Source organism: Prosopis cineraria, unplaced genomic scaffold (assembly GCF_029017545.1).
Source record: "Prosopis cineraria cultivar Desert tree isolate PC_DT_omini unplaced genomic scaffold, ASM2901754v1 PC5, whole genome shotgun sequence".
Taxonomy (NCBI): domain Eukaryota; kingdom Viridiplantae; phylum Streptophyta; class Magnoliopsida; order Fabales; family Fabaceae; genus Prosopis; species Prosopis cineraria.
Genome location: NW_026555336.1, coordinates 38,299,354 through 38,371,442, shown reverse-complemented (window position 1 = coordinate 38,371,442; position 72,089 = coordinate 38,299,354). Strand labels below are relative to the sequence as shown.

Genomic DNA, 72,089 nt, shown 5'->3' with positions numbered 1-72,089 from the left:
GACCCAATTCATACCCTAGTAGAGCCCTCTTTGTTGTTTTCCTCATTCAAATCTCCTTTTTCTCTCCTATTTTGCAATAAACTCATGCTTGATAAATAAAAAATCTAGCCATATAATGCATCTCACACTCCCTATACTGTGACATGTGATACAGAGGGTCTCTTCTCATGTGAACTCAAGCCATATATTGCGGCACATGATCCTTGATTATAGCCATGCACAAACATGTGGTATAAAGGGCTCATTCCACTTAATGTAGCCTTTACGCCACGGCACATGGCACACATGCTGTGGCACATGGCATAAAAACATATTCCTCATATTTTCTTCCCTTTTTAAAGGCTTAAGTGGCCTATTTTCATTCTAAACCCAATTATAAGACTGTAATCACAACCTAATAGGCCCGTTAACCCTCTTAAACTACATATCACATTAGTTTACCTAATTACCCTTAACTATTAATTCAAACTTATTAACTTGGTTAATTTGGGGTTAAGATTTTTCGATTGCTCCATTCCACTCCCATCCGCAATTGAAGCCTTGCACACAGCTATTGTAGTTGTGAGATTCCATAGCCTCGCTTCCACTATCGCCAGAGGTGAGATGACTAGTGATAGAAGGAGTAGCAGAGTTGCTAGCATTAAGGCTACCTTTTAGTAAAAAGGACGGTGCCATTACTAAAAGATTTGGGGACTACAAAAAATGAAACAATTGAGCCAAAGGCTATGAAAAATAGAGAAAAGGAAGAACCTTAGGAAAGTGCATCAAGCAAGGCCATAATGGAATCAGCTAATGCTATCATGAAAGTCACTATTTACATTTGAAATTGTACCGAGCAGAGAACTTGAAATGAAGAAATTGAAAAAGCATAGGGAAGTAGAGGAGACTAGCATCATAAATCAAAAATGAAAAAATGGCTCCCATGGAAAACACTAATTACATTTGAAAACTTGAAAATTGAGGATCTGCACATTCATAGATATAGGTAATCGAAACCCAAAAATTGCATTCATAAATAATGAAATTAGCCAATGAGATTAGTATATTAACATGAGGCCAAAGTAATTCGGCCAATTAGATTGAATATTTTTTCAGCCAATTGTTAGATTTCTATTATTAAGTATACTCTACCAAAATAGCTAAAGCCATTTGGTTAGATATATTTTAAACTTTTATAATCCATGATTCATCTTTAATCTTTAGATGTGAGACTTTTTTATATTCTTATATTCTCTCTATTACTTTTTTTCTCTCTTCTTTTTGATTTTCTTCTTCTTCTTGCCTAGTTTTGTATTTTATTTTAGTCTTAGAGGCTAGGTCTATTCAATTTCTTCTTCTTTTTCTTCTCCTTTTTTTTAATGTCTTGTTGTATTTTTTTTTCATCTTTCATTTTTTTTCATTTTTTTCTCTCTCTTTGTTTTTTTATTTGTTTTTGTCCTTCAATCGAATGGCTCATAATACTATGTTAGATTTCTATTATTAAATATACTTTACTAAAATAGCTTAAGTCATATGATTAGATATTTTCTAAGCTTTTATAATCCATGATTCATCTTTTAATTTTTAAATATGAGACTCTTTTATATTCTTATACCAATTAGGATGCTGCTATGTGATTTGTAGGAGATAGTTGATTGTCTTATAATATAAGACAAAGGGAGTATTTTACCCCAAAAACACTTCATTGGTCTTCTTTTTTTAAGATTTTTTATCAACACCCGTCTTCTTTCTTCTTCATCATTTCTTTACAACCATGGGTCTGCGACTGGGGTGCAAGATTGTTCATGGATTTGGTACTTTCTAGGTAGATCTAACAGTTTTATCGCTAAAAGACTGCATCTATGGCAATGTTTTGCAGCAAGCTAAGATAACTTCTCTTCTTCTTCTTCTTCTTAAATCTCTTTGGGGTGGAACCAGCAATGAGATTAAGGGGGAGCAAATTCTTTTTAAATATATGTATATGTGTTTTTTTTTTTTGGTAATCCTCCAGGCATATACATTATTAATTTTTATAATAATTAATGGTATGTTTCTTCTAAATATATTTGAAAAAGAGACTAACATGTACAATTAAGTATTATTGTGTTTTAGGAGTGGATAAACAATAATAATGAAAGACAAATAAATACTTCAATCTATCCTATAATAAAGAGATGGATCATTAATTAATTTTTTCCAATTTTATTTTTTCAAAATCCCTGATAAGTAGAGCAAGAGGCATTGTATGTTGGATTTAGATATAATAAGTGATCTAAGTTTACTTGTTCAAATTTTTGAGGGTACACATGAGAAGTATTTTAATAGTGAGGATTATTTTGAATTTTTAGATAAAAATATATCTTCATAATTTTTTAATATTGATAAAATCTTGTGGCTGTAATTAAAACACTCATTGAATGAGTGGACTGAGGCTACTCATTAAATCCAAATTCACACATAAGAGATAAATATTTTTTTAAAGATGATACATTTAATAAGAATAAACTCAAAAATCTACTTCTTTTTAAGTGACACCAATAATTTAACTAATTTTTCTTGATTGCTATGAGATAATTAAAAATAACTTATATGCAAAATGCATGGTAAGGAATATATGAAGAAGTATAAATAAATAAATATAGTATACATACATGTAACATATCACTGGAGAGAATGTGTCTATACACGTGAAAGAATGTGGGGAGTTTTGAATGAGACCACTGTTTCAACACTTTGTCTTCTTTCTCGGGTTCAATGTCTGCTTCTTCTTTTTTTGGTACCAATCACTTGAACTGGTTTACCTGCCAACTATTCGGTTTTTATGATTTTGTCGGTTCATTGACCGATTGACTGGTTCTTGATGCTAGTTTGTTATGCACTGGTTTTGTAACTTTACTTGCAGTTAAACTATGAACAAATCAGTCATAAACAAAGGATTATATTAATCCAGACAAAACAATTTTTGTATATCTATATAGTCATAGAATAGTTCAAGGGTTAATTTTTTGCTGGTCCGGTTTAAGACTGATATTGGTTTGATTTTACCGATTTGGCTTGTATTTGATCGGCCTTGCCAATCTTTGACCAGTTTGTTTTAGTCAAGTTTTTTGGAATAAACTAAATTAGACTAGTGATTGATTCTCGATCCAACGAGTCAAATTGATCATGCTATCCATTTTCAAACATTGGAAGATAATGAGAAAGATAACATATGGGACTCACGCGTTCTCCACCCCCAAAAAAAACAGAAGAGATTTTGGAAAGTCAACTTCATTTTTAAATTTATTCACAAATATTTTTATTCCTTGCCTTTTGCTAATTCTAAATGCTAATTTTAAAGTAACTATAGAAATATTAATTTTAAATTTTCAAGGTTAATTTTTCATTTAAGTGCCTTATATTTGTTTGTAGTTTAAAATTTTTATACTATTATATATTTTATAATTTAAGAAATAAAATCTACAATTGGATAAACTATGTGAATTGGATAAAACATTTCCAAATATAGTTTTATTAAATTAGTTATATATAATAGTAAATATATATAAATATTTTTCCTGAAATAATAAAATTATTCCTGTCCATGTGAAATTGGTAATTTTTTCCTACTTCATGTTTTTTCTTGCTCAACTAAATAAATGGAAAGAAAATCACATCCATCCATATTTCTGTTTTCCATTTTTCTTCAATTGGTGTGCCTCATAAAATATTGATTGTTATATTTTAGTATACTTTTACTTTAATATAATAAAATATTAATATTTTATTCTTCCATTACAAAAAATAATAATATATGGACCATAGTTAAATTTTCATACGAGGCTGTTATAGTCACAGGTCAACGATCAAGTCACTTGATTATATCGACTTTTCTAAAGCCTTCGATACAGTCACATGTAATAAAATTCGACGGAATGAAAATGACATCTCTAGCCTCGAACATATGATCTATAATTTAAAAATGCTCTATACATCTCACTAATAAACATATCTAAAAAAAGGTAAAAAGTTTTAATATTCCATAAGAAGATAAAGTTTAAATTTGTATACAACTATTAATTAAATCATATCTGTCTGTCTATATATATATATTTTTTTTTTTCAATTTATAAATATTGTTAACATCAATCAGTTATAAAAGCATTACAACTCTAAATTGATGTGCGAATCATATTTTAAATAATTTTTATTGCATATTATGCGTTTATTTTATATCCTGAAAGTTATTCTTTGAGCCCCTATCAATGAGATCGAATCTTAGTTATTTTTTATACCTCATCACATGTATTGCACAGAGGTAAAACGTTAGGAGTTAATGTTACAAGTTTTGTTGCGATCGTTTACTTTGTATCTCTGAATTTTCCAAGGTTCACAACTTTGGCAACCTTAATTTTATGTTTCCATGCAGAGCTATCATTGTTAAATGCCACTAAAAATCAACATAACTACTTTAAAATCACTACAATTATTTTGAAATGGAAATAGTATATAAAACCCAATCTATAATTTTTTTTTCATGAGTTATATGAATATCAAAATTCATTATTCTTCAAACTCTATGGTGCCCCCACCTAACCAATCAACATATCAAGTATAAAACTCATATTGAAGAATTTACAAAACTACATATGTATATATGATGCGCCTCAAAAAAATTCTGGCTCTATGGCCTAATTATTACAATGAATAATGTGAACCAAAGTAGTCAAATCGATGGTGCGAGAGCATGAGAGTCTCCTTCCACAGCACGTGCTTCGTCGTCACGTTCATCGGAAAGAACCCTGAAATTTCCCACCAATTAAATGGCCTTAACATGGACGTCCACTAAACCTAATTCCACTACAGCTTAATTAAATTAACATGCATGTGCAGTCTTTCTGACTTTTTCTTGCTTTTCCATAACTGATCGAAGATTGGAGACGACCTAGGTCCTCATGACTCTCGCTTTTAGTATGCACCAGAGACCTAATTCTAAAGTATCTAGACTTCATCTCTACATATATAAACATATATGTTGATGACCTTGACTAAATCAAATTAATTCCATCTCGTAACTAGTTCATGTTATATCCTCGATCGATCAAAGCAAGAATGATGATGATGATTAAAGAGTGTTTGTATAATGTTTTGCCTTTATTATGTGCTGATAATCAAATCTGATTACAGTTCTGATGAGAGAAGAATCTCCATGTTGACCGCGCTTAATTGTTCCACTAGTTTCCTTGCATGACAGAAAATAATGAATCATAGCTTATGCAACACTCATCGCTCTAATTGAGCTGTCGATGGATTTTCAAATATTAGATACATAAACTTGTATAATAATAGATTTTAAGTTTGAGTCGTGCCTTGTACACTACCTTTAAAAGTTATTGTACCGCAACATACCGATTGCACCGCAAGTTTTCAGGATTAAACAGACTTGTCTTACGAAAATGAATAGGAGCACAAAACAATAGAGACTAACAAAATAATATATGTACTCAAGCAACCACAATAGCACAGAGGAGAGGAGGAATGAAGTGACTCAAAGCTCAAAAGTCATGCACTGGGATTGCACACTTCGATATATATAGGCACGGACCTAGGTGAATGTTGGGCGGCCATTTACTCATGTTAATTAACCGGTTTCAAAAAATAAATCCCATATAAAACCTAGGTTACTAGATATTCGCAAAATTTAAACCGTTTAATGGTTAAATTAAATAACAATTGAACTCATTTAAGGACAATTAAATTAACCACCGTTTATGAGAACCAAGGTTTTCATATAAGCAATATTAAATTAAATTAATAATTATTTTTGCAAAAAAATTTTGGTAAAAAAGAACTTAGTATCCCTCTAACTCGCACAGAAGGAGGTAATTAAATTGGCTATTGTCAACTGTGTAATTGTCCCACACTTAAGCCCACTTATTCTCTAAACTCACTTATTAATCTACTTTCATTCTTTAAAATTTATACACTATGAGTTTTTCTCATGTGTAAAATATGAAACTTCTTCTTTCAGCATACTTGAACAATAATTACAACAATAATTTCTTCATTAAGTCAAGCTCTGAGAAAGAAGTTTGGTTATGCCAAACTCTTGAGCTTGCAAGATGTGAATGATAATGGCGATGGAAGAAGAAACTTTTGCCATCATGCATGTCACTTGTCTACACCATGTCCCACCCACTATTTCCTGCTTCATATCACCCATGTCTTATCCTCCTTTTTCCATCATCATGTAGTACCTGTATAACACAACCACAACAATGGGGGTCAAGTCTTGTATGGAATCCAAAGAATGGATAACACTTACATAACCTACTTTCGGAGATCTCGAGCTACCATTCAAACTGGCACAAGTTCAAATTCTGCCTAGAGTATATAATATCTGAGGAAGTGATGATACCCAGCTTTTATTTATAGATTTCTTTTTTTTTATCCCATCATTTAATATCCTAAAAAATTTGGAAGACTTGAACTCAAGATTCTATAATAATTTGATTCAACTCTCTCAAACAATTGAATCGAGCACTTATCAATTTTATTTACAGATTTATATTTTGTTTTGAATATACTAAGCTCCAAAATTATGTACACAGGATTAAACTGTGAGTGATTTGTGCTTTGTCTGAAGTTTGAGTAAGTCATGTAATTTACTATTTATAATTAATATAAAATTTTTGAATATATATGTTGAATTTTATGTTTTAAATTGAATATTGACCTCCCTCACTCGCACTCGCAGGCATGTATTTTGTTGACTATAAGTGACTGTTAAAACACGCAGCATTTAAATCTTGCTATGTATACTTTGTAGTTTCGATTAACGAATCAACTCCAGCCGGTAATTAATCATAACTCGCTTTCAGACCCCGGTTTCTTCATCAACTCTCTTACGTAGCATTCTACAGAAGCTAAGCATGCATATATCATAACCTTTGTCAACATATATATATATATATATATATATTATTCATACAATCCTGATCTAGAATTACTTATAGCTATAGTATGAATTTATCAAAACTTGATATTAATATTAATTTTTTTTAATCTTAGTAAGACCAGATTTAAAAACAAGTTAAAACTGTTTACAATTATGTCATTTTCCCACTGATAGCTTTGGGCCATTGTATTTGCTAGCTGTTGGTTTATGTGTTCTAAATCCGAGTCCCATGATCCCCCAGCACATGCCAAATTTTAAAACCAAACAAAAAACACAAATAATTGTAACGCAGTTGCATCCGCGTGGTTGTGGAAAATTGGCACCCAGAAGGGTTGACCACGAGTCAAGTTAATTACGCTATATAATATAAATCAATATTATATCTATATATATTAGCTATGGTGCTCTCTCAGGCTCAGCTCCTCACTATATATTGCCTCTATAGACTCTAGAGGCTACGACACAACCACAAGGGAGTTGATTTGTATCCACAAAGCAGCAAACTTCAGAACGCATGTACCAACGTATACACGATGGTGGTGAGCTCACATGTACATTACTCGAACGAAACATGCGCGCGCACACACTCACACAGTTTATAAATAATACAATTTGTTATGAACGTTACATTATAGATGTCTTGATGTTGATTTTTCAATATTATCATTGCTCTTGGGTCGAGTTCTAGTTTCTGTTACTACTATATTATTGGTGCAGCAAGTAATGGCTATAAAGGTGGGAATGAACAGTAGTAAAAACAGAACCAAGGCTCTGAAACTTGCTGCCGGTGCGCAAGGTGCATGGTTAATTATATATGAACCCTTTTTGCCGCTATGAGTGAAGTAATTCAAATAATAAAAACATACTTAACTTGCAGGAGTGATATCAGTGGAATTGGAAGGCGAAGATCAAGTGAAAGTGATAGGAGAAGGAGTGGATGCCGTTTGCTTGACCTGCGTTCTGAGAAAGAAGTTTGGTTTTGCCGAGCTCTTGAGCTTGCAAGACGTGACTGATAATGGCGATGAAGGCGGCGGCGGCGATGGAAGGAACTCCAGTTCTGGCGACCAAGAGCCGCCGCCAGCTTTTGCCTATCATCAATTTCCTTGTCCGCCGTGTGCGTACCTGATTTATGATCCTCATCCTTATGACCCTCCAATCTGCTCCGTCATGTAATACCTATCAGCATATATGGTCTTGTTGGCCGGCGGCGGGTTCTCTCGCACTTTATATATGTATTGCGTGGAGAAGTTTGAAGAATATGAATCGTGTTTACAAGGAGATTTTGAGGGGTCATTTATTATGACTTAGCAAAATCAAATGGTCCCTAAGTCTCTTTTTTATTAATTAGATATAGATTGTCGACTCTCGTTCGATATTTATTTGACGTAATTATTTGTAGCCGACTGGCCGGGGTTACTACGATAAGAAGCACTTGAAAGCGCGCGATAAAATGATAATCACTTGCGTGGTTTGATATATAAACGATGTATTAATTGTTATGTGACGTTTGCTTCATCGTGGTGTTAGTTATTCCAAAGAAATGATGATTTAAAGTTGTTAACACTTAACATGTTGATAGTTAAACTTATCACAAAACAAGTTTTTTACATTGAGTGACCTTTAATTAAGAACCTTGTATTTAAGTAGTTATTTAATGATTTAATCATGTCCAAAATCAGATCAGCATTTATCCCCGGCCCATTAGTTCTTCCTCCCTCAACACAAATTCATTCTTTTCCTCTTTCCAATGTTGTGACTAGGTCCTTTATTATGGATTTGGATATAATGACGGTAGGCATTGAATACTTGTATCATTTAAGTTATTAAAATTTATATATTCATGATTAAAATAAATTTACTTATTTATTAATTTTAAATAGAATATGAAATTTGAATCATTTATCTAGACTTCAATGATTGAGGTAATATAGACACTGAGTGCTTATATTAAGTGCAATTGCCGAATTTAAGTCCCTTTTATTAGTAGCAAATAAAGCTTCATTTGTTGCCATAACCCTTGCTAGTTCCCTCCACACAAATTGCTATGTATATCTTTTGGACTTACCTAAGCTAAAAACCTTGGATCTCCTCCATTGTTTTCATTCTTCGTCTTCCTTGCCTCTTTAATTTTTAACCACACAGCTTCTACAGATTAGATTAGATGCGCTCCTTCTCATTACATCCATCATTGATAATACCTCCCTTTTAGCTAGCTTTAATTACCACATGCATACATACATACATGGTTTTCGCCTCACCCAATCTTACATTACTTTTTTTGTTTTAGTGTACGTGGGAATTAGTTGAAAGTTTTAGTTTTAATTTTAAAACCCCCGATGGTACCAAAAAAAAAAAAGCTTTTAACAACATAAAATTTTAATAAAGACCCCTTGACTATTGTTAATAAAAAAAATTCAAAAATTTTAAAATTTCACTGCAATTTAAATATATTGCAATAAAATTAAAATATTAAGGGAAATTACTTGGCTGCCCTTGTTGAAAGATAATTGTTTGTCCATTATTGTAAATTATTTGTTTTTATATATACTGTTGTTCATTACAATAAACAATTTAATATAAGATAATGAATAATAATATGTAGAGAAATGAATAACTAAAATTAGCATGGTGACAACACTTGAAAATGAAATCAATTAAAATAATAGATAAATAACAGATAGCAGGATGATGAATAACTTAATATAAGGCAATGAATAATAGTATGTGAGGAAATGAATAACTCATGCTAGCATGATGGCAACATTGGGAATAAAATCAATTGAAAGTAATTGACAAACAACAAACAATAGGATAATAAACAATTTAATGTCGAGTAATTAACAATAATATGTAAAGAAGTGAATAATTAATGCTAGCATGATGACAACATTTGGAATAAAAATTAACTAAAAATAATGAATAAACAATATACAGGAAGGCAACAAACAACTTAGTGCAGGGAAACAAACAAATCGTGTTGACAAAGTAATAGCACTTGGAATGAAATTAATTGAAAATAATAGACAAACAACATATAATAGGGCAATGAACAACTTAATGCAGGGTAATGAAAAACAAACTATAGGAAAACGAGCTACTTGTTTTTGTGTCATCTGGATGTGTTTCATGGAGATGGCTAATCTTGTCATTTCCTTCAATATTTTAATTTTATTGCAATACCCTAAGATTATAGTGAGATTTTAGAGTTTTTGAGATTCTTCTTTTTATTAATTATGATCAAGGGGCTTTTATTGAAAATTTTCCTTTAACAACAATTGAAAAACTGAGTTCTACCACGGTTGAAAAAGTAATGTTTACTTGAGATGTTGAAAGTCATTTATTTTACATCCATCTTCCAACTGTTATAATAAATTAATTTTACAGTAAAACCAATATAAAAATGCATTAAAAAAATTTAAAAAAAATAAATATACCACTTTCTACCATGATTACGTCAGCAATTATTAAACGTAATAACCGTGACAGAAAGTAGATAATTGATAATATGCTAACATAAGTTATTAAAGTGAGAGGTATTTTCCTAACAGTTTAGCTAGAAAAATTTTTGAGTTAGATAATTTTTTGTATATCTTTGATGAAAGATCACCTTTGATATCAAGGTGGTAGTTGATAAAACATTTTCTTTTCTTATTATAATGCCTGTTTTAGTTTAACGAAGTAAAGTTTTAATTTTCAAGTAATGATATATCATATAGGTTCCATTAAAAAATTTAAAATTAAATGAGAGGTATTTTGGAAAAATCAAAAAACATTTTTAATCAATAATTAGCTTATTTAATTTTTAGATTTTTGTTGATTAGTTAACTAACTCAATTAGTGCCGGAGGGATTACTCTTACATACATGCCCGTAATCTTGGTGTAATTTGAAACTTCATCACTGCTGTTGCTGTAGCAAAACTCTGATAAAGGAGACAACCTTCTAATGCGGATATCCATATTCATCGGGTCGGATCACACGAACCGCCTCCGACAATGCTTGTGTTTCACGTCCTCATCCACGACTAATTTTTCTTTTTCGTTGATTAAAAAAAAAAAAAAAAAAACTAAAGGTGGACCGGAATGCGGTTGTAAGAAAGATGACGAGAAGTAGATCAAAGATCTAAGACCAGAGCTCAGAGGTGAAGGGAACGAAGAATGGGTACGACGGTGGCGGGATTGGCGCCGGGACTTTCTCGGAAGCTGAAGAAGGTCTTGGAATCCAGGACTGATACGCCTGATCTCCTGTCCTCCCTCAACACGCTCTCTTCCTTCTACACTGACAACACTCCTCAATCCCGCCGCAACCTCCGATCCACCATTGAAAAGCGGGCTCTCTCTATCAACCTCGAGTTCCTCGCTGCCTCCGATGTTGTCCAACTGGTGATGAGCACTTCGCCTATGCTACAACTTCTTGTGAATTTTCACTTGCTTTCATTATTATGATCTAATTTCCTTTGTGCATCTCTTTCTTTACTGGATTTTTAGGCCTTGGATCGCGTGGAGGAAGAGGTGAATGCCGTCGCTGAATGCTGCGACAGGTGTGAATTTTTTATCGCTTTTTCTTCTTTGATTATATTGGCTGATGGCTAGTTCAGAGAGGCTACGCTTGCAGCAATTCATTATTTTTATACGTCATTTTGGGAACCAAATGATGCAAGAGATAAATTTGGATTCTCTGCCTAATGTATGCAAGGACTTTCGTCCTGGGATCCGGAAACTTATCAACTCTTCATGTATTTAGATGCTTTGATGTTGTCGAGACAAACTTGGACTGGAGATCAATAAGTGCATACTATTAATCTGAGTAGCCCAAATTTGAGCCGCATTGACTTCTAAGGAAGTAATAATATCACTAATTTTGGATAAAAAGGTCAATTGAGATGAATATGTAATACCCACATTACTCACCCTTTTTTAATCTTTAGCTGTGGATGGAGAAGTTGGTTTCTTAGCCGTCTAGGAGATGGCTGATACGCTTAACTTCTAGAATTGAAACCATTTGTCCATTCGTATGGTAAAATTTTCAACTTTCTTGTGGTTTGTTCTATGTCCAATTCATCACTCAATGGTATTTTGGAAGATTTCAACAAAAATAGGGATGTAAAACCATGCATAGTTTCATTGCTGGAGGTATGTTTCCCTTATGTTTTGAACAAATTCATCGTGAATCTTGCTATTTCAGTTCAAAGTAATTCAATAATTGGCACTATTTTGTTTGAGGGTTGAAACTTCAGGAAAATTAGGTTTTGAGTGATGCTTTATTTATCACTTTCATGTGCTATTAGGATATTGTCCTCTTATGATATTAAGGTTACCTTCAAACTCCTCTTATATTATTCTTCAATTAGAATTAATTCATTGTTTGGTCATACTATTCCCTTTAGGATATTTTATTAAAAAGGATTAAGGTTCAAATCTTTTACAGGATATCAAAGGCCTTGAATAGTTGCAGTGCTACCACAGGTGACATTATCAGTACCACAGAGAGGCTCAAACAAGAACTTGAAACTACTACACAAAGGCAAGAGATTGTGTCATGTTTCCTACGTGATTATCAGCTCTCCCCTGAAGAGGTTGAAGTTATTGTTTCATATCTTACAAAGATTGAACGGTCACTTTGTAATTCAAATAAGACATGCTCATATCACCTTCATGCTTAGAGTAAATTGTTGGTCATCCACAGATAAGTGCACTTAGAGATGAAGAACTTAATGAAAATTTTTTCAAAGCACTCTCTCATGTCCAAGAAATTCATGCAAACTGCAAAGTGTTGCTTAGGACACATCATCAGGTAATTTTTCCATTTCCTTCTCTGCCTCATTCCATTTTCACTCTGAGCTGCATGCAAAATTCAACACAATATGTAATCAAATGCATATTTCATTTTGTTTTTGGGCCAAATAGAGTAAATGTCTGAATTGTATCTTTTCTCAATTCTAAATACCTATATGGTCTTCAATCTTGCATAGATGGTGAGAGACCTATTGTCCGACTACAGCTGCAAACATGGACATATCATTCAAAAGATGGATGTTGAAACAGTTTGCTTGAATATCTAAAATTCAAATTGTTTGTGAAATATAACAGGAATAGGGATTAAGAGGTTGGTGGTATAGCTGGATGAGTGAGAGGAATTTGATTAAGAGGGGAATATTTAGGAGGATCTGTGGTGAAAGGGAGGCAGGGGTGGATCTGAAGGTTCTGCGGGAGAGACTCTTGCCTCTTGATGGCTACACACTGTTGTTTGTTTTCTGCTTAAAGTTTATGCTACTTTCATTGTTGTTCTATTTTTCTTTTACTATCAACAATGCTGGAGTGATTTATGTGCTTTGTAATAAAGTGCCATCCAATTACTTTGAAAGTGATAAGATTTTTTTTTATTATTTCTATTATTTAATAATAGTGAAGTAATTCTTCCCTTTTGGTATCAACTCCTATAATATTGTGATTTGTGCATGCTTTATGGATCTGAACAACCAGGATGAAAATTTGTTTGTGATTTTGTTGTGTGAGAAGTTTCTGCCAGAGCCATCTGTATGCTCCATTCATTGAACAGTGTTAAAGAACAGTGTACACACATTTTTCACGTTATATTTTTATCAGGGACTTTGATATTATACTTTGCACCTGAAATATATGTTTAAAATTCAATAATTTTAATGTAATGCCGATATTTTAATTTCTATTCAATAATTTTAATGTGATACGGATAGTTTAATTTCTGTGTCATGGACTATATTATTGGGTTGGATGAGCTGTGTCCTTCCATTTTTTGTTTTAATAAAACATGGGGCTCATTGCCAATGAACTAAAGGATCAAGACCGTATCTTTCCATTTCTCTGTTGCCAATATTAGTTATATGTTCCCTACTTCTACAATTTTCAGTTTGTGCTGATCTTTTTCGGGAAGTTTTCTCCATTATTTTCCTGCCATTTTGTGTTTGAAAATAATATTTCATTTTTTATTGACTTTAAGAATTTCATTGTAGCGTGCTGGTTTAGAGCTGATGGATATGATGGCTGTGTACCAAGAAGGAGCTTATGAGCGCTTATGCAGGTGAAGATTGATCTGCTTTAATAACAACCATTTAATCTTTCACTAAAAAAAGGAAAAAAAAATCATCCAATTCATGATACCTTGGCGATACAAGCAGCCCATAACCCCCACGTTTCTGTGATTTGTTTGTTGGCAAAATGTTTATTGAGAATATTTATTTGAACATCATAGAAGAGCTATTCTTAGCAACAATTGGAAAGAGAATAGATAAGAGCTTTGTTAAAAATGCAAAGGTTTGATTTACTTTAAGTGGGATAGCTAATGAACTAAAAAGCTCAAATTTCCCCTAAAATATGTTATGATACATAATGTGTTAGCATAGTAAAATTAATTAATAGACGGTAAGCAGAGCCTTTACAAATAAGATTTTACATCTGCACATAGTTGGCCGAGGGAAAAAAAGGTATTACTGCATGTGATATTGAAATGGCTGTCAAAGATAAAGTTCCTTCCAGAGTGTTGCCCCTCTTACCGACTCTTCAAAGTTGTTTTCTTATGGCAATTGGCTAACCTGACGATATACAACTATTTGTTAATTTTGCCTATAGGTGGGTACAGGCAGAATGTCGAAAGCTGGGTGACACTGACAATCCAGAAATTAGTGAGCTCCTGAGAACGGCTGTGTGCTGCCTCAGAGAAAGGCCTGTCCTTTTCAAATATTGTGCAGAAGAGGTGATTCCAATATGAATCTGATCAATTTATTTAACATTTGACAAATCCAATTTTTGTTGGGATTTGGATCCTGTAATATTCCAGCTTGAAACTGAAATACGTGATATTAGGAAAATTGTCAACTCCACTGCCTCGTTCACAGATCAGATCTCGCATTAGAACATAATATTGTTAATGTTTTTTAAAGAATATTCTATTTGAATTGAAACTCAAGTTTCCCTTATCTTTGATTTTGCATCACAAGATACCAATTTCTGGTTTTGTAGGTTGCCAATATGAGACATAATGCATTATTTAGAAGATTCATAAGTGCTCTTACCCGCGGAGGACCTGGTGGAATGCCTCGACCAATTGAGGTTCATGCTCATGACCCATTACGATATGTGGGTGATATGCTTGGGTGGTTACATCAGGTACGAGTCCGTCATGACAATCTAGTGGGTGAATGCTTGAAGCCACTCCTGGTGCTGCATTTTTTCATACGGCCTTTTTTGTTCATGTATCCTAATTTTATTGTATTGCACTTACACACAGGCCTTGGCATCTGAACGTGAACTTTTACTTATGTTACTTGATCCAGACACACAAGTGGATTCTGGGCCAACAATAGATCAGTTCTCCAAGAGCCCTGAGAATGGCTCTGGGAAGACAGAATCTGACTTGACATTTGTTCTGGATAGAATTTTTGAGGGAGTTTGTCGGCCATTTAAAGTGAGGGTTGAACAAGTTTTGCAGTCTCAACCAAATCTGATTGTCTCTTACAAACTGAGTAACACCCTTGAATTTTACAGCTACACGGTGAGCTGTCATCAATTTTCCCCCTTTGATAGTATTGGTCCCACACATATTTTTTGTCTTAACTTCATATGATCTTGCAGATTTCAGATCTGCTTGGGCGAGAAACTGCACTTTGTAATACACTATGGTTGCTGAAGGATGCTGCTCAGAAAACATTTTTTGATATTTTGAAAGGTCGTGGAGAAAAGCTTTTACGATATCCCCCTCTTGTTGCTGTTGATCTTTCCCCTCCTGCAGCAGTAAGAGAAGGAGTATCTGTCCTCCTTGAAATTATTGATAACTATAATAGCATGATGGTTCCTGCTTGTGGCAAAAAGCCTCCTTTTGATTCAGTTATATCAGCAGTACTGGATCCAATAATTCAGGTGCATGCTTCCATCTCTGTCAATCTGGTACCTGCATTTGCACTATGATCTGTTAGCCGGCATGAAACAAAGTGATTCTAGTGGTTCAAAATTTGAGCTTCCTTTGTAACTGCTGCCTTTGATTCCTACATATTCCTATAATTTAAAACATCCCGGGATTTTCTTCCTGCTTTTACTAAGCTAAAATGTGATGTTTTAGAATGTACTGGCCTTTCACACATCACACTAAATATGACCTAGATCCATTTGCTTGATTTGGTCCTTGTCAGACAATGGACTCACCATTCACACATCATACTAAATATTGCCCGGCTCTCTCTGTTAAGCACTCAGCTGTAGGCCTGTCTTGACTCTGGTCCATTAGTCCATTTCAAGAAACCTTGAACTAGCTTTAACTTTAATGAAATCATAGAAGCTGTCTATTGCAGATGTGTGAGCAAGCAGCAGAGGCACACAAGTCCAAGGGCGGTGGGCATTCATCCAGGAGGAGTAGGATGAGTTCTGACTCCAGTCAAATTAACAAATCATCAGTTGATGCAATCTTGTCAACAAGTGGCTCTGCTCCATCCTCCCAGGTCCCTCGCTCTTAAACCTTTTGTCTTTTTCCTTCACTCTTGCCCCGTACTAATTATTGCTGCTTCTAGGTTTCATGGTTTTCTCCACTGAGTCCTGCTGCTTCACTAATGAAATTTTATAGCTTCCATGTATATATTTTCCTTCACTTTTTATGCTTCCAATGGCCATTATTTGATTGCGTACTGTCCTGTAAAATTATATCGGGAGAATTGAAACCAAAATTTAACTATAATGCAGTTTTGGCAGAGGTGTCCCTTGAACTTGCTTGCCATTTCTCAATTGTAAATTAACGTGGACCAACGAGTAAAGCCCTATGCTCTAATGTGAAATTAATGTTATGGTTTGGACCAACGAATAAGGTGGACGAAAATAATGAAGGAGCTTCAAACATAATAAAACTCTCAACGTGGACTTATTGATTAATGATAAGTAAGAAGTTTTATCAAGTGTCTGATGTGTTCTTTTGGCAGACTACTGAGACCCCATCCAAGATATTCTTGATCAACTGCTTGTGTGCTATTAAGCAACCTCTAGATGGACATGATGTGGCTGCTGATTATGTGCGAAGGCTCGGGAAGATGATCGATAATCACCTGCGGGTACTTGTGGACAAAGAAGTCGATGCCATGTTAAACAGATGCGGGTTGTCACAAAAGATGAGCCACTTCCATAACTTCATATTCAACAAGCAAGGGGACAAGGAAATGGTTGGGGTCCCGTTGGCAGAGATGGAGGACACAAGTCCAGCCAATCTTGCAGAGTGTCTAAAAGCTCTGTTTGGTCTTATTTTGGGAAGTGAGAGTTCATTGCCTGAATTCGAGCAGATGCTGGTTCCACAGTTGCGGTCTGAGGCTTGTATTGGTGTGGCCAGGTCACTGGCGGAAGCTTATGAGCTTATTTACAACGCAATTATGGACCCCAATAATGGTTATCCAGACCCTAGGTCATTGGCTAGGCATCCTCCTGATCAGATAAGGACTATATTAGGAATTTGAGTTCTATGCTGCTTTTTCTCACGTCTTCAACCATTATGTTTGTATGTCCCGTAAATATTCTCTTCATTCTTTTTGTAAGGTGTTACTCTTCAACAAATGAGTCTATCATGTATTTCTTTTAATATTCTCGGAATGGTAGATTTTGATTTTTTTTTTTGAGCTAATGTAATGATATTGTTTCTGTTAATGTATTTGGAAATTAGAAGATTTACTTTTAGACCTCTCGCGATGCTTTGGAAATTCATGCATCGGGCAGACTGATCAACATAATGCTGTTGAACAATTGAGAGTAAACTAAAGAAGTAATTTTCCTAGTAAAACAAGGGGAAATTCTGCTTCCCGGTCTTTTACAATATTTTTTCCAAAAATGCTTTACCCTTTAAACAATGGTTAACATTATGAAATAAAAATTGTATTCATGTCTTTACCATTAATACTTATCGAAAAAGGGTTTCAACCTTTCGAGAAATAAAAAGTTGAACGAAAAAGAATCATATATGAACTTTCTGATTTAAAAAGTAAGATTAATTGAACCGCAAAGCTATTTATATCAAGGGAAAATTATCACAAAGGATTTTAAAAAATAATATTTATCGGAGAGAACCTTAAAAGTAGTTATTATTTAAAAGGAAAAAGTATCCAAATATAATTTTAAAAATACTACATTGACCGTTACTGACAAAAACACATTATTTAAAAGAAAATTATTTTTTAATACAACAAGGAGATGAAAAACAATAAATTAAAATAAAGATAAAATTCTTACAAAAAAAAAAAAACAAAGCTGCTCAATTAATGTCCAAGAACTATAGCATGTTAATAATTTCATCTCTTTTAAAAATCCACGAGTCGAGAAATTGAAGCCGCGCGACCTTGGCAAAATTGAATAATTCTTTAAAAGTAAAAATTTTTAAAATTATGTTGATTTAATTTTTAAAAGCAAAGATTTCATACATATATATGTTGATTCAATTCTTTAAAAGTAAATATTTTTTAGATTATATTGTTTTAATTAAATTTAAAACTAACTTTTGTTTGTACGTGTGTGTGAAATTAAAAATTTTATAAATTTATTTTTAAAAGAGTACTTTTGTAAATTGGGTAGTACCTCATGTTAATTTTAAAGTTGACAGATTTCATATTAAGGTTATAGTTTTCAATTACACTAACTTTTGGTCCTTCTTTGTTATTTTCTGCCAGCACTTTCTTTTGGTCCTTCATCTTAATTTTAATTTTTTTGGTCTTTCATAATAAATTTTAGCAGTATTGGATCCCTCTTCCCAATTTTCCCTTACATAAATCAAGACTAAAATTTTTATGAATATACTGCTCGTCACGATTCTTGTGCTTTTGCTTAAAAAAATTGCTTGCTAGTTTAATTGCAAGATGAAAAGTAGATCTTACCACTCACTCTGTTTTGCCAATGAAAATTAAGTAGGGTCTGTTTTTTCCTTTCATAAATACATATATAATACAATACACAACATCTAACGATTTAACAAGAGAAAACCTTTCACATTGGTTGAAGATTGTAGATAAGCATTGAAACAAAAAGATGTGACAGCAATCAATAAATGTTGATCTAGTGGATAATGATTTGACCTATAACTTATAAGATCATAGGATTAAAGCCTGCTATCAATGCAAGAATCCTATTGATAAGCAATCTAGAAATATATATATATATATATATATATAAGTGCTCTTTGAATTAAAAGATATATCCTGACTTTAATGAGCTCTCTAAATTCAATTTATTTAAACTTTTAATTTTCAATTACAATTAATAAAAGAAGACGTGACAAGAGTTATAGGTTGAATAAAACACACCAAGACAATCTTTAATCATATATATGTGACACACACGCGTGCATGCACCTACCCTAATTAACACAATCTTTAATCTCTTTTGGAAAGTTAAAAGAACGACTAAGACTAAACGAGTGTGATATATATGATTGTGGCTGAAGATAGTGAAGCCAATCATTATCACCATGCATCTAGATATGATCAAAAGTCTCATTTAAGCCGATCGCTTCGCATTAATAAAATCAACGTTAACTTTGTGTTGTGTATGTGTGCGTACGTATATCTCTCACTTACAAAAAGAAGAGCCATAATCGAGTCTAAATCAATCCATCTATATTGGAGCCTTCGCAGAGAAATCAAGTTGAAATTAGGTGTTGATACTGATAGCTTTTAGAAATCATTAATGTTGGGAGAACTTTAATGTTATAATATTATTTATGACATTAACATGGAGAAATTAATTAAACAACAAGCAAAAGTATCCAATCTTTTGACTTTGAGGGATCTGCGTTCCTTTTCTGTTCCCTTTTCAAGTATTTTTCACCACAAAACTATTCCTTTTATATCAATCAATTTTATCATTTGAAAAGTACAAATATTTTTAATGAATGAAAAAATAATTATATATTTCTTCCATTAAAAAATGTAAGGTATTTTTAACCGAATCTCATTCCTCAATAAAATTCTTACTTATTTTTATATTAACCTATCTTTTCATATTTATTTCTATTAACTATCTTATAATAAATATAAAGTCACCATTAATAGGGACACTTTAAAAAAAAAGATAATAATTATACCTTAAAAAATTAAAAATATCTTTTATTTTTAAAAATTTAACTCCTCAAAAAATATTTTATATTTTTAAATGGAGGAAGTAATTTTTAGTCTCCCAACTTTCTTTCATTTATATCAATTCAGTTTTTAAGCTTTTGGCTCTTAACAAATCAATACTTGCTATTTACCCAGTCAACGAATGACAGTGACTGAGCTGTTCTAAGTCATCAAAAACTTGTTTTGAGTCCATAAACTATAAGAATTGAATTACTTTGAGGCAGAATTCAAGAATTGAATTGATAATTAAAAAAATTCACGATGAGAGTCACAATTTCAAATAAGAAAAGAAATCCAAATGTGTTGTTGAAAGCTCCCTCGCTCAGTCCAGGAGGTTCGAAAATGATATAACAGTACAGCACCATATATTTTTTATATAAGTGGTAAATTAATTTAAACCTTTTGTTTCCTCAACGTCACAGCAAATGGATAAGGGAACTGTTCGAAGTTGAACTTGGTGACTAAAAGCCATCCATAACGATTCATGTGTCTCGATGAAAACCATATTTTTTAAATCACGGGTGATTGTAAACATCCACATATCTTTTTCACCAATTCCTTTCATCAACATATTCGCATACTTATTTTATTTCCAGTTACAAATTAGTAATTTTCTAGTGAAAATTTAATCATTAAATTAATTGGTATGAGTAATTTAAAATTTATTGGTTCGATAATATGTGAAACGCTTATTGAGCATTGGAACAAATAATTATAAAATATTATTATTTTTTTATATAAAAAAAGTTTAGATGAGTTAGGTCCTGAAGACTCACCAGAGCTATACATATCTCTAAATTTAAAAAACGTTTATAAAATTAAATATTTATAAATTGTCTACCAATAAAGTCTTTATATCAACAGTAAAAATTAATCTTACAATCTTATAAATTATGGCTAAATCTTTATCAATTGACTTTGAATTTGATTGGTTGAAATATCGTGTTTTGTTTCAAGAAAAATCATTACATTGGCATGGGCTCTATATATTCGCAGTCTCAGTCAGAGTCGAACGGAACATGAAAACAGTAGAGAGATCTAGACGAGACAGGGAATCCAACTTTACATCACTTTTGCATTCAAGTGTGATGAGTTCGATGCTCCAGATTGAAAACATTTACAAGTTGATCAAGATTCATGCATTAAGCCCACCATATGTACGTTGTAGAATGGTGAATACTTAAATATATAATTTATTTATTTGATACCCATAGGGGATTATACTGATCAAGTGAAAAACAGTAGTTGTTACAACAACAACCCAAATTTGAATCCCTGTGCGTTGAAAGAGAGAGACCTCACATTTGAATAAACCTAACATTTCTAGAATCGAAAATATAATTGATGGAACGAGACACCGAATAGTCGGCAAATATATAAATAATTAGAATTTATGAACTATATCAGAAAACTGTGAAAGAATCATTTTATCAGTTTAAATTAGAAAGGGAATATAATAAAAAGCAATTATAGTTTATATGCACAGAGGATTATATTGATCAAGTGAAAAGGAGTAGTTGTTACAACAACAACTCAAATTTGAATCCCTGTGCGTTGAAAGAGAGACTTCACATTTGAATAAACCTAACATTTCTAGAATCCAAAATATAATTGATGGAATGAGATACCGAATAGTCGGCAAGTATACAAATAATTAGAATTTATGAACTATATCAGAAAATTGTGAAAGAATCATTTTATCAGTTTAAATTAGAAAGGGAATATAATAAAAACCAATTATAGTATGGTGATAGTAAGGAGCAAGGTAAAGGAAATGGAATCGGAAGCAGCATCGTGAAAGAGTGAACAAGAGATGGAGAAGAGAAGAAGACGAAGGTTTGTTGTGGGCAGAGACAAAAGGTGGAAATGAATGACACTGATCTGAGGAATCTTATCACAAAGCAAAAGAGCAACAGTGTGTGATGCTCCATCTCTCCCACATTACATGGTCCTCGACACTTGCCTCCTGCTTCATCCATCCGTATCCTACGTCTCAAAATACCCTTTACTTCTGTTCAAAACTACGTATTACTCATGAGCTTCACACATTAATTAGACAAAGTATTGGTTTTGGAAGACACCTCAATGATCACTGTATACTTTTTTTATTTCAAATTATAAGACGATTTAAAATAAGATTACAAAAATCAATAAATTGCAATAACGATATTTTACAAAACTTACTTTTTCAAAACAGAATTATAAATTTTAAAAAATGCCTCTATATGCATTTAATCATTACATTATAATATCATTTCATTTCTCTCTTCACTTGAAGTGTAATATATATTATAAAAGTATTATAATGAAAATTTATATTTCTCAAATTGTTTATATTTTGGGATACAAAATTCTTTCAAAATTGTCTTACAATTTGGGACAATGGAGTACTAAGAATGTTATTAAATGTTAAAATATTTTATTTTTAAAATATGTATATTTACAAGAAATAAAGTTAAAAATTTATTGAATTTTTTGATAGAGTTAATGAGATTTGATTTTTTTTTTGTTTCAATGAAACATGCTGGAAGTAACTTATCAACATAATAAAAAAAGACTACTTCTTTAAAAGAATTTGTTAAAATCTTAAGTTTTTTTAAAATTTTACATATTTAACTTCCAATTGTGCATTTGAATGTAATAAATATAATCTTTAACTTATTCAAAACACTCTTATTAATTATTTAATAAAATAAAGGTATAATTAGAAAAAAGTATTTATATAACACCTACCAATACGCTATTTTTGGATCAAGCAAGGTTTTAAAAAACAATCTACACTGTAATTCAGATGTAGCCTATCTTAACACAAAATTTCAAAGCATTAAATTTATAAATGAGTCTTACTGGAGCTAGGACTATTTCACATATTAACACACTTTTGAGTACCCCAACAAAAACATATATTGAACAGTTTCGGAATGCAAAACACAAGCTTGGACCACTTTGTCCTGATCTCATTATAAATTATTCCAAGTACAAAGAATGGATTTTTATCCTAAATTCAAACCCTCGCAGTCGGCTCTGCACTGTCAGTCATCCATGGATAAATAGGGAGAGAAAATCTTGTATAGATATGGTGAATCACCTTATTTATAACTTATCTAATAAGATTACAGTAATTCAATTTAGTAAGATGAATTACTAAAATCTTACGTGTCATTATTTTTAATAATTTTTTAAGATGAAATACTAATTTAATTTTTTATATTTTCTTTCTTTATTATTATTAATGATAGAACCAATTAATATTTACAACAATATGAATATGAATGATATGATTTATTGGACGGAGTATAAATGACACAACGTAACAAGTCCATGCAATAATTTCTTTGAATGAGGATACTTGCATAAATAAAATATCGCAATTATTCTGCCAAACTTATTGGGGGGCCAGAAATACAAAGCATGCGAATGAAGAAATAATTGACCATATGAATTGTTTTTGGTTTTCTCTCTTTCCTTGTATTATTCATCTTCTGATTAAATGGACGGCTAACACATGGAGAATATCATGTCACACTTTTGGGTTTGATTTTGAGGGTTCTTTGGCTACTATAACTTCAGCATTTTCACATGGAGGAGACAATATCATGTTATTGTACTAATTAAGCTTCTTTTTTCCCCTAAAAAAATAACCAAATTTCTCATCCATTCATATACAAAAAAGATGTTCAATTCTCTTACTATTCATTATATGCATTGTTTCCCCTTTTAGTGAGACATGACAGACGAACCATAGATGTCAATCGACGAACAATTTAGTTTAATTGTTTTAAGAGACCAAGTATATGGCAACTTCAAAAACGTCATAAAAAAGGAAAGCCCGTGGAAAATATATGTTTTCTTAGAAATTTTTGCTTATGTTAAAGACAGTACGTAGTTAGTCGATTCAAATAGCTTGGTTCTTATTTTTTTAAGCAAAGTTTTGAAGTTGACTCTTGTGGATAAAAAAATATCGATAAAGTTTGGTTCTTAAATAATTAGTGCTCTCCTTTTTCATAACTTCCCAAGATAATAATTAACTCTGCGGGACTGGGGCTTTTATATTTATTATAATTAGAAAATCACATGCACACGATTATTTAAAGTGTACTTTTAACCCTCAAACTTTATAAAAGGTTACAGTTTGGTCTTTTAATTTTATAAATTAAAACATTTTTTCTATCCCCTAGCTTCTAACACCACTAATTTTAAATGATTATTTTTTATATAAATTATTTTTACTTTTAAAAATTAAATTTTGATATGTTAACAATTAAAAATATTTTATTAATATTTAAAAGTTTAATATAGGAATTTCTGGTTGACAAAGTCAAAGGGATTAGGGTTAAAAGACTAAAAATATATTTATTAAAAATATAAAAAGTTAAATGATTAAATGTATACTTTAGTTATTGTTTTTTATATAAATTTTTTCATATAAATTAATACATAGGCTAAATTAATCTACCTATGATGGATAAATCCCCAACTCAGAATGAGACGTAAATCAAGCCTAAACAAAAAAATTTCACTCAATTCGACGTGATCAATGGTAGGAGCTCTAGTTATTTCAACATGTGATTGAAATTTGAATCTTATCCCTTATATATGTGACAATTTATTGGAAGGGCTCTATCATTCATCTTCAATATCCTCAAGGAGAAAATTTTCTAACAAAGAAAAAAAAGTCATTTTCCAGAATTAAAAGCATAAAAGGACATGTAACGTAGAATAAAAGCATATCCAACAGATAGCGAAAAATCTAAAGCGGCATATCCAGTGAGACCCACTTTCACATTAGCTTCGTCATATCTTCACAAGTTCTGCAAACACTGTTGTTATACATTGTTAGTAACATTTTTTAGTGTCTGATTCACTAAAAAATAATCTTTTAAATTAAAATTATATTTATCTCTATAATTTTTAAGTTACTAAAATATGTAAAAATATTAAATTTTTTATGATTTCTCAAGCTAGCTAAATTATTCTGTATATGATGATTTATGGATATTTAGTAACGTAACATTTGATATAAGATTTATATTTAATAGTAGGAGTGAGCATTTGATCGGTTTAGTGGATTCGGTTCCAATTTTTCTAAAACCGATTAATTGAATTATATAAAAAATTAGGGTCAAATCGAATCAAAATACATGATCAAATTGAATTAAAATTAAATTGAATTATAATGATTCGATTTGATTATTCTATTCGGTTCATGAGTTTTGATTTAGGTTTATGAAGTCTAATTATTCATATATTTTTCTATCCGATTTTTTTCCTTTAATGTTGAAGGCCCAACAGAAAAAATAATAATTTTATACCATAATTTATGAGAAAATTAATAAAACTCAATATTATTACATTAAAAACTAAATTATAGAAATAAAAAATTAAAAACATCACATTAAACAAAAAAAAAAATATTACCACCGTAAGTAATAGAAAGATGTTTCTTACTCACCTAAATAAAAATTTATTCATATTTTTAAAAATATAAAAAGAATATGTATAATTCAATCTGTTCAATTTATTTAGTTAAAGAATTCTCAAAATTTTACTCACCCTTGTTTAATAGCGACAATGCAGAAACGTACAGATAGAAAACTATTTTCCTATCGTACAAATTAATAACAACAATCCTTCCATTATCACAGGAAAGTCAAAACAAGATCACGTAGTGCTGCTGTGTTCAACCTTTTTGTTTCGTGCCTCTGCCTTCATTGCAAATTGCAATACTCACATCCTTTTGTGTTTGTCTGCATATTTTTCCTTTTCTTTTCGGTTGAAATTAGGGAAATTTTCTTTATAAATTTTGGTAAAATTATATAATGTAAATAGTTTTTTAAAATATAGAAGGAATGAGTGTGTAATTTAAGAAAATTCAAAATTAGTGAAATTCATCTTTTATGTTGGAAGAAGTAGTTTGTTCATATTTAAAAAGTATCAATTGAATAATTACCACGAGGAATTAGTTCTAATAGAAGGACTAGTCTCTTACTATGTGATGAACAATAAGTTAAAAAATTTCTATTGGAAGAGATATATGTATATTTAATGTCTGATTGTGTCTTGAAATTGATTGTCTCAAATAAAAGTACAACTATATAGAATAAAAAGTCAATGTAATTACAGCAAAAATTTTGGAAGATTGTTGCAATTTTAAGTTTACCTTCTTTTGCAGTGATATTGTCCGTCTCTTTTATAATATAAATATAAATAAATAAGAGAATGAGAAAGCAAAATGGTGATCGAAAGTGATGGTTCACAATTTTCAAAAGTTTTATGGATTTGCTTGATTGTCTAAAATCATATCTTATATATATAGTAAAATACAACAAATTTTCTGTTGATACAACAGTGAAATTAATAGTATTGTGGGCTCATCATCATCATTCTTCTTTCTTTTTCAAATTCAATTGTTTTTTTCTACTTTTTTTTTACAATATTTTTTTTGCTATACTTACCTTTTTTGTTTTGTTAAAAAAAAAAGTATGTTTAACAATGACGGCTAACATTTTCAAAATTATTTTATAATAGAAGCTTTTTCATGTTGTAGGATCAAATCAATAAAATAGCCGGACGTTTATTATATTTTGAATTATGATTAATTTATCATATTTGTCAATAATATGCCATTATATATTAAGAACAAATCCCTTGTAAATTTTTAATAATAAACTTTTATATATCAATAATGTATTCCTTGTATATCAATATGAACTAACTATACTCCTAAATTTTTAAAAATTTAATCCATATTTTCTAGATACAAGATTTAGATCTGTTAGCTAATTTATCCTTTATAATATCATATTTTATATACATAGTTTTCAAATTATCTTTTAATTTTTCCAAAGATAATAAGTTCAAAAATAAAAATAAAGTGTTTATATTTTTAGTATGCATGAATATACAAAGTTTTGCAAAAAGGTTTTTTTATTGCTTGCATGTATTCTCTAATTGAAAAAATTATTATTCAAATATGGTTGAATACTAAATATTAACACATCTTATAGAAAGAATTCAAATATTTGTTTAGGAGGCAATTTGTTTTTCCTTACCCATAATTTTACTATCAACGTTATAAGAAAGTATTTTTAATATAATCATACTAAATTATTATTTTGATAGTGCCACCTTTTTTTTTATGATCTTTGGAGCAAAAAAAAAAATCATTTGTAATGGAAATATGTAAAATTATTGCTAACTTTAAAAGAAAATAAACTAGCAGATAAAATATGTCTTTTAAATTAAATATTGTCATGCATATCAACAATAGAAGTCTCAAATTAATTATTAAGTATTATGGAGTTATTTAAAATGTATATTAAAATGATCTAAATTTATAGGGGCGCAAAATCTTAGAACTATAGGCAGCAAATTAAAATAAAAAAAATTAACATTACTTTCATATAATTTTCCTCAAAACAAGGGGTGCATATGTTCATCCCTCGAGTATATGGCTTTTCTGTTGCACCTAAATAATATCTAGAGACAAATCAAAAAAAGAGGGGGGAAAAAGAAATAAGTCAATTTATCTCTGGCTGGCTTTACCATTGCACCTAAATAATATCAAGAAACAAATCAAAAAAAGAGGGGGGAAAACAAACAAATCAAAAAAAAAGGGGGAAAAACAAGAAATAAGTGAACCTAGATATTATTTAGGTGCAATGGTAAAGCCATATACTTGAGGGATGAACATGCACCCCTTGTTTTGGGGAAAATTATATGAAAGTAAAGTTAATTTTTGTATTTTAATTTGCTGCCTCTAGTTATAAGATTTTGCGTCCCTATAAATTTAGATCATTTTTAATATACATTTTAACTAGTTCAATGATACCTGATAATTTATAAGATCATTCCCATGCAATCACATCTCTATAATTTATTAACTCAATAAACTAGAAAAAAAAATTAGTTATGCGAGTCAGAATTTAAATGCTAATTCAATAATTAAAAAAATATAGGAGTTAAAAATTATATTATTCCTTCTAGAAAATCACTTCCAATGAAGTGAAGAAAGAGATAGACACAAAAAATAAGTCCTATTCATGAGCATTTCCTTTCACATGCATTTATTTTGCAGGGGATCAAATTCAAGAATCAAATTCGCCTTGCCACACAACGAAGGTCGAAGATCCTAGAGTGTATATAAACACACACCCATGGCCATATACGTGTGTGAGTGCGTGATGCTCCTCACTACTGTACAGTGAGGTTAAAAGGAGATTAACTTCTCTCTCACAACCCCTCCTTCAATCACTGAATCATAATTCTCATTCTCAGACCATAAATCTGTAGCCGTGCCACCGAACTTCATATCTTCTCATCCACACATGGCTTCTGATTCCCTCCACTCTACTGTCCATCAGCAACCCTCACCAAACCTCACTTCGTTCCCCATCATTTTGAAGGTATATATAATTAAATTAAATTAGCATGCCATTCCCTCACAGATTATTAAACACTACATTATCTTATGTATGGTTTCGGTATATTTTTGCAGTTTGAGGAGGTGGTGTACAAAGTGAAACCAGACCATAGAGGACTGTGTCGGGGAAGAAGTTCATGGAGTTCCACAGAGAAGACGATACTGAACGGAATCACAGGCATGGTATTTCCAGGTGAGATTCTGGCCATGTTGGGCCCTTCGGGAAGTGGCAAAACGACACTTCTCACAGCTCTCGGAGGTCGTTTAATTGGCAGATTATCGGGCAAAATCACCTACAACGACCAACCTTTCTCAGGTTCCATAAAGAGAAGAACAGGCTTCGTGGCTCAGGACGATGTTCTATACCCACACCTCACAGTTTCTGAAACTCTGATCTTCACCGCACTTCTCAGGCTTCCCAACAGCCTCACGAATAACGACAAGATTGCTCACGCCGAGAGAGTCATCACAGAGCTGGGCCTGACACGGTGCAGGAACAGCATCGTCGGAGGGGCATTGATCAGAGGAATATCAGGTGGAGAGAAGAAGCGAGTGAGCATAGGTCAAGAAATGCTAATAAATCCGAGCTTGTTGCTGCTAGACGAGCCCACTTCGGGGTTGGACTCCACGACGGCGCAAAGGATATTGACCACCATCAAAGGGGTGGCGCGTGGCGGAAGGACGGTGGTGACCACCATCCACCAACCGTCGAGCCGGCTGTATCATATGTTTGATAAGGTGGTGGTGCTGTCGGAAGGACGATGTATATATAACGGACCTGCATCGGCGGCCATGGAGTATTTTTCTTCTATCGGCTTCTCCACATCCATCACTCTCAATCCTGCTGACTTCTTGCTCGATCTTGCTAACGGTAATTCTCCTTTTGCTTTGTTTTTTCCCTTTATTTTTTATATGATTATCTGATTAAATCAAACTCCAGTATTAGTGGACCTAACAGGAAGTTTGCAATTTTTCCTTTCATTTTAATTACTTAAAAAGTGAGAGTCCGTGGACGTTTCCCTTAATTTCATTTTCCAACATAAATTTCCTTTATTTTTGAAATTTTTATGAATCTCTCCTAAAAACAAACAATAAATAATTATATGCACTTTCTTGGAGTTATTTCCATATTTAAAATACCACCTTTTTAGCCGTCAGAAAAATTTTGTGTGAAGTTTTAAAATATAAGAAACGTCTGCATAATTTTACTAAAACTGATAAAAAGTTTGCATGATTTATTTTTAAGATAATTTTGTATATATTTTAAAATAGAGATGACGTGTGTGTAATTTTAATAAAATATATTTATATCAATCAATTTTAAAATTAAATAAGATATTCGTATAATTTTTAATTTTTTATAAAAGTAATTTACTCTTTGTCCTCACCAACAGGAGATGTGATTTGGCCTATATAGAGGAAATGAAGTGCTCTAAATTTTCTCTCTAGTCATATACAGTGTAGCCATACCCCGTTTTTACACATGCATCTATTTCCAATAATCTCAGAGAGCATTAGATGTGCCAAGAGGATTATGATGACAATATATTTGGAATATTACAGGGATTGCCCCAGACCCCGAGCATGCAAGCGAACAAAGTGAGGGCCTGGAACAAGAAAGGAAGCTAACCAGAGAAGCTCTCATTTCTGCTTATGACAAGAACATTGCTCCCAAGTTGAAACTTGAGATTTCTAACTCGAGAATGGACATCTACAGCTTCAACAAGCATGCTTCATCTAGTAGGCCTTCCTTATTATTCTTTCAGTGCTACGTACACATTAATTTTTTAATGGTACTGGTCCTAAATAGTTTCTTTCTCCATTGAATTGGTTCAGGAAATGACCCAACAAAAGCAGAGCAATGGTGCACAAGCTGGTGGTATCAGTTCAAGGTGCTGTTACAGAGAGGACTCAAAGAACGAAGGTATGAAGCCTTCAATAGATTGAGAATATTCCAAGTCATAAGTGTGGCTTTTCTTGGTGGACTCTTGTGGTGGCATACCCCAGAATCTCACATTCAAGACAGGGTATGCATTATATATACATGTCACTTCTTTTCCTTGCTTTTCGTGTTTGATGAAAACTGATATGTATACTTTTTCTGGATTGATAATGCAGGTAGCGTTACTGTTTTTCTTCTCAGTTTTCTGGGGATTCTACCCTCTCTACAACGCAGTTTTCACTTTCCCACAAGAGAGAAGAATGCTGATCAAGGAGAGGTCTTCAGGAATGTATCGTCTCTCTTCCTACTTTATGGCAAGAACAATAGGAGACCTGCCATTGGAGCTGGCACTTCCTACTGCATTCGTGTTCATAATCTATTGGATGGGAGGGCTCAAGCCTCATCCCGTGACTTTCATTCTATCACTTCTCGTGGTCCTGTACAGCGTTCTCGTGTCTCAGAGTCTGGGATTGGCATTCGGAGCTATTCTCATGGAGATCAAGCAGGCCACAACCCTAGCTTCTGTCACAACCCTCGTGTTCCTCATTGCTGGAGGCTACTACGTTCAACAGATCCCTCCATTCATAGCTTGGCTCAAGTACTTGAGCTATAGCTATTACTGTTACAAGCTGCTTCTGGGTGTTCAGTACGATGAAGAAGATTATTATGAGTGTTCCAATGGGGTTTTGTGCAGAGTAGAAGATTTCGGTCCCATCAAATCAATGGGTTTGAATCAATTGTGGGTGGATGTGCTCATGATGGCTCTCATGTTGGTGGGTTATCGACTAGTTGCTTATTTAGCACTACGTAGGGTGAGGTAGAACAAAAGTTATGAACATGCCTTCTCTCCCATAGTTTTTGTCCTTCAATATAATTAAGGTCTGATCATCGCCGATGATAGAGTTTTAGACCCTCGATGTAGCTCATGGAATGGAATTTGATCCACGAGTTGGATGCATCACCCTGTGTAACAGCAGTATAATTTGTAATATATGGGATAGTAAGGTAAAATTTGTAACTTAGTTTGGTTTTGTTCTCATTTTTTTTAAATTTATCAATCAACTTTTAAAATTATTCTTTAAAATAAAAAATATTTTTGATTATATTAATTTGAATATAATTTTAGAGTTAAAATGATAGTGGTGGTTTGCAGTGTGATTAATGGTGAAAACTTATAATAATTAATAATAGTTATCATATTTAAAGATAATTTATAATAGTCAAATGTATTATGCTTTAGAAATAAAAAAGTGAAAAATAATTAAAAAACGTTTCTATTTTTTTATTTTAAAAAACATTTAAATCCAATATTTATGAAAATTTTTTAAATTTTTAATTAAAAATTTTAAAAACAAAAATCAAACATGTTGTCATAAAGACAAGCAACAATTTTATAATATGCGTAGAATTGTGAACGACAGTATCTTAAATAATATTACCTCTAATAAGAGAATATATAATATCAATTAAACAAAAATTATAATATGAGTATATATAACAATATTTTTATAGTTAGATCCGTCCACGGAAAATTGTTTCAAGATTTAGTCATTTGATTATAGTCGAAGTGTAATCAAATGATCATAATTTTGTGAACATATTCTTATTTCATATAAATAAAACAAATTTTAATAGTTTGAATTTTGACTACTTTTTATTAAAGTTTTAAAAACTAGGCTAGTCATTAAACCAAACTAGCCACAAGTTCATGATTTATTGGTTCAACCATGATCGAACTGTGGTTGAATCGGTTGACATTTAATTAATATATTTTTAATTTATGTATCATAATTAAATAAAAAAATATATGCAAACATTTATATTTTTCAAAAAAATATTAATAAATGCTTGGTAAAATAATATATTATTGATGAATACATGATTAATATTAATTATTTTTTGTTGTTCTTTGTTTGAATTAATTTTTAAAATTTTTTAAATAATTCAAAGTGATTTTTAAGGAAACTGATCCAGTTTACAATCGATTTTTCTGATCATTAATCAGTTTTCTTGTGGTTGATTTTAAGGGGTCGACTGAATTGAATTAAAAATTAATTTTTTATTTAACTGGTTGAACTGATTGATTTAGTTTAATTTTTAAAATATTACTTTTTATCCATTTTATTGTCGGTTTTGGTTTTTTTGACCTCAAGCTTCAAAATAAGAAGACCTACTTATAGGGCAAGTGGCTTTTTGCACAAGGAAACCACAGATTTGTTGATTTGTTGGTGCGCGGGTAACTTTAAGCAATAGAGAGGGATCTGTCGGAACAAGAATATATTGGGAACGGAATAACAAGGAGACCAGACCACGGCGTAAGAGACAAAACTCGTTAACTAAGTTTGGATCGCTTAATTTAAACTTGAACATACTTCATTAAAATTAAGGATGAGTAAATAAATTACTTCCTAAATTTTAAGTCCAGTAATATCATCAATTATGAATTTATTTATTATGTAAATTATTTTCTTAATTTTTAAAATAATTTGTTAATAAAGATTAAATTTAATTGTTGGTAGATTATAACATGATAGAAAATAACTTTAAAAAATTACAGACCAAATTTTTTTGATCTTTTTCTGCAATTTTTTGTGCACTTGTATGTAATTTTTGAGATTTTTTTTGTCATTTTAGGTTTAACTAACAATTAAAGTTAACTTTTGTTAATAATAAAAATTAAATTATACTTTTTTCAAAGGTTGAGAAAATAATTTATATAATAAATGAATTCATAATCTATAGTGTTACTGAATTTAAAGTTTAAGAAGTAATTTACTTATTTATTTTAAATTCAACAACACTCAAATTTAAATAGTGCTACATATCAGATAATTATTATATACAAAATGTTAAACATATGGGGTTAATTAAGGAATATTCAAACAAATCAAATGAGGAATTGCAATGAACATTATGCGAAAGGGAAAGAAAGGAGTAACGATAATAGAAGAAGGTGAACTCTTTAATAAAGATGTCATACACATTACTTAATTTTATAACTCTAATAAGCTACATTATTTTGTTGTTTCTGTGGGTATTAAGCCACATCATCTTGAGGGACCAACTTAGTAAAGGTTGTTTAAATTAACAGGAATTAGGGCCAATGAGCTTGTTTGGTTTCTGTTTATAAACGATTAAAAAAAATTAAAAATTAAAGTTAAAAAAATTTAAAAATTTAAAATTAAAAAAATTATTTAAATAAATGTTACAAATTTAATTGTTTTTTTAAATAAAGGAAACATCTTAAATTTGTTTTGTTTTATTTTCAAAACACACTACAGTTGATTATTAATAAATGTAGTCAGATTCATTAATTTCTATAACAAATTATCACTATTAATTACATGCAACTATCATTATTAGTCTATTTTAAAATTTTAATTTTTTTTGTAAATTAATATAACAAAATAAATTTTTATTTTATTTTATTTTAAAAAATAATTCTGAGAATTATATTACCATACGGCCATAGACTTGTTTTCTTGTTTCCAAAATTTCTTTGGTCTCGACCCAATGACTACAAGGCGGACCCGGCGCCCACCATAATCGGACAAGACCAATATGATGAAAACGGGTCAGATTGACCCGGAAAGCATCCAACCGTGAACCGTCCATCCTTTCCAAGGTCATCTTGATCCATTCAATCTTTGGCCTCTTCATCCCCTGCGTTTGGTGGCGACAATTCCGATCCTTCGATCCGGCTGCCGCCGGTGGCCATTTCCAGAAATCCGATCATCCTTCCTATTTGCAATCCTCTAGCCCTTGCGTTGCAATTCGTCTCTCGCAAACTGCTTTGTTACGTTACCGCCCTTCCTAGGGTTTCTGGGGAGACATGACTTTTTCAGACGAAGAGGATGAAAACCTGGCTCACTTTCTGGAATCCGAGGTTCTCTCCCAGATATCTGATCAGGTGCACTGATTACTTATTACTTTTAATTTGAAATTAAAATTTGACCTGGATAGACGATAGATTAGGGGTTTAAATTAGTCTTCTTTGGTGTAGAAAAAAAATTTTTTCCCCTCGTAATTGTAGTCGAAATTAATCCACGGTGATGTGGAAGGAAAATTGTTCGGTAAATAATATGATTGATTGTTCTTGGCAGGAAGAGGAAAGTTTGGAGGAGCCCAAAGCAAAGAGAAAGCGAGTGGAGGGGGCTGAGATTACTAAGGAAGAAGCTAAACAAAATTCTAGTCCATTGTTGAAACCTAAGAGCGATAATACCAGTAAAAGCGTAGCGCCTAAGACTATTGAAACTGGATTATTCAGCAAAATCCCACCTGAACTTTTTCATCATATCCTTAAATTTCTTTCCTCCGAGGTATTTTTTATGTAAAAACATGACTCTTTATATGCTTAGTACATGGATCGTTTGCCTCGTTATATAACTTAGCTGACATTAGTTTGTTTCCGTGCTTGCAGGACCTTGTTTCTTGTGGATTAGTCTGTAAATTTCTAAATTATGCTGCATCTGATGAAGCATTATGGCGTCGCTTGTAAGTATATTGCTATGCTTTAGTTGGTATCTGTCCAAACGTTTGAGTTGTTAGTTGGGTCCTTATAACCCTAGTGAACCGATTTTAATCATATATTTGATACTCTAGTTCACCATGGATGTCATACATTTTCTTAGTTTTGGGAAATACGTGCATAGTTACATTCGTATGAACCATATTTATGCCTATTGTCTACTTAAAATTGTTACATTTGTTCAGGTACTGTATGCGGTGGGGTCTTCTTCCCCCTACAAGGAAGTTAAGGCAATGCCCATGGAAAAAGTTATACATTCAGGTACTTGAATCAATAATAACATCACGTAGCAAATCAACAATCCCTGAAAACAATCTCTGTTTCCCTTTCTAGTTTACCTGCTGTCATAACAGTGTGAATATTATTGCAGCATGCACCAACAGACAAAAGTCATGCTCTAGCTAGTATACGAGAGTGCATATCGTGATTCTCCAGTTTATAAATTTCTGCATGCATTGCATAATATATTTGGGGCCATTATCCTGACAATAAGGAGCCAATCTAGTGTGTGACTGGGTATGCATCGATTATTCATCTTTGTGCACTTATCCATTTATTGATGCACTGGAGTTGATCAATTTGAAGGCATTACTTTAAATAAATATGGAACGACCTGATTAACCATATTTTGTCTTTGTTCTCTTGGAAACTGATATTTGAGTAACTCATACATCTGTTTTTTTTTTTTTTTTTTAATTGTGTGTGAATCTTGTCATTTATCCTACTTTTATGCAGCGTGATGAAGAGGACATGGTTGAGCTTGTAAGAAACTGCTCAAATGAATTTAAAGAGTATTACATTCAAATGCAAGCAGCTAAACGAAGCCAAGCACCTCTTCCTTCACAGGTAAGGAGAGTATGTGCTGTGACGTGTTACAATATGGATTTTATGCTCTGACGTGTTATAACCATTGCTGTTATTAGTACTGCGTTGTATAGTTTTAAGATTCTTTCAGTAATCTAGAGAATAATATTGAAAAGGAATAGAAGAAAAAGTTATGACTATTGTGCTTTTTCATCTCTGAGTTCTGTTCGGTACCGGTGTCCTTGAAGTTTTAAGGAAATGAAAATTGAGGAGGGAGTGAGGGAGATCTAGAGTCAATATTCTGATGCTTATTCACCTTTATTTTTGTTGTTTATCTGAAATAGATGCTTGTTGAGACAGAACATTGCATTTTGAAAACATAAAAGTATGTTTAGTTTGAGAAAAAGTTTTTAATTTTCAATCTAAAAAAAAGTTTCCATTTAAAATTTTTCAAATTTTTAAGGACAGCAATATCTTTTGTTAATGCAACTGACTTAAATAAGCCTCAAGCCCTGGCCTCCTGCAAAAATGGTTAAACATGAAGTTTTTATATTCCCAGCAATTGATAAGTTTTTGGTCCACACGACTATTTGCTTGTTTGTAGAAATGATTCACAAAACTGCTGAAGGATGTTCGGAGACCTCTTCAACACTTCTAGCAAGTTTGTATCTCTAACAAGGTTGGGTCAAACCATACCTTTATTTTTGTATACCTCACAATGATTGAGTTATGTGGAGGTTTATAAATCTCACTGAATATTACAAAAATGCCACCGGTTTTGTATCAAAAACATGGGAAACATCTTTTTGTTGTCTTTTGGAGCGTGCTAATTTGCTGAAAATATTTTAAGGTTTTGTTCCCTCTTTCAATTTCATAAAAGCGTGTAAGTATTTTGTATTTAAAAATATGTTTGTTTTGCAAAGTAATAAGATGTGTTCATCTTGGTTTGCAAATCGTACTGACTTATCATATTCTGAATCTTACCCTGACCAATAGTAAATGGTAATACCTGAGGAAAAGAGTAAAATTGTTTAGATTCAATCTGATCAGATCATCAGTCTTGCACATTTATATCTTAAATCTTTTCTGTTTTGTTTAATTACTTTATGCTTTCATACAAGGGACATTGCTTAACCATGTTTGTTGATTTTCTGTTTCATATTTAAAGTTGAAAGATGATGGGATGATTCTTGACAAAACAGTAGCTGATCAAGTTTCATCATGGAAAAGAAGCAGAGGCCTTAGTGATACCGTGGTGACTGATCATGCTTGCTCCGGGGAAACATGCTCTTACTATCACATAGGAGATGTATTTATTTGTGAGAAGACTGGACATGTTCATGGTAGGACACCTGTCATGTCTTTTTGTTTTTTAATTATGCAAAACAGTTTTTCATTATTTTTATTTAAAAATGGTTGTTGCTGGATTAGAACTTAATAATTTGTTTCTTTCCCCAGTATGTGATGATACATGTAGAGAAGTTATTATGGATCCAGCCAATGAGCTTTTGGTCTGTACAATCTCGGGGCACTGTTATGATAGATTACTGTCACCATCCGAAATGGAACCTGATGCTGTAAGCCTGATGATATATGTCTGGACTACGTTTTTGCATCACATTCCTTGTAATTTGTAGTTTATCCATCCACATAAATCATATTGAGGTGGCCTTTGTCTTTACTGTCATTGTGTCAAGTGGAATGAACTGGCTACAGAATCCAATGAGTTATGCAACCTCATTTACTTCTGGGGGTTATTTTCATTTTCGTCATGAAGAAGGCAAGGAATAGATTGAAGCTTTTATTAGAAGTTTACTGAGTTAACTCACCATATCAAACTTAATTATAGAAAGAAACTCTTTATTGAAATACAGCTTTTAGGCCTAATACTTAGTCTTGTTCATTTGGAAACTCAGGAGCAGCAACAAGGAGGTGTGACTGATGAGGCAGAACCGTTTATGGGATCTGGTCGTTTTGGTAAACTCATCTCTTTGACATTAGTTCTTTCACTAGTCTCCTGGGTCGTTCTTTACCTGCAACTCATTGTGATGTGTGTTTTCTATACAGCGCGAGCTTATTTGCTGGGATACAATTGTGCTGATGAGAAGGAGCTTGAAGCTACTTTGAGGTTTTGCTGATTCCCATATGGATCTGCTTTGTGGCGGAGGATTTATCATTGGCATTTTTTAAATGGTCAAAATTATTGATGTGCTTACCTATTTTAATTATTACATATATCTGTGCTTTTCTGTGTTCTGATGGTGACGTATCATTATGAAATTTCACCTAGCATATGAATTTATGATTAGGCTTGTAAAACTTGGCATGTGTTATTCCTTGTTAATCATGTACAGTTGAATCCATTACAGACGCTTTCTCCCCCAATTATTGCTTGCTATTGTTAGGAAGAGAAAGAGGAATAGTGCAATTTGGTCTGGGCTAATCTGGGATGCTACTTTTTTTTGCTTGAAAACTGATAAGTGAAGTGGGCATATAAAAGAAGAAAAATATTTAGCTTGAAGTTGGATTTGGTATGATAGAAAAAGGGGGCTGTGGAAAAGAGTGGAGGGAGAGGGAATGACTGTCTGACCTGATTGGAATTGCATGCTTCTATTTCTAATGGAATGGAACATCTCTGACCTGATCTGCGCTGGTAATACATCATATATTTCCAAGTGTCATTTCACATATTTATTTATTTTCTTCTTACTTTTTTGATTATATTTGGAAGATTTGAAATTTTGAACTTATACTTCGTCTTATCCTTATCTCATGAAATAGCCTTGTGTGGCTATATTTTCTCAGTACTTCGTTTAGATGTACATGGACATTTGCTTATCTGTATATCCATATATAATAACGGATTCAACACCTTCATGAGTCACTACATGGCATGACTTTCTACTATTATAGATTCCAAAGAATCTCCAAACCGCTATGCCCCGTTTTAGAAAATTAAGACAATCAAGAGCTACTTTCCATTCTTTTTTTAAACATATATGAGTCATCTCCATATTCTCTCCCAACGTGAAGCAATGTGCTCACTTTTTGAAAATAAAGAAATCTGCTAACCGTTTTGCCCAGCGCCCTCTAGCGACTTAGGGTCTGTTCCAATTTTTGGGAAATACTTTTCCGCTTCCTGGATGTGCGATGTTGTTAGGGTGTTTCAAAACTGAGCAAACTAACTTTTGGATTAGCCGATTAGCCCTTGAATGTGGATTCACCAAAAGCTATTGGGGGAAGCTTTTGAGTTTGAAATTGAAAGTGGATGTTGGGTGTTTGATAGGGAAAATAAATATGTACTTAATTTTATATTGATCATTTTACCTTTTACAACCGTGAATGTGGATCTTTTCTCATGTTGGTTTGTCTGCCTATCGGAGAGCAGCTTCTCCTTCATCCACATGGAGAAGAGTATTTTGTCTTCGCGTCTATTTTTTATAGTTTTATATTTGCTTACATATTTATCTGCATCTTTATCTATGCTCGTCCTTTTATTTCTATATCTATATTTGTATAAATTGTCACCAATAAAAAATCTACACAAATTTTATCAAACAGTCCTTTTGTGTATTTGACTTCTAAATAGAACACTAATTTGTGCTATTCATTTAAATATCAAATTATACGTTATAGAATAAATAATTAATTATGTTAATTTTTAGTATTAATGTATTTTGACCAATTTAACACATCAAATTTTATATTTTTTATTCTCATTATTTATTCTGTCAAATTTTATGTTATTTAAAATTTTTATCACATTTTTAATTATTTGTAATATATTATATTTGTATAACAAAAATTAATAGTCATTATATATCAATGTTTTTATTTAATTATAAATTTAAAAGCACATTTAAATATATATATATATATATATGTATATATAATTCAAACAATTTTTAATTTACTAAACTAATTTAAAAAAAATGTATTCAAATATAAATTTCATTATAATAATTAATTTTTATTAAATTAATTTTTGTTAAATAAACTTTTGATAAATTGACTTTTAGTCATGGGAAAACCAAGTAGAAACTTAATCCCCTAGCCAGTTCTTTTATTTGGCTTTGACACTCCATGCACTTTAAAATGCAATCTAGATAGTAAGTGTTAGTTTTAAGGGAAAATGGTAATAAAATATCTCCAAAATATACAAATGATAAGTAGGTACCATGAAATATGATAATTATTATCCAGCCTTTGGGGACTTGTCTGGCATTTTAGTTTTTAGTAGAATGACATATCTACCCTTTTTTTTTGGATGAAAAGTGATTCATTAATACTAAAAGGTTACACTTCATAATACATTGAAGTTAACAAAATTAATGTTCACATCCCAATCTCTTCCCAAAATTAATCTAGCTTCTTATATGATGTCTTCAAAAGGGTGGTTTTGAATGGATTCCCTCATAATCAAGCTCATGGCATTGGCATAGTCAGATATAACATTCACCTTTTTGATCGTAAGCCTTTAGCAGTACATTAAACCTATGGTAATACCTTTTACCTTGAAAATAATAGATGGCATAAGCTCAACTTTGGCACAGAATCCTAAGATCCATCTATTATCTTAATGTCTAATGATTCCTCTAAAGCGAAGCAATCAGCATTTGGTTGGTTTTGGTGGTCATTTAGGGTTCTGCCCCGTCCTTTCCTATTGAAATTTTGCTTTATCTTGAAGTCTTCAAGGGCCTTGAAATACACATTAAAAGGGTTTCCAAAACAAAACTCCTCTTCCTCTCTAAACACTTTCCTACACCTACTAACCCATATATCCCAACATACATAAGAAAAAATAGAACTCCATGGGATATTTTTGATGGTAGTTCTCCTCAATTCCTTGCAAAGGTTCCATTCAACTCATTCTTGATTCTCAAAGTTACAAAACTCTCCTTAAAATTCAGGTAAGACTAAATCCAACCACTTATCTCTAGCATGATTACAATCACGAAGAAGGTGCATCAAATTTTCGTAACTGTTGTAGCCAAAGTAGCAGTTACTCTCTTCTTGAATTCATCTACTCTTGCATATCTCGAGTGTATGAACTATAGCGTGAGCAATAAGCCATAAAAAAGATTTCCTTTTTTTTTCAAGATCTTCGCATTCCAAATACTCTACCAAGGAGTGTTGTCTCTATCTTATGTACCTACAGAAAGAAACAAGAAAGCAGATTTAACAATAAACATTCCATCTAGTGAAGGGTTCTAAATTATGCGATATGTTTCACTCCTCTCAATGTGTATATTAGTGCAAGCTATGGTGTCAATAACGGACAAATCAAACCATAACCCCAATTTTCAGGTGTCCCATGATCCATTAGGTTCGATGTACTCAAACACTCTTTCTTTTCTTTTTTTTTTTTAATATCACTCAAACACTCTTTCTCCTATGTTTTAAATCAACATATTTTCCTTGTTCACTTTAACTAACAGTTTGCCCAAGCTTGTCCATTTGTCTTTCCAAAAGAATGTATGTTGCCCTCCAGTGATTCTTCTTCCTAACCCATCTTTAAAGGTATTTTAGATATTAATAATTCTGTGCCAAATTGATGAAGCATTTCTCTTACGTATGATTAACCTTTGGTAATTGGTTCATCCACATTTGTACTTCAATCTTAGCATCTATACCCAAAAGGCTTGCCTTTTCTTTACCAAATTTCAACATAACTTCATGTTAAACGCTTGATTCTGTAAACGGAGATCTTTGATACCCAAACCTCCTTCTTTTTTACTTTTTGTGACCTCTTTCCAAGATACTAGATGAAGTTTTTTTTTTGTCTTCATCATTCTCCCAAAAGAAATTTCTATTAGTTTTCTCAATCTCTTTTAATATCGCAACTGGGAGCAACATTGTCTCCATATAATAGCTCGGGAGAGCCGAAATAATAGGCTTAATAAGGGTGGTTTTACTTGCCATGTTAAGGAATTTACCTTTCTAGCCAACCATCCTCTTATGAGGAGCCTAACAAAGGCTACCTCATTCATTTGTGATCCGCGATTCCCTAAATATTAACAATCATAAGATGGCATAATCCTAATCGAGCCTCCTCATGAATTAATAGAAACTAGTTAGGCTTGAGTCTTCAAAGGACAAGTAGGATAGTCCCTTATTAATCATGTGACAATGACTATCTCCCGATTTCAATGGTTGGCAGTCTGGCTAACTTTTGATTCTAGTGGTAAGCCGTCAATATCACGTGGGTTTTAGCATTATTCTTCTTCTTAGGCAAACTCTCATCATAAATGATCATGCCATGCACACATTGACACAATATACAAAACTAATGACAACTATCAAATCATATCATTCTTACCATAAATTATTTCCATCATACTCCACACATCTTAGCAAGCACGATGTCTTGTATTATCCATGTTCAAGTGCATATCTATGCTTACTCAAGCCTCAAACATACAGGTTTAACATACATTTCATATTCATGTTTTCAAGCATTTTTCACCCATCACATAACATGTCAAAATTTGCATCAATGAGTTTACAAACACTCAATAAGTTTCAAACAATTTAGTTCAACAAATAATTAATTAACAAATAATTATATAAGTTAAATTTTTCTCTGGTTACCTCAAATTGTGTCAAAGATTTACCCCTAAATTACCAACATTTCTAAGGCTCTAATTAGCTTGAATGGTACCAAGTTTTGTTAATGTACAATTTAACCACAAAGATAATCATTAATATTTGCATTTGGATAAATTTCAACACTTCAACCCCATATTCCAAACTTATGAAAATCATGAATTCACTTTCACACATACCTATTGGATTTACTAAATTCTCTTAACTTACATTATCATTAAGGAGTCATTAAATCATCATTAAGGACCATTAACACTCCCAACAACCCTCATTATGATCCAAATTTGGCCATTATTGACTCCAACAACCAAAGGGTGTGTAAAATTATAATTACTAGGTTTAAATAGTTTAAATAACTCCTATTAGCTCTACTTTAATCAATGGGTTTAGACCTATAGTCATTATAGACCGAAAATCATCATCTCAACATAAATACTAACTCAAACCTTTGAGAAAATAAAACAGAAAGGGAAGATAAGGGTTTAGAAGTCTTATCTTTGATGGTTAATAGCTAGAAATACTCCCAAGCTTCTAATTTGGTAAGCTTTAATAGAAAAAACCTCAAGTCCTTCTTTTTCTCCCTTTTTCTTCTCTTTTGGTTTTTGGAATAGACATAGGTTCACTTTAGCAAAAATTTAACCATGCACAGAGATGCATGGCATAAGGAGGTTCTTCCTAGGGGCAAGCAAAATCAAATTGAAATTGAAAATCGAGCCGAATCGAATTAAATTTTGTCTATTTGATTCGATCTATTTATTTTTCGGTTCGATTTGGTTTTTTTATTTTAAATATTTTGATTGATTGGTTCAATTCGGTTAGTAAAATTTAAATCGAATAGACCGAACCGACCAAATTACATATAATTTATTAATTTTATAAATTATTTTATTTTATTTTTATTTTTTATTTTAATAAAAATAATAATAACATCACTTGAAACCCTATTTCGGTTAGTCACTCTCATCAGTAGGTGTTGTGACGGGATTATGGGACCATTATTTGATCATCGGTGTTTATTTATGTTTGTTTATTTGATTATCCATGCCTTTATAATATTTGAGTTTTATGTCATATGAGTGTAATTAGAATGGGCTTATATTGAAAAAAACGAATAGAAAAAAAAGCTCAATTTTATAGTGTTGCTTGTTTTAATATTTAAAAAATGGGCCCAATTTCAATAGCCCAATATGAAACTAAAAAATTGAATTAACCGACCGAATTGAATTATCAAATTTTGGTTTGGTCCTTGTTTGGTTTGATTGATTTGTTTGGTTCGATTCAGTTTTCATTTTCAGTGTTATTCGATTAATCGATCTTGTATATTTTGAAACCAAACCGAATCAAATCAACTGATACTCACCCCTAGTCCTTCCTTCACAGTTTGCCACACATGTGCCATGGTGGATGTATTACATGTTGCGGCATGTGACACAAAAACTCCTTTAAATTTTTCTCACTCTTCAACATTCGGTGACCTGATTTCATTTCAGACCCGAATATAAGACTAAAATTACAACCAAAACCATTCGTTAGATCTCTCTAGCCATACATCACATTAATTTACTAAATTACCTTTATTAAACTTAGTTAATCATGATTAAATTTTTAGGACGTTACATACACATATACATCCATCACACTTATCTGACAAATCCAACTTTCGAAATACTTGCAAAGATTTCTTTCTAAGCGTCAGTTAGTTGAGGAGCTAGCTGTTCCTCCTCCTCCTCCTTCCACTCCTTTATTCACTCGTGAATTTCTCTTTCCCGACCCACAGATTCCTCTCCCACAAGAGAAGCTTTGTAAGAGATTGACATAGGTTTGACTTTCGACGACTCACATTTTTCCTCTTCAGACGAATGATTGTTCTTTCTCTGTTCCCCTATAATCACATCTTCTTCCATCTTCTTCATCCCCTTTCAGATTGCATCCTCATCCATCTTGGAGAGATTGTCAACTCCCGCCTGAGACCCAGGGTTCCGGCATCAACACCATAGCTTGCACCTGTACTCTCTCTCGCACCCTCACTCATCGCTTAATTGTTCTTCCGTGTCAAGTCAAATGAACACTATATTTGCCCTTTCATCAACCCTCTCTTCCCTCTTTCCTTATGCGTTCATCGACTTCTGCGAAATGGAGAAAATGGCGTCCGAGTCCATTGAACAGGAAGGAGAGACTGAAAGCCCTATCCACACGTTTCTATGCCTCTCTTAGTTGTCAATCAATAACTGAACACAAAATCAAGCACCTCTTAGTTTGCATCAAAATAATCTAATCAGCTTGAATTACTCAAGGGGGGAAATAGAGAGAGAAGTCATAAGATAGTTGGATATTTAAGAACAAAAAGATAGAAATCTAATTGAAAGAAAATATTTTTCCTTATGCGTCACAATTTATACAGGTAGATACCCATCGCATAAGCAAAGCCACAAAGGCAGATTTTTAATGAAGCAAGGCACATAAGCTGATAGTGAAATCAACGAAGACGGTGAGGCATGGAAGCTACAAATGTGACTGTGAAAGGTGTGTCTCTGATCGATGGAGAGAACAAGGATAGAGGAGCTCTTCAATTTGTGCAAGAAACAAAGACACCGACAAACATAAGAGAAGCAACAAACCTACTATAAAAATTACGAGAGTAAAATAAGTCCGGCTTGAACAAATCATTTCAATCCATTTGAAATCGTTGTGGCTGGAACTCGATCATCGGAGCTCCGATCCCACATCAGCTGTATCAACAAAATGTATTTATCCATTTGGCAGGAGTCGATGAATGCAGAAAGAAAGAGGGAAGAGAGGGTTGTGGGAGGGGTAAATATATCATTCATCAAAAAAAAAAAATGTCAGACAAGTTCTTAGATAATAAAAAATAATTATTACATTGGTACCTATTTATTTAGAGATTTTTTATTATCATTTTCGATCTTCTTTTAACTTTTAGACTTCTTTCGAGCATTGTACTTTTTTAACATTTATATAATTTTCTCTACACTTTTTAATAAATTTTAAACATAAAAAATGTGTTAATCTTTGAAAAGTTCTTAATTTAATCTTACACTTTTATATCATTTTTCTTAACCTGTTCTTGTTCTCAACACATGGGAGAAGATGTCATTTTTCCTCGAGAACTTCAATATAGACCCCGAGAACGGGAGGGCTTGCCCCATGCAGTCCAGCCTTTCAGGTCCTAAACTTGTCTTGTCTCAAAATTAATTGTTTTGCCAAATTCGGTGTCGATTTGGTCTAAGGTCAGACTCAGGAACTGATTTTTTTTATTTTTAAAAATAAAATTTGACATTATGATATTAAATATTTATTGTCTAAAATACATATTATAATATTCTAAAATCTAAAATAAGTTATATAAATCTTAATTTTAAACTACAAACACATATTTTAAAATCTAAATTTAATCCTAAAATTTAAAATAATTCAATTTTTTTGGCTTAGCATAAATGCAAGTTTAAATGCTCAAGCTTTACAGGATCGTCCTTTCTTTTAGATCATCAAGAAAATTGGATACCTCGTCAAAAAGGGGGGAAAAACACTTGACAAAACACCAAGTGTCAACCATGACCTGAGTAAAGTTTGAAATAAACCGAGAAGAACTTATCAAGCTGAAGGCCAAGATCTGCATGGATTATAGAATGACTCCGGTAGCTATCTTGTATGTGGAAGAGCATTGAATTGAAGCAAGAAATGGAGATTGAGTGGAGTGGGATCTCTTCATTTGTTGAGAAGCAACGAATCTAGTAGAGTACAGAGCGAAGATATTCGTTCTCAAAGAAATGATGACTATTTGATCTCTTAAATTGTCAAGTTCGAATCTGCAACTCTTCTCCATTCAAATAAATAGCTATAAGTAGTTCGGTCTTTCCTCTTCCCGGGTGTGTGTAAGATCAGCTTATGGAAGCTATACATTTGCCATAAGATGTTCAGGATTAGAATAGATCAAATAAGATCATCCTCCAGTTTTCCTTTCACAAAAAGTTTAAGAAAGGATAGAAGTCCATTCCATTTAGATTCCCACCGGATGCAAAAAAAAAAAAAAAAAAAGACCATACTGAGAGACAATCATACCATACTGCTCTTGAAAACGGACAAGTTGAGATGAGGTAACGATTCAATGGCTTGACAACCGAATGCACATGATTCAGAAGTAGGTAGCCGATGATGTGATAAAACATCACTAGCAGGGAGAGCATTGTGATCGATTTTCCAAATAAGCAAGACATATCTGTGTGGAATTTTGAATTTCCACATGGCTTTCTAGTTGAAATCAATTGGAACAATAGGATGTAAACATTTAAATCCATCTTTGACATTATATGCACTAGTAGAACCTTCAGCCCATATTAGAGAGTCGGGGGAATTAAGAGAGGAGATCGCAATAGAGCCTATGACATAAGCCAAATGAGGTGCGAAAAGAGAATCTAAATTCTTATTCGAAGTAACAGGGGACCAAAGATTAATCAATGAGATCTTCTGTCCCAGGAATTGAATTGTTACCTTGGACCATATCTTCAAAGAAAAAATAAGTGGGGGAGGGGTCTCTCTATTTTGTTATCATCATTGTCCCTCACTTCACCATTTTCCCTCACTTCCCTGATCATAACCATTCATCAAATTTATTACTAAAACAAATCATTTAATGCAGTGATATCAATTATCATGATTGGAAAGTAGTTGGAAAATGATGATTAAAAAAAATGGAGAAACCTTGTAGGTATGTTGACTGATTTGCCTACCAAGTGAATCAACACAGTATGGAAATCATAATTCTCAATGTTATTTTATTATGTGCAGGGACATCCTAATTTTTTATATGAATTACTCCCTTTGATTTAAATTATAAGCAATTTTTTTTAAAAATTTCACATGCTAATAAAGTCATCATTCTCATGAAAATATATATTATTTTTTTTATTCTTAATCCCAATTACCAATATTTTTTATGATGAGTGAGAGATTCATTTACACAAAGATTTAGGTTAATAAATATAAGGGGTTAAATAGGTAAAAAATTACATGTACTAGGTAGTTTTTCTTTTGAACTAAAAATAATTGAGAAAATATGCTTATATTTTGAATAATAATTGTTTATTGCATGGTGGTGTCCCTACTATTCTTTGTTGAGAGAGAGATGTACATTTATATATATATATATATATATATATAATGTAAAACTTCATTAAACTTCATAGTTTTCAGAAAAAAATTAGGGAGGTTGGTTTTTCCATCTTAGCTTGGACAACAAGTAATTAATAAGACAAACGAAAACGAGCTGAGAGAATGACACAGGAAGGAAGAAGGCAAGTTGCAAGCAACGAAATTTTCATTAGTTTCAATATTTTCTCTATTTTCAAATAGCATATTAGCATGACATGTCCCTTGCTTTGACCCATTCTCGCCCGACTTCACCTCCAAATCTCCAATTACTTAGCCGTCTTCTTTTTACTTTTAGGGATAGCGATTTTGTTTACTTGAGTTTTTGGACCAACAAATTAAGCACTTGTAATTAGCCAATTTCTTTAAAATAAAAGGAAAAAATGATTTAAGTTAAAGTTAACACTTAAGTTGTTGAGAGAAATTAAACTAATAATAAAAGCTTCAATAGAAATAAATATATATATATATATATATAGCTTTTTATCAGTTATTCCAAAAAACTTATTAAAATACGTTTTTTCCAACACATTTTTTTATGTGTCTAACTTAAATCTTTCAACAACTCTCTGACACTCACAATAACTTTCTCATGTTTAGCTTAATTACAAGAACTTTTTTAATATATCAAACAAGCTGGCTTAATATAATACTCTTTATTAAATTTAGTTGCTTCTTCAATATTTTCATATTTTGTTGCCCCTCATGTTTGACTTTTTATTTTTATTTTTTGCCAGACAAGTTTGAGTAATCTGCAGTGCTCACTTATGATGTTAATAACCGCACTTTCTAATACTCTTAATTATTCTAGAAATTAAAATAGTGGACATTTAGATAGACACGTTGGGCTTTACTTGTCAAATGGGCAAAAATTCCATTCAGCGTTTTCACACCTGAAGAGGTGGGTGCGTTTAGATCTGAATTGGAAAAAAATTGATTGACATATCATACCATGGTAATTAATGTTCGGATAAGATTTTTTAAAATTGGTTTTATAAAATTAATTTATGAAATGGAAGAAAAATTAGTTTTTGCAAATTAAAATCTTAAGTATTAAATAGAGTTTGAAAAAATTGAAAGTGCTTAGTTAGCTTCTGTAAAATCGAGTTTCAAAAATCAGATAAAATTTAGAAAAATTGTGGTTGGTTAGATGATTTTATTTCTTCTTTTAAACCATGATTTTGTACCATATTATAACTAGTCTAAAGAGGTATCCCAAGAGGCAAACATCGCTGTCATGGTCCCCGCCACGCAAAGACATATATAAATATAAGTGGAGGATTCCTTCATTAACGCAGGCAATCTCTGTCTCTTTGTCTGACTAAACATTATTGCCTGGTACTTGGTACTCGGTTCTGCGATAGCTCCTCAACATTCGACAGCATGCCTATACAACTCCTGGCTTTTGTCTTTCTCTTCTGTCTTCCTTGGATTTTCTTCTTGCTGTTCAAAACTTCTTCCCCTGCTGCAACCATCAAGAAGAAGAACAAGCTCGTTTCTCCACCCACGACGGTCCTCCCAAAAACATACCCTGTAATTGGTTCCTATTTAGACCTTCTAGCCAACTTCGACCGCCGTGTCCTGTGGTTCTCCGATATCGTCCTCATATCACCCGCCAATACATACGTCCTCCACCGCTTCCTGGGCCAGCGAGCTGTCATTACCGGCAACCCCGCCGTCGTACAACACATTCTGAAGACTCATTTCCCGATTTACCAAAAAGGCCAAGCCTTTCGCGAAACGCTCACAGACTTTCTAGGCAACGGCATCTTCAACACGGACGGTGACACGTGGAAGTTCCAAAGGCAAGTCGCAAGCCATGAATTCAACACGAGGTCTCTGCGTAAATTCGTTGAGCATGTCGTGGACACCGAGCTCAACCAACGCCTCATTCCCATTCTGGCCACGGCGGCGGCCCAAGACCAAATCCTCGATTTCCAAGACATCCTCCAACGATTCGCATTCGACAACATCTGCAAAATCGCTTTCGGCTTCGATCCGGAGTACCTGTCGCAGTCACTGGGGCCCAGCAAGTTCGCTCAGGCTTTCGACGCCGCCACCGAAATCAGCAGCAGAAGGGCCGGTCACGCGCATCCCATAACCTGGCAAATACAGAAGCTTCTGGACATAGGATCCGAAAGAAGACTACGATTAGCAATCTCTGAAGTGCGCGAATTCGCCAAGAACATAGTCAGAGATAAGAAACGACAGCTCACCGAGGGGGCTTCCCTGGAATCGGCCGACATGTTATCAAGGTTCTTGAGTTCGGGGCACTCGGACGAGGACTTCGTGACGGACATAGTCATCAGCTTCATACTGGCAGGAAAGGACACCACTTCAGCGGCTTTGACGTGGTTCTTCTGGCTGCTTTCGAAGAACCCAGAAGTGGAGAAGAAGATTGTGAAGGAGGTCGGAGAAATATCGGAATCCCCAGTGTACGATGAAGTGAAAGATATGGTATTCACCCACGCAGCGTTGAGCGAGAGCATGAGGTTGTACCCGCCGGTGCCGATGGACACAAAAGAAGTAATGGCGGACGACGTTTTGCCAGACGGGACCTCCGTGAAGAAGGGGATGAGAGTGACATATCACGTGTACGCCATGGGAAGGATGGAGAAGCTGTGGGGGAGCGATTGGGCTGAGTACAAGCCGGAGAGATGGCTGGAGAGAGATGGAAATGGTGAAGATTCGGAGAAGTGGAGGTACGTGGGGAGAGATGCGTATAGCTATCCGGTGTTTCAGGCAGGACCGAGGATTTGCTTGGGGAAGGACATGGCGTACTTGCAGATGAAGAGAGTGGTGGGTGCGATTCTGACGAGGTTCAGGGTGGTTCCGGCGACGGCGGAAGGAGAGGAACCACAGTTCGTCTCCTTCTTGACGTCCAAGATGAAGGGCGGCTTTCCAGTCAAGATTCATTCTCTGGTCTAAATAATGCACTTGTATAAAACTGGAATATTCTATATTCTTTTAAATTTGTAATAAACAACTGTAGTTTTTAATTGACTAAGCGTTGTCTGTTTAAGATTAAAAAAAATAATTTTAAGATAATTTAGAAATTTTATAAAAAATATTTATTTCGTAAAGATAAGATGGTGTAAAATGTAGTTATTATTTTATATCTGATTAAAATAATAAAAATAAAATATTATTTAATTATTTTTAGATTTTATGATATTTTGATGGATCTCTAATTATAAAAAATTATTATTATTTAGTTATTTTAAAAATTTTATAATATTTTTGTGTATATTCATATTTTTATGGCATTCTGTTCCGTCTACCAAATCAAATTATTTTTAAAAACGGTTCGAAGTAATATTTTAAAATAATAAGAAATCTATTTTTTTCTTATTATTTTTAAAAATTTTAAAAATATTATAAAAATTCATAAAAATATTTTCTAAAAAATAAATAATATTTTCATTAAAAAAATCTAAACAAACTGGCTTTAAATGTAATTTTTTATTATTTTTAATACCTAACTATGTTTTAAATAAAATTACCTGCACAATTTAAAAAGGTCTCAAATTAGCATGGACATGGGCTTGCTGCAGTTTCAGTGCCTGATTCAGATTAGGGAGAATTTTAAAAAAGACCTCCTCACCATACTTAATTACATTTAAAACCCCTAAATTTTTGAGATTTTACTCCAATCCAAAAGTACTGATTTGATATTAATTTTTTTAAAAAAATAACAAAATTGCCCTTTATTTAAATTAATATTAGAACTGCCCTACTTCACTTGTTAATTTCCTTGAAATGAAATCATGAAAGTATGACAATGAACAAACAAAATAGACAATGAACGAGTGAAGTAGGGCAATGAACAATAAATAATATAAGAATCAATAGATTGTCTTAAAATGATTTAAACATCTAAAATGAAAATAAGTTAAGTAGAGCAATTAACAATATTTTGTAAGTAAATGAACAAATAAAGTATGACAATTAACAAGTGAATTAGGAAAGTTTTGATATTAATTTACATGAGGGGTAATTTTGTCATTTCTCTCCTAAATGTAATATCAAATCAATGCTCCTAAACTGTTGTGAAATTTCAAAAATTTAGAAGCTTTAAATAATTTTAGTCAAGAGTCTTTTATTGAAATTCTCCCTTTAAATTATATACATACCTAGAGGTCGAAATCAAGATGCTGATCTAATGGGTTGGCTGAATTTCATAGGTCAGCTCTTCGTGACATGATAATTGACTCTTTTTTTTTTAGGTTGGTTTGGATAACTCTTAAAAGAACATCAAACTATATATGAAATGTACTTTTATTAAATTTAACAAATTTCTTAAATGTGCTTTTACTATATGTAAATTAAAAATCAAAGACAAGCTTGCCTTGAGAAAACTGTTGTGGTTGTGGCTATTGACATGAGGAATGTAACAGATCTAATTTTTGTCACAACCCTTTTTATAAATAAATATTTTCTCAAAGAATATACCTGCCAAAACAAAATGACAACGAAATTAATAATTACCATTAGGTTTAAGGCAGATGAAGCCCAATAAACAATTTACAACAAGTCAAAGGTTCAACAATAGTTTATAGATATCACCAATTCTACTAAACACACTTCTTTTATACTATTAATATGTACAATCCAAAATAAATGGATTTGGCCTAATAAAAAATCACAGTCTAGATCGGCATATTTAAAAGTTATCTAACCTAAACAAAAGGATTAAGCAACTCTAGTCAAATAACCTATAACAATTATCCAAAATAAAGTTATATAAGATTCTTAAGTCATGACAGTTGTAATTACAAAATAAACTGAAAACCATGTGTCAAGTCAAGAAAAGGAAGCTTAAGCTCACTTCTTCAGTGCCCTCTTATAACACTTACCCCAAGTGTTATCCAAAATACCCAAGTCAAACAAACTAAGTGTGATTAACGAGTTGATCATAAAACTAACTTAGAAAACAAACAATTTAAATCACCAAATAATCTACATAATAAAAAAGCACACATTTTAATTAACTTTTTTTAGAAAAGTCTGAAGAATTACAGTATAGCACACGGAAGCAAATTAGGTAAACAGGGGCATTTAATTGCTGTCATGACATCCCTCCCTGGCAAACTTCTAGGAGGCACCAATTCATCATTTGGCCTTCGATTGAAGCAATTTTAAAGATCACATATTATTTCTAATGTGTATTAATAGTGTTCCAAATTTTAAAAATATCCAATGGTCGGATTAAAATTTAAACACATTACAAATTTGAACATTTTTGCTGTCATGATAGCATCTCCGGACCAACTTTTAGAGTGCACCATTTCATCATTTAACCTTCGATCAGAGTAATTTCAGAGCCCACTTGTCACTTTCAAAGAGTACTACTAGTGTACTAAATTTTAAAAAGATTCAACAGACAGATTAAAATTTATACTTGTCCTAATATCAATACTGTTATTGTCATGACAACAATTTATGACAGCACCTCTGGACTAAATTTTGGAGTGCATTATTTCTCCTTCTAGTGTCCAATTGACGTGATTCTAAAGCCCACACAAAGCTTATAAAAAGTTTTACTTGTGACCCAAATTTTAAAAAATTCAATGGTCGGATTGAGATTTGGACATTTAAATGCAAAAGTGTAATTTTTTGGTAAAAACCTTTCAAAATTGTTCAAATCTCATCTTAAGAGTCACAAACTTATGAGAACACTTTGGACACATCAAATAAGATTAGGAGTACCTAATGTAATATTCAAATCATAAAAAAAACTCTTTATATCAAAATTTAACTACTCAAGTGCCATTTTTCAAAATAGACCCTAAGCCCTCAAAATGCACAAACCACACAAGAGTGGTCAAAAATCACTTCAAACACTATGTATTTATATAAATGCACATGCTAAACATTTTCACTTGACTTAGAGATCTCTGTGGGACCCACGCACCCACTTTCTCTATCCAAAGTGTATGTTTGGCCTTAGCATACAATTTGCAATGTAATCACTTTGCAATTGCATGTAAAATCATCCATATTCATATATACATATATATACATCAAAATAAACATTTACTTGTAGTGAAAACTTGATCTATCAAATGAATTCACCAAAACCACACACCATAACCAAGTTTCCTAAACACAAGTCTACAAGTGGCAAAAATTCATACACAAGCACACAATCCACACATATTTACATATATGTATACTCACATCCTACTAGCACCCTAATCCTAAATACATTACAATATACTTGCTCAAAAGAAAAGAAGATGCTATTCTTTACAAATCACAAGTAAACTCCTAGCTTGACTCTTTTCCTCATCCACCACTGGATCTTTCGCTTGGACCTGTAATTATTGTAAAGAAAGGGGTGAGACAACTATAATCTCAATAATAGAGAAGTTGGTATTCCTAATTACAAAGAAAGTCATGGTTAAGTAAATAAATAATAGATTTAAAATAACATATAATTAACCAATTAAAATGCTTGAATGCATAAGATAGGCCGATATGGTTTTTCCTGACCAATAAAGTGCCCTGTGGTATTCTTTAGCTTATAAGTAAATCTTATACCCACTGTATCTCTATAGGAACAAAATATAAACCAAGACATGACTTGATCCACCAAACCACATGTGCCCCTTCAACGTGAATCTTGAGCAGTCGAAGCTAACGCTCTTTCAGAGCCAGCCTAACTTACTTTCTATATAAAGGTTACCTTGACCTAGGCACTCAACCTCATACTTCATATGTCGGATTCCTTCCCCCACTGAGAGGTGTTAAACACTCAATTCACTAACTATTTTAGTATACTAAGCCCACAATATGAAAGGCAATACTGAGTATTGACAGTGAACCATAGAATATCATAAGACAATATCTCCCCATTATTGAACTCTCACCTAGATCATGCCTCTTACCCTTTTTTACTTTTCTTGAGTATTGACCACTTCAACACTTAAGGTAGTATAACACTCATAATTCATCCCTTAAGTGGTTCTTTAGCCTATTTAAGGTACCAAACCTAGTTGCACTTCCTTAAGTGCAACTTCTCATTTTTTTATTATCACAATGCATGCTAAATAATCTTATTTTCATAAGTAACATCATTATTAAATAGATAGTAAATATAGATACGTTATTATTAAAGTAATACCCCATAAACCCTCCTAAAACACATTTGAATTGTATTCAATTGTTTAAAACATGTAATGCATGCTAGATAATATTATCTACTTAAAAATAGTTAAATAAAGTAATAAGAAATATAAATTATCCTATTACATCAACCCTTTTATACCAAAAGGGTTTCTCTTATGTAAAAATAAGACTTGGCTTGTCCTTTAACTTCCAAACAAATTCCACCAACAATTCCTACAATATATAAGTGATCCACATCACTTATCATGAAAAATAGTATTAATGAAGACCATAACCCATACCACACAATTTGAGTCAATGAGTTAGAATCCATCCTAATGGTTCATATATTAATGAACCATTCATATAATACCACTTAACTATCAAAATCATGTATTAGCCATCATTAGGCCGATTTTCAAACCATAAAATTTTCAATCAACCGAAAACCTTCACTTAGCATTATCAACTTTCATAATTAGCCATTATAATAAAAACTAAAACTTAATTTAAATCTTATTGGATTCAGATAGTATAATTATAATTAAAACAATAGGTTGAAACTATTGAAGAGCAAAACCCAGCCTTTTGAGGTATAGCTTTTGCCCTAAAACTCTATTTTTTTCATCTAGTTGCTCACTCAAAATATTAGAGCACCATATAAAAACTCAAAACAACTTTCATAGGACCTCAAGAAACTAAAGCTTACAAGAATAAAGCCTTTGAAATTAAAATTTTAAAATTTTCTCTTCCAAAAATTCAAGAAAACTAAAAGGAAAGAAAGAGGATTGAAGTAGGGAATTTACCTATCGTGTAGCCGAGCTCACAACGCCCGCAAAGCCTTCTGGATCCAAACCTCACTCCCTCTCTTCCTCTTCTCTTCTTCCACTCACTCTTTCATCCGTTCATTTCTTTTTCTTTGTTTCTATTTTTAGTTTTTGCGTGCTATTTCTCTTTTAAAACTAATCTTAAAATATTTTGGAAAAAATTACAAAAAAAGGCTCAATATTTTTTATTATAGCATAAAAGCCTGAGTCAACTTTAGTAATTTTTTTATAATAAAAAATAAATAAAATCAAATTTTTACTAAGTAAAATTTTAACTTTGGACCTCTATCAAATTATTTGTAATTTTAATTTAATTATAGATATTTTATTTTAAATTAAATTTGGGTTTTAAAATTTTTGGAATATTACATCTCCCTATATTTTCACCTGACTGCTCACCTAAAAATTGGTAAGAGATAACATGTGAGATCAAAAATCTCAATAATAGTTGGACATTTTAACATATACTAACATACTTTTTGAAACCAATTCGCAAACATATTCATAATATGCTAATGTATTTCACAATCCTTTCACAAACAGTACACAAAATAGGGAATGCATGATTCACAATCATATAACCATCTTTCAGTCAAGATCAAATTAAAACAATGATGATATATTACTCAAACTCATCCTTATGAGTCCCAACTCCCTTATTACAACTAGCTACAGTTTGAACTGAGGTTGTACCCTACCAAAGATACATTGCCATCAGAATAGGACTCCCTTCCTTTAAAAAAAGGTGCCTATCATTTCAAGATGTCAAAGACATTAGGAACTATAAGTAAAAGGCCAATCACTATGCGCATAATGGAGGCAAAGCATATAGGATATATAGTCAATCATCCGTCCCAAACAAACAATCACATTGCTAGTCATCCTTATTACCTCTTTTGCATCACATAGAATAAATGTAACATTCCACAATAAGATCACACAAGTATTAATATATATTTATATATATACAAAAATTAAAAAAATAGTATCTCAATATATGAAAGGATATCCCAATATTATCTCTTTTCCAAGTTATAGCTAACTCAAATATGTAGGGAACTTTTTAGCCACTAACAAATTAATCTATGATATCAAATGATATAAATACCATTAAAGATATATACATATATATACATATACACACATATTGTAATTTATCAATTAAATGTAAACTTTAATTAAACTTCTCAAATTTACAACCCTATCCTTCCAATCTAAATTCTTCCGATAAAAATCTAAAGCTAAGTTAACTTATCTAAATATCAAAAATACAATTTAGTCAATATAAAGATCCTATACTAAGTTAAGAATTGTTGCAATATGCTGGCATCAGAACTATTGCTTATTCCTAAAACATAGGTAACAATTTTTTAAACATGTGACTATAGAGTGCGAAAACTATTGCTTTTTACAATAGATAACACTATAATTTGTATAAGTTCAAAAATGTTACCTTTAGTTTTTGGCAACAGTCGTCATACTTTAAGCAACAGTTTTCAATTATTGTTATATGACAAAAATGGTGCAGTGATAACATGGTATATCCAGTCTACTTAACAATTTCTCCCTACTAATTGCTTGCCATGACAGTACAAGAAGTTATTTAATCTACCTCAGCTGACATTTTCATCACTCATCATGACACATGATGCTGGTCTTCTATTAAAAAATTTTGCTTTTTTGTTTTGCTGTTATATGCTGTAATGAGTGTGTATGCTGTAATCTGGAACTTTATATATACATAGTCTGACGTGTTGCAATTAACCGTTATTGTTATTAGTACTGCATCGTGTAGTTTTAAGATCCTTTCAGTAATCCAGTAAATATATAATATTGAAAAGGAACCAAAGAAAAATAAAAATATGACTCTTGTGCCTTTTCATCTGAGTTGTGTTCAGTACTAAATCGTGCCCTTGAAGTTTTAAGGGAATGAAAATCGAGGAGGGAGGAAAATAAAGGAGATATATATTATATATAGAGTCAATATTCTAATGCTTATTCACCTTTATTTTTGTTGTTAATCTGAAATAGACACTTTGCGTTGGGAGAAAAGTGCTGGAACAGATGGAGGGAATATAATATGGAAAAGAAAGGGAAATACTTAATGAATGAACTGCGCGCTTGATGTTTTATTTATATATATTTAGCCGATAAGGTAATTACATAGACATACACCAATAACCAAAAGACAAAGAAATAAAAACTGAACAGATATAAGTGGGCATCTATCCTTGCCCACGTGTTTGAGTTACTTAGCTGAAAATGAGATAAATATCAGTAATAAAAAATAAACCCGCCAATCTTAAAATAATAATAATAACAACAGTGGCAACGTGGCTTTGAAGCATTACTCAACACTCTTCCTTTTTCAAAGCTACACACACCCATTTTCATTATGAAATCTTCAACTTTTTCAGCAAAGTCACTGGGTCATTATATCTTCAACTTGTTGATTATATTTGTTACACAATACTTTAATGCAACCGTTTCATGATCCGCTACAAGATCATGCATGGAGTGGTAGTGTCACGGATTTATATAAGGTAAGTGACCTAAATTCACTCATTCAATGAATGTCTCGTTCACAGTTATTTAATTTAATTAATATTTAAAATTTATCAGGATACATTTTTTCTTCAAAAATTCAAAACAATTCTCACGATCGAAGCACTTCTCACACATATATTGTGTCTTTCAAAAATTTGAAATTTAATATTTTGAGTATTATATGATAAAATTTTTTATAATTATTCAATTTAATCGAATGATTGTTATTGTTACATGAGATATTTTTTATTGAGTGAATAGATTTAGATTACTGAATTCAAATATATGACGTCACATATAGTGCTTCTCATTTTATTGTCATGAGAAGGTGATTTTTTTTTTATTTTGTCATATAGCAATGGCTGATTGTTTGCCATCATAATTAAATTTCTGTTGCATCTTTCAATATCGAAGAAAATTTGCTAATAATCTAATAATCTTCTAAGCCAAACAACTTGGTAGGTTGATGATTTTATTGTTGCATATGTACTTTGCTTCAGATGATAATAAGGCCAGTGTCTTGCTTCTTGGAGAGCTCCATGAAATAGCACCCTAAACTAAGGGTTATAACATATATCCCATATTAAAATGCTTCTTCTATCATCAGTATAACCTGCCCTATCACCGTAAGAGAAACCAAATAATTTGGAACTTGATATCTTTGAGTACCAAACTCCAAAATCAATCGTGCTCGCACATAACGAATCCTTTTCACAGCTCCAAGATGATGTTTGCATGAACCTGAAAACTACACTCATAATATATGTAATGTGAAGCCTTGTATTAAATAAGTAGTTTAAGCCGGCCACCATACTCTTGTACCGTATTGCAATTGCAGCTTTAATACTGTTGGAATATTAGATATGGATTAGTTAGGGTAATTGGTGTTAATCACTTAATTATTGATGACTCCAAAATCTATATAAAGGGCATCACATTTTATTAGAGTTTACAGAGTTGCATCCCGCCTCAAAAGAGAGATTAACAAAGTCCTCACCTCATTGGCTTACCTTGAAGTTAAGGTTTGTAAATCACCCTAGTTGGGTAGATATTAATGCAAGGTTTTCATCATATTTGTTGTTAATATCATCTTCTTCAATATAATATTCTTAGCAAACACCATCTTTAGCTCTCAATTTTTCATTCACATTCACATGACAACATGCTGTTTTACAATTCAACATTAATTCTGAACCTCTTGAATATATCCATAGCATAATTTTCTTTGACAATTAAAAATACCATCAAGACTTTGCTTCACTTCTAAGCTAAGAAAATAATGCAACAGCTCCATATCTGACATCTCAAAATTTTGCATCGCACTTGACAAATAATTCTTATATAAATGACAAGATGTGTTAGTATTTTGACAAGTCTATTTAAATGAAAAAACCATTACCCTTTTACATTATCAATCTTGTCATTTTGCATGTTATTCCCTAAAATTTATACGTGAAACTTGTAAAAGTGACAAGTTAGCTAACATGCTGACAAGTCCATATAAAGTAATAAAAAATGGAACTATTGAGCATTATACTCTTGCAAATACTACTACAAAAGACTTCATTACTTGATAGTTATTTTAATCAATACTTAATTGTTTTTAACTATCAGGTAAGGAGGCACCATATATTAGAGGCCCGTTTACTTGACGGTTAAAAGCCATCAAGTATTAAGAATTATACTCGACGGTTATTAAATATTGGAGATTATACTTGATGGTTATTTGATAATAACCATCAAGTATAGTCTTTCAAGTTTAGCTTTTGGAGATTTTTGGAAGACTATACTTAATACTTGATAGTTATTTTATAATAACCGTTAAATATTTATGATAAAAAACTTGTCCAAGCCTAGGGAAATTTGCCAAAAACACTTGATGGTTATTATGAAATAATTTTCAAGTATTTTACAATAATTGGCGGCTATTTTATAATAATCGTCAAGTATTTGTTTACTTAAAGGTTATTTTAAAATAATAATCAAGTATTTATAGCATTTTTTAAAAATAATGAGGGTTGCTTTTCAGGTAACCCCTACAAATACAAAGAAATCAACTATATATATATATATATATATGTATGTATATGTATCAACCACCCAGCAATCAGAAACAAATCAATCATTATTTATATCAAAATTACTATTCAAATATATTAAAATTCATATATCATTCATATACCCTAAACCTGAAATCATAAAAATCTATAATTTTAGCTAATTTGTAAACTAAAATTCCAAAAGTAATGGCCTAATACATAAAAATTGGCTAAAAAAAAGATTGTGTACACCAAAACTAATTATTGGACCTAACCACTATCACTATCCACATGTTGAAGACAACTTGAGCTACCTCTTCAAAGATTTCTATATATACAATTGCATACTGAACATAGTAGACATTCTTGAAGTACTGTATGCAAAGACTTATAACAAATTCAAGTTAATAGCTATCTAGCAAAAGTTAATGGTTACCACATTCTTGTTAGGTAATGTGGTAGGGGCATGAGTGATGATGTCTTTTATGAATCTCATTAGGCAATAACTACAATAATTTCTCTGCTTTGGATGAAGTAGACATTGTAAAAAAAATCATATATCAATAAAATGGTATAACAAGCCATGGTTTCTTGATTAAAAACTTGACCAATTAGGTAAATACCTTAAATGTGACCCATTTCTCACAAGAATGTTATGTCCTCAAGTTAGGGGACAAAGCCTTGTTAGTCATAATGCGATATAATACAACGGCTCTAAAAAGAAGGTAAAAGATAAATGTCAACAATTCTATGTGTGTCTATGTAGGAAAATTAAAATAACAAGAAAAATAACAGTTGATAAAAATTTAACTTATTTATTAAAAAAGTTTTATCATATCTAGCTGGTTGTTTAGTTCTCATTAAGAGGATCAAGATGCTAAATTTTTGAAACAATATGACTAACCACAATAAACACATAGTGCCCCTTAACAAGAAATAACAATTGTTATCAAATAAGTAAATATAAAAAATGTTTACTTGCACCGAAAGCAACTAGAAGTATCATTGTATACTCTCCTATCCTTAAATTGATCCAAAAGTTGCCTTACTTGATTTTTAAAAGCTTCCTTAGTAATTTCATTATGGGCAGAGACATTGTGGAGATTAGCCAATTTGAACCTTGATGAGAGGCCACCAAAAACCATGAATGAGATATAAAGGTGACTTGAGTGAAAAAATAAGCTAGTTGATATGCGTTTACGCCTGCACACACACACATAATTGAAGTAATTAATTGAGCATTATTGAAAAATTACTTCAAGTAAAAGCTTATTAGACTAATGCTGGCCATTTTCATGCTTGAGGATTTTTTTTGGGTTAATTGCTTGAAGATTTCATTTAAAATTTTATTCTAGACGAATTCAAATGAGCCCGTCTATTGTATAGCTCATCATCAAAACTAATGACACCCTCAACCACCACTTAACGAGCCATCCTCGCCTCTATCACATAACTCTTAAGAAAAACACAGTATTTGAGTTACAATAGACATGATATTAGATGTTGCAAAATTGTAGCTGACTCTTTAGTATAGCTCGATGTCTTGCCTTTCAGGTTGCTCTTCTCCCTTGGCTATATAACAGAAAGGTTAGATATGTGTAATTATATTATAAAATTATAAATAATTATTTATACCATACTTTTTTTTTTTTTTGCGGCAATGGATCCTTTGCCAACTTTGGTATTGCTACTGTTATAGTAACCAGGCCACGCAACAAAGCTCCTTATTGCATCTTCCACCAGTGCCAATGGGCACAAAAGAAGCAATGGCGACGTTTTGCCAGAAGGTACCGCCGTGAAGAAGGGAATGAGAGTGAAATATGTCGTACGTGCATGCCATGGGAAGGATGGAGAAGCTGTAGGGGAGCGATTGGGCGGAGTACACAACCCGGCAAGATGGTTAGGGAGGGATGGAAGCTAACTGGGGATTCAACGAAGTGGAGGTACGTGGGGAGAGATGAGCATAGGCATCCGGTATTTCAGGCGGGACCGATCGAGGATCTGCTTGGGGAAGGAGGTGACGTACTTGCAGATGAAGAGGGTAGTGGGTGCGATTTTGACGAGGTTCAGGGTGGTTCCGGCGATGGCGGAAGGAGAAGATCACCAGAGTTGGTCTGGTTCTTGACGTCCAAGATGCAGAGCAGCTTCCCGGTCAATATTCATTCTTTGGCCTGAATGCACAGCATAAAACTGGAATATTTCGTAAAAGTGAAAACTGGAATATTAATTCCATACTCTCTGAAGTTTTCAATAAGTAACATTTCCAATACTGTTACATCTGTAACAAACTCGTACAATCGAGGACATAAGTCGCGAGGACTCCATTCATTTGCAGAACATTATCCAAATTTAATGCATACCTACTCCTCATATATATATATATATATATATATATAAACATGCGAAACAAGAACCAACGAAATGAAGCTTTAGAAAGCAAGTTACAGCCAGAAACTTCTACTAGAATCTGAAAACGAAGAAAACTAGTTTCAAAATCCGCATGAACCGCAAAGAGAAAGCTCGCCAACTTAGAGAGATTACGAATTCATCGCATGTGAAATACGATTTTTATCATGAGACTGTATGATTCTGTAAATTTTCGTTTCGTCTAGAAACTATTTAAATTTGAAAATTATGGAAATGAGATGCAAGAGTTTATATTTTCTTAATTTAAATTATCATTCAAAATAACCCTTCTTTAATTACAATGATGTAAAATAAAATATTTCGACAGCTATATGTAACATAACATTAATACAAAAACTCGTTATTTATAAATTATTTAAAATACAGCTCATTTTCAAACTCATGTGATACGTGAGATTTATACTCCCTGAGTCCCAAATTACCATGGGACAACTTTGAAAAAATATAATTATCTCAAAATATAAAACAATTTGATAAAAATAATATTTCATTAATAATATGCTTTTTCAACAATACTTTTTAAGTAGAAAAAATTAAAATGATTGTATATTTAAAATTATATTAAATAAAGGATGTTTTAAAAATTATATTTTTATTTTAAAAAAATTAGATTATAAATTTTATTTTAAATTGCCTTATAAAAAATCAGTCCCATTTATTTTTTTAGATGAGACGCGAAACCCAATTCCGTCTCTTCCCACGAACACGTTTCCCACATAATATTAATACTATATTAATAATCACTTTTTTTTTTACCAATCAAAGTCACTTTTTTCAAAATAGAAAAAAAAAAGAAAAAAGAAACGGAAAAGACTTAGCGCGTAAGTTAGCCTCCTCGATTTCACAATAACACTGAGATTATAATTTGGATAAATTGGCGCAGCCCAAAAAAACTTGTACTTGATCAAATTTTTAAAAATTTAAAAATATGATCGATTCACATTAATATAAAAAAATTTGTTATTGATATATAAAAATTTTAAAATTTATAAAAAATTTATTATTAATATATAATGATATATTATTAATAAATATAATAAATCAGCTATAATGTAAAATATAATTAAGATTGAACTATTTTTTGGTTTGATAATATAATATGAATTATATCTGCACAATCAGTTATTTATTTGTCAAACAAATTCATTTGAACAAGAAAATAATAATTTAATCTCATAAAATATGACAATATATTTTAATATAACAATGTATTCTAAGTCTGAAGGGCTAATGGTTGTTAAAAAATTTTATGAAATAACAAAAAATACACTTTAATTTAAAAAAGTATAATAAAGTTTTTTTATGATTTTAATTCTGAAATTTACAACTTTAATTTAATAAATGATTAAAGTAATTTAAACATTCACAACTTATTTTTACCATTTTTCTTCAATAAACAAATATAACAAGGTTTGTTTATTCACAATTTTAATTTTGAAATTCACAATTTTGATTCAATAAATAATTAAAATGATTTAGGCATTTGTAACTTTTTTTTGACCATTTTTTTACATTAGCAAAGTATAACAAAAAAAAAATTTCATTCACAATTTTAATTTTAAAATTCACAGGTTGAGTTTAGTAAATGATTAAAGTAATTTAGCTATTCATAAGTTTCTTTCCTCATTTTTTCTGTACTTTTTTAGATTAAAAATTATTTTTATTATTTCATTAAAATTTTTAATAATAATTAGGTGCCTTACAACTTAAAGGTATTCTACAATTATCAAATTATCATTTTCAAGAGGCATTTCTCCGCCGTTCTCCTGTAAATATCATAAAGGATAAGTCTCAATTTGACGCGTCCTTAACGTTCGACGCGTTTTGCCATATCTTAGCGCTCAGCCCGATCTGGATTGGAATATATATCCCCCCACACCACAGGCCTTCCCTTACTAAATTTCTCTCCTCACTTCGGTGCTGCAATTTTGTGAATTTCTTATCGTGTCTACCGTAGAATCCGTGAGTTCCTTCTCTCTGTTTTATCCTTCATGTTTTCCCCCGTGTGCCTTTTACATCCAAATGATTTCTTCGACTTTTTCCTTCATGATTGCTCCGAATTCAGTTGCTTTCTGGTTTGATTGAATGCTGTGCATGTTCTTGCAAAAGCTAAAGTTTTTACTGCTGATTGTCCTCTGAAATCCATTTTGTGGATTTCTGAATTGCGAATGAGAATTTTCTGATATAGAAATCCTGTTCTTTGCGGGATTACTTTTGTTTGAATTCTTGTGCTGATCCATGATTGCTAGGTCAATGTCTTTAGGATCTATATCCCTTAAGATGGGCATATTCAGTGATGTTGAGATGTTTTGACCTCAGATCAGAATGTTTTTATCTGTTAGATCACAATTGTCTTAACTGCGATAATGTTTTTTCACATCCGATCGTCGATTACCCTGACCACAACGACGAAGAATTCATTGTTTTGAGACCATTTTTCATTGATTACTTGGTTTTTTCCGCTTTCCTCTGACGTGGAAATAGCAATTTAGCATCTTTAGCGTAATATGACTTGGATTGTTGAATTCTTATTCCGTGTTTATTTCCGTCTCTACCCCTCTCTTGTACGCATAAATACGATTCCTTTTCTCCATGTATACGATGCCTCGTGTTATGGATCTAAATTCAAGACATTATCTCATGTGGTTATATGTTCTTTTTAATCAGGAATCATCGGCTTTTTGCCTGATAGATGGGAGGTGGAAAGGACAAGCATGATGAATCTGACAAAGGAATTTTTTCACACCTAGCTCATGCAGCTGCTCATGGTACACATGGGTATCCTCCTGGAGCCTACCCTCCACAACCAGGAGCATACCCTCCACATGGGTATCCACCTCAGCAAGGTTATCCCCCAGCGGGGTATCCACCTCAGCAAGGTTATCCCCCAGCGGGGTATCCATCTCAGCAAGGTTACCCACCAGCTGGGTATCCTCCGGCTGGTTATCCTGGTCCATCTGCACCAGGTATGATGTCTTTGTAAAAGTTTTCAGTATCAAATCTTTAATCTACTGATTATTTCAATGATTCGGCAATTAAGTTTCTCTTATGGCTGTAAAACTAGTAAAGTTGTGAAGCTGCCTATACTACAAGTCTATAAGAAGCATTAGTTAGCTGAACTTAATTGAGATGATGGTTTCTTTTCACGCAATAGGCACTTGAGCTTGTACGATTTATACTGCAAAGTATATTGAAACTAGTAAGGCCACACGGTTTCTTAATGACATGATCCCTGATTTTATGCACTGAATTCTGACACAAACGTTCTATTTGTGCTTTGCTTAAAGATTAATTCTTATGTTGTATATGCTAATGCTGACTGCCTTTAATCTGTGGTAATTGTGACTTGTGAATGTCTCGTGACATGTTGGTCCTCAATAGTTAGCATTCTCAACAATTATATCAGATGAAACATTCTCCGCTTTATTTTCATCTTGCTTGTGCTAATTTATGTGACTGAAATGTTTTTTCGCCCCCAAATCTCTACTTTCTGCCCATATATTGTTGGAATCAGCTAAATGTTTTGCAACATCATCAGGTCATAGTCATGGTCATGGCATGGGAGCTATGCTTGCTGGGGGTGCTGCACTTGCAGGTGCTGCATACGGTGCTCACCATATTTCACATGGCGGTCACCTTGCACATGGTGGTCACATGGGTCACATGGGTCACATGGGTCATGGTAAATTCAAGCACCATGGCAAGTTCAAGCATGGAAAGTTTGGAAAACATGGGAAACACGGCAAGCATGGTGGATTTGGGTTCAAGAAGTGGAAGTGATCTCATGTCTCTCAGACATTTTCTCCAGTACTACTGCCTTCGATTTTATAAATAAGCCATACTTTTAAGTCGGCCTATTTCTTGGCTCGGCCCCCCCTTTTTTGCTTTTTTGGGATTTGATAGCCTTGGCTATATATAAATATATGACCCATGTGTTCTAGCCTAGATTCTGGAATCTGAACAGCATGAATCATAGATTTGTAAGTCTGGATTCTTTTCTGCAGCGAAAAACATACTAAAGCCAAGGCTTTTTTTTTTTTTTTGCTTTGTTATTTATCAGAACAGCAAGGGATTGTGATTTCTGATATTCATTTGTTGAAGTTGGTGTTTTCAGCCCATCTTTAGCCTCGAAAAGTAAAGAAGAATGTTTATTACAAACCACAAGCTGCGCGTCTTTGTTATTACCAAAAAAAATAAAAATAAAATAAAAACTCAAAACTTTCACAGAACATTTGATATCTATATTAAATTAAATCATTCACACTCATGCGGGTTTATATATATTTTTATATAAACTTAATCTTATTTATTTTATTTAACTTGATACATATCTTTAAGTATTAAATTAAACTATCAGGCATTTCTGTTTTATTTCAATTTTATAACTACGTGATAATAGGGTATGGTGATATAATATTGGGGAGTACTTAACTTAGATGTGAGGGAACAGGATCAAGAGCGTACGGAGGTAGTAGTAAATATGAAAATCATGGAAGGAAATTTAGGTTTAATTAGATTTTAGAATGTTATACAGTCAAGTTATTATCTATTAACGTAATTCAGCATAGATTTAAAGGCCGACAAGCGTCAACCTAAACAAAAACATTAATCAGTAAGTAGAAACCATAATTTAAACCTTTCAAGGGAAAGTGTTTCTGCGAGATAGATTCATCGAAGTATCCCTTTTCTTCGTTTTGTATAGGGTCCAACAGTTTGAGCAGCAAAAAATTATCTTCGTCTTTGCATTGCAACCGAATCAATATTTGGATACTCTAAAACCTCTTAATGTGTCAACTTGAAAGGGGGCAATATACAATGTGTGTGATCTTACTTTTCACACAACAAACGAAAATGACTAATCAAGATCTCATATAACATATTTATGCTGATGCCTACCTGTCGCAGAAAGGCCGATACCATCTAGCAGCATAAGAGGGCTTGTAAAGAATAATGAACATCAACCTTGCAATATAGAGCCGTGATCAATATAGTCAATAATTATCCCAAGCCAACATCGATAAGACTATAAGCCACGGTCTTTCTTAATCCTTGGTCTTGAATAGTTTGCCTCAATTCTGTAGCATCCTTCCAGCTTCCTGCAGCAACATACATATTTGACAATGAAATGTAATATCCAATATTTTGAGGATCCATTTCAAACAGAATTTCGGAAACTTTCCTCCCCAACTTGAGTTCTCCATGATAGTTGCAAGCACTTAAGAGGGTTCCCCACAAACCTGCACTTGAATTGGAGGGTAATTTTTTAATGAACTCATAAGCCTCATCAAGCCTACCAGATCGACCTAGCATGTCAACTACATAAACTTGATGCTCAGTCTCAGGCTGTACTTCATATTTCTCCAACATACAGTTGTAGTACCCAAGACCTTCATTCACGAGTCTTGAATGGCTGCAAGCTGATAAAAGGCTAATAAAAGTACTTTTGGTCACCGTAATACTGGACTCGCACATTTCATGAAACAGATTGATTGCTTTCTCACCATTTCCATGATACCCATATGCAGAAATCATTGAATTCCAAGCTGCTTCAGACTTCTCCTCTGCATGTGTAAATACTTGAAGAGCAAGGTCCAATCTACCTCCATTGCTATACATATCAACAAGAGCTGCAGATATGAACGAGTTATCCTGAAAACCAGACCTGATTATGCGGGCATGAACTTGTTTGCCATGTCTTAATACTCCCATTTGAGTACAAGCTGTGAGAACACTAACAACAGTCATCTCATTAGGTTGAAACGGAAGATGATGAAATAGTTCCAATGCATCTCTACTTTCTTTGTTATGTGATAGTGCTGAGATCATGCAATTCCACGAACATAGGTTGGGAAAATAACAAGATTCAAACACTGATCTGGCACTTTTGATGTCCCTGCATCTTCCATACATGGTAATTAATGAATTCTGAACCCGGGCATCTGATCCCAAGGGAGATTTAAGGACAAGCCCGTGCAGACACCTTCCTTTCTTGAGTAGCTCAAGATTTGCACAGGCTGACAAGACATTCACGAAGGTTATAGAATCATAGTTGACAAAGGCTTTTTGTCTCATTAAACTAAAAGTTTCAAGAGCCTGTTGATAGTGGTTGCGCTTCACACATCCCACAATTAAAGTGTTCCATGAAGCTGTAACTGCCAAAACTGAATTCTCTTGAAAAATTAAGAAAGCGGCTGTCAGGTCTCCACAATTGATGTACATGTGCATGAGGGAGTTAATTAAAAGAATGTGGTTTAAAAACCCTGATTTTAACTGCCAGCAGTGAACAGAGTTTCCAAAGTATAAACTATTAGTGGAATTACAAGATGAAAGAACAGCAAAAACAGTTGATAAACTGCAGTTGGGGAAGCAATGGAGGAGCTCCCTGAACAAACTTTGGGCTTCTTGAGAATAACCATTAAGGGAATACCCAGATATCATTGCATTCCAAGAAACCAAGTCTCTCTCTCCGGCAGAATTAAACAAGAGCTCAGCTTTCTCTACAAGTTTGCATTTTGAATACATGTCTATCAAGCTGTTTAGCAGAGCGAGGTCAGATATCATCTGTCTTCGTAGTGCAAATCCATGGACAGTTCTTCCTTGTCTGGAGAGCATCACTATCCCACAAACTTTTAGAATGGTAGTCAATGTTACTGCATCAGGTCGAACTGATCCATTAGCTTGCATTTCAAGCAGAAGATCGAACACTTCATTAACACCTCCATTTGAGGCATGTCCTTCCATCATTGCATTCCACGAAACAATATCTTTGCATGCCATTTCTCTAAATACAATTTCTGCCGCTTCAATATCTCCACATTGTATATATAATGAAAGGAGAGAATTGGGGACCGAAGCATGCAAGCTATCCAGGTATCCTAGCTTGAGTCCAAGCCCGTGAATTGACTGACCAAAATCCAGCTCTCCTAAAGCAGAAGACGCTGATATAGTGCAAGACAAACTGATGGTGTCCGCTTCTTCTCCGGAGAAAACCATATCCCTGAAGTAATATAGAGATTTCTTTGGATCACCATCACGAAGACTTCCTCTAATCATTGAATTCCAAGATACTACATCTTTATACGTTATTTCTGAAAAAAGATACTCAGAGGATTTTAAAACGCCACATTTTGCGTACATATTAGTAAGAACATTACTTAAACTTGTATCCACAAGCATCCCAGCTTTTATACTCAAACAGTGAACTGCCCGTCCTTGCTCAAGATTATTCATGTATGATGAAGCAGATACCAGAAGCAATAAAGTAGTGGAATCAAACCCACTTTGGTCTTTAATCATGTTTCCAAAAAAGTCCATCGCTGTCTTGTAGAGTTTGTTTTCAACAGATGCGGCAATAATAGCATTCCAAGCAATCACATCTCTGCAGTGAATTCCATCAAACAAATCCCTTGAAGAGCTGAAATCTCCAGCCTTAGAATAAATAGTAAGTAGAGTTGTCATAGTGGTCAGGTGAGCTAGAGCACCCGTCTTTAAGGCCACACAATGAGCAGCAGAAGCTGTCACAGGCTTGGGCCATTTGCCAGACGACTTAATGAGATCATTTATTACTCTCTCTAGCATTTCATCAAACGGTTGAATGGCACTCGAAAAATGACGGGAAGGGCGTAACGACGAAAGAGCACATGGCGGAACACCACCCATATGTTTCTGAACGACCTTAAAGTTTCCATTTTGGTTGTTTTGGAGAGAAAAAGGATGTGGCGATGTAAATCTTCCTGATGGAAGCAAGGCTAGATTTTGTGATTTCAACCTTGTAATGCGTACAAGGAAATGACTTGATGGTGATTTTAGCACGAATTGCTGAACTGCCCTGCTCTCATTTTTGCTTCATGTCATAGCTATCCACGTCGAATTGTGTCTTCCATTGCAAAACATAAATTTTGAAGACCTTCCGATTCTCATGAATATGCATTGAAAGCAGTAGAGACTGAGAAGTTGAAATGGTTCCAAACCTCCAACGTGAAAACACCGTCGAAGTAATTCAGTTCGCAGAGCTTCTTCGTAAGAATGGAGATGCGAGACGAACTTTTATCGTCAGAAGGAAACCTAAAAATGGCATTATCCCTTAGGGAGGAGGATCCGTGTCGCACAAACCAGTCTTTCCTTTTGTCCCCTCGATTGGATTCATTCCTCCTCCTAATTTAATTTTAATCATTTATTATAGGAAATAATGGAGAGAAACCAAATTCTTGCTAACTTTGAATAAAAATGGACCCCTGCGTGGGATCTTGCTATTGATAAATTAAACATAAAGATTAAATAATCTAATATAATTATTTAAATTTCAGGACGAATTGAACTATTGGTCAAAAAAATTCTTATTCCCATCATTGCATTAATAAAGACTAAAAATCAAGTTTAAGTCAAATTAATCACTTTGACTTATCGTTTTTATGTAAATTATAAGTAAGAAGGCAATAGAAACTAGAATGAACAATGCAGTAGTAATAAATGCAAGAATATTTACTTCCATAATCTCATCATTAGATTTATTTTTAATTCACAATAACTCAGGATTTAATTTCATAGAGATGATAAATTTTTTATCGGTAAATTCATTAATATAAATTATATCTCGCTGATATTGAATTGGATTAATATTATGAATAACAATATCTAAACTATCAAATTGATTCATCATCAAGAATTGAATAATATAATATAGAAAGATCTTTTATCCATACCAAATTCAAAAATGGATTAAAATAAACTTCTAATCCAATCAAAAATTTTTTCTTTTTTTTTTAATATTCTCATTCTTCAATTAGTGATAGGATAAACATATATTAAAAGTGAAGTATGAAATTTGAATGAGATACAATGTTTAAAATACAAATAATTAGGAATTAAAATTGGTACTTAGTACTTGAGGTTATAAAAAATCGGAGTCAAAAAAGGATGAATTTTGAATCCTAAAGTGTTCTATCAAAATCAAAGGAACTCCTTTGGTCATAAAAATTCAAGATCTAATAAATTGAATAATTTAAAATAACTCTTCAAATTAATTAATTTGTAGCTCCTGAATATTCAACTAATTAATTAATTTTTTATAACGTACTTCATTTTTCTTTGATAAAAAAGACACAAGTCATTTTCTTTTTTTTAGAATTTTCTGTTCACTCCTTTGAAATAAATAGTCTTTTCTATACAATTTTAAATGGAAAATAAGTTTTCATATTTTATTGGTGAAATTGAACACTTGAAATTCAATCGATCCTAGGTTTTCTTCTTTTTTTATGAACTAAATTTTTAAAAATTTGAGAATATAATATATTCACATTTATATACAAAAAATTTATCATTAATATATAAAAAATTTATCATTAAAAATTTAAAAATTTACAATAAATTTATCATTTATATATAACAATATGTCATTGACAAATATACTAAATCAATTATAATGCAAAATATAATAAATATTAAGATTGTTTGCTTAGTTTAATCTTATAACATTAACTATATCTATAAAAACACTTAAATTTTATCATGTGATTACTTTTTTTTCTTTGGTTTTAAAAGTTTCATATTTCTAATACAAGTATATGGAAAGAAAAAAAAAACGTAAGTAGATATTTAAATATAGTATAAAATTTTTAACAAAATGTGCTAGCAATAAACCATAAATAG

General features: G+C 32.3%; 7 protein-coding genes across 9 annotated transcripts; 6 read left to right on the top strand and 1 right to left on the bottom strand.

Moving 5' to 3' along the window:
- Window positions 1-7,348: 7,348 nt before the first annotated feature.
- Window positions 7,349-8,373, top strand: LOC129310550 (disease resistance protein RGA5-like). Of its 2 annotated transcripts, XM_054952420.1 has the most exons (3): window positions 7,349-7,455; window positions 7,634-7,712; window positions 7,794-8,373. In XM_054952420.1, exons 1-3 carry the CDS (start codon window positions 7,450-7,452, stop codon window positions 8,087-8,089), a joined length of 381 nt encoding a protein of 126 aa, XP_054808395.1. In that variant the 5' UTR covers window positions 7,349-7,449; the 3' UTR covers window positions 8,090-8,373. The 2 variants fall into 2 exon arrangements, with proteins under 2 accessions (XP_054808395.1, XP_054808396.1); XM_054952421.1 differs by lacking the exon at window positions 7,634-7,712.
- Window positions 8,374-10,986: 2,613 nt separating this feature from the next.
- Window positions 10,987-17,567, top strand: LOC129311633 (conserved oligomeric Golgi complex subunit 6). The gene is made up of 11 exons (XM_054954017.1): window positions 10,987-11,297; window positions 11,403-11,455; window positions 12,343-12,490; window positions 12,601-12,708; window positions 13,907-13,974; window positions 14,523-14,646; window positions 14,913-15,059; window positions 15,181-15,444; window positions 15,525-15,809; window positions 16,238-16,384; window positions 16,856-17,567. Exons 1-11 carry the CDS (start codon window positions 11,073-11,075, stop codon window positions 17,378-17,380), a joined length of 2,094 nt encoding a protein of 697 aa, XP_054809992.1. The 5' UTR covers window positions 10,987-11,072; the 3' UTR covers window positions 17,381-17,567.
- A 10,651-nt stretch (window positions 17,568-28,218) lies between these two features.
- Window positions 28,219-31,405, top strand: LOC129312017 (ABC transporter G family member 14-like). 2 transcript variants are annotated; one of them, XM_054954560.1, is made up of 6 exons: window positions 28,219-28,428; window positions 28,521-28,638; window positions 28,762-29,316; window positions 30,009-30,185; window positions 30,282-30,472; window positions 30,564-31,405. In XM_054954560.1, the coding sequence occupies exons 1-6, from the start codon at window positions 28,351-28,353 to the stop codon at window positions 31,206-31,208; spliced, it is 1,764 nt and encodes a 587-aa protein (XP_054810535.1). In that variant the 5' UTR covers window positions 28,219-28,350; the 3' UTR covers window positions 31,209-31,405. The 2 variants fall into 2 exon arrangements, with proteins under 2 accessions (XP_054810535.1, XP_054810533.1); XM_054954558.1 differs by having other exon boundaries at window positions 28,521-29,316.
- A 2,572-nt stretch (window positions 31,406-33,977) lies between these two features.
- LOC129310616 (F-box protein SKIP31) lies at window positions 33,978-38,104 on the top strand. The gene is made up of 9 exons (XM_054952510.1): window positions 33,978-34,297; window positions 34,491-34,706; window positions 34,808-34,881; window positions 35,101-35,176; window positions 35,651-35,761; window positions 36,888-37,062; window positions 37,178-37,296; window positions 37,636-37,696; window positions 37,787-38,104. Exons 1-9 carry the CDS (start codon window positions 34,220-34,222, stop codon window positions 37,855-37,857), a joined length of 981 nt encoding a protein of 326 aa, XP_054808485.1. The 5' UTR covers window positions 33,978-34,219; the 3' UTR covers window positions 37,858-38,104.
- A 10,686-nt stretch (window positions 38,105-48,790) lies between these two features.
- LOC129311600 (cytochrome P450 94A1-like) lies at window positions 48,791-50,490 on the top strand. Its single transcript, XM_054953957.1, has one exon. The coding sequence runs from the start codon at window positions 48,875-48,877 to the stop codon at window positions 50,417-50,419; it is 1,545 nt and encodes a 514-aa protein (XP_054809932.1). The 5' UTR covers window positions 48,791-48,874; the 3' UTR covers window positions 50,420-50,490.
- A 13,752-nt stretch (window positions 50,491-64,242) lies between these two features.
- LOC129311209 (glycine-rich protein A3-like) lies at window positions 64,243-66,481 on the top strand. Its single transcript, XM_054953334.1, has 3 exons — window positions 64,243-64,403; window positions 65,109-65,407; window positions 65,980-66,481. Exons 2-3 carry the CDS (start codon window positions 65,134-65,136, stop codon window positions 66,219-66,221), a joined length of 516 nt encoding a protein of 171 aa, XP_054809309.1. The 5' UTR covers window positions 64,243-64,403; window positions 65,109-65,133; the 3' UTR covers window positions 66,222-66,481.
- A 581-nt stretch (window positions 66,482-67,062) lies between these two features.
- LOC129311208 (pentatricopeptide repeat-containing protein At4g19220, mitochondrial) lies at window positions 67,063-70,629 on the bottom strand. The gene has a single exon (XM_054953333.1). It carries the CDS (start codon window positions 70,098-70,100, stop codon window positions 67,440-67,442), a length of 2,661 nt encoding a protein of 886 aa, XP_054809308.1. The 5' UTR covers window positions 70,101-70,629; the 3' UTR covers window positions 67,063-67,439.
- Window positions 70,630-72,089: the final 1,460 nt, after the last annotated feature.

Coding starts and splice junctions, on each gene's coding strand:
- LOC129310550 (XM_054952420.1), top strand. Junction 7,713..7,793: donor ACTTGCTGCCGGTGCGCAAG/GTGCATGGTTAA, acceptor CTTAACTTGCAG/GAGTGATATCAGTGGAATTG.
- LOC129311633 (XM_054954017.1), top strand. CDS start 11,073: ATGGGTACGACGGTGGCGGGATTGGCGCCGGGACTTTCTCGGAAGCTG. Junction 11,456..12,342: donor GTCGCTGAATGCTGCGACAG/GTGTGAATTTTT, acceptor AATCTTTTACAG/GATATCAAAGGCCTTGAATA. Junction 16,385..16,855: donor GCTCTGCTCCATCCTCCCAG/GTCCCTCGCTCT, acceptor TTCTTTTGGCAG/ACTACTGAGACCCCATCCAA.
- LOC129312017 (XM_054954558.1), top strand. CDS start 28,351: ATGGCTTCTGATTCCCTCCACTCTACTGTCCATCAGCAACCCTCACCA. Junction 29,317..30,008: donor CTTGCTCGATCTTGCTAACG/GTAATTCTCCTT, acceptor GGAATATTACAG/GGATTGCCCCAGACCCCGAG. Junction 30,186..30,281: donor CAACAAGCATGCTTCATCTA/GTAGGCCTTCCT, acceptor GAATTGGTTCAG/GAAATGACCCAACAAAAGCA.
- LOC129310616 (XM_054952510.1), top strand. CDS start 34,220: ATGACTTTTTCAGACGAAGAGGATGAAAACCTGGCTCACTTTCTGGAA. Junction 34,882..35,100: donor GAAGCATTATGGCGTCGCTT/GTAAGTATATTG, acceptor ACATTTGTTCAG/GTACTGTATGCGGTGGGGTC. Junction 35,177..35,650: donor GGAAAAAGTTATACATTCAG/GTACTTGAATCA, acceptor ACTTTTATGCAG/CGTGATGAAGAGGACATGGT.
- LOC129311600 (XM_054953957.1), top strand. CDS start 48,875: ATGCCTATACAACTCCTGGCTTTTGTCTTTCTCTTCTGTCTTCCTTGG.
- LOC129311209 (XM_054953334.1), top strand. CDS start 65,134: ATGGGAGGTGGAAAGGACAAGCATGATGAATCTGACAAAGGAATTTTT. Junction 65,408..65,979: donor TCCTGGTCCATCTGCACCAG/GTATGATGTCTT, acceptor CAACATCATCAG/GTCATAGTCATGGTCATGGC.
- LOC129311208 (XM_054953333.1), bottom strand. CDS start 70,100: ATGGGTGGTGTTCCGCCATGTGCTCTTTCGTCGTTACGCCCTTCCCGT.